The sequence below is a fragment of the Equus asinus genome, chromosome 25 (assembly GCF_041296235.1).
Source record: "Equus asinus isolate D_3611 breed Donkey chromosome 25, EquAss-T2T_v2, whole genome shotgun sequence".
In the NCBI taxonomy this organism is placed as follows: Eukaryota; Metazoa; Chordata; class Mammalia; order Perissodactyla; family Equidae; genus Equus; species Equus asinus.
This window is the reverse complement of record NC_091814.1, coordinates 37,636,390-37,697,337: the sequence shown is the minus strand read 5'-3', so window position 1 is coordinate 37,697,337 and position 60,948 is coordinate 37,636,390. Positions and strand designations below refer to the sequence as shown.

The window sequence follows — 60,948 nt, the reverse complement described above, 5'->3', positions numbered from 1 at the left end:
CCTTTGGAGGGTTAGATCATGAAGGCTCTGCCCTCATGAGTAAGGTTTGTGGCCTTTTAAAAGAGACCCCAGAGAGCTTCCTAGCCCCTTCCACCAAGAGAGAACACAACAAAAAGACAGACCCTATGAACTAGGAAGAAGGCCCTCACCAGATATTTAATCTGCCAAAGCCTTGATCTTGAAGTTCCTGAACTCCAGAACTGGAAGAAATAAAGTTCTGTTGTTTATAAGCCACCCAGGCTATTATATTTCTGTTAAAGCAGCCACAACTGAATAAGACACTAAGCAAGGTCACCATCATCTCACACAATACACTCTTAACTGGTTCCTTCTCTGCTCCTGCTCTCCTATATCCCACTTTCTACCAGACTGATCTTTGAAAAACATCAGAGCATGTCATTCCATCAGTGACTTTTCATTCCTCTTTTCTTTCGTGGCCCAAAGGTCTTCTATGATCTGGTTTCTCCCTACTGTGTCATCTTAAATAAGCTGAAACTACATTTCTTTTTTTGCACAGTTCAGAGTGTGGGCCGAGAGAGACACTTCACACACAACTGGGAAGGCAACAGTGAAGCTGCAGCCATGTTGCTTTTATACTTGGAAGGTCAGTGCAGGGGCACCAGGTGCTGTTGCATCTCATGGGCATTGTCACTATCACCTGACTCCCCTTGTTGGTGTGGGACAGTCATTGGTGTGGGATGGCTATTCCACCTCCCAACGAATGTTCTACGACCGCCGGGCCAGATGTGTATTTATCTCTGTGACAAACAGTCCCAGGTTTTTCTGCAAGAGACCTGTATCTAGTGGAGAACTGACGATGATGAGAGACCAGCACACATTCCAGTCTGTCTGTGGGTTCCAACTCATATTTGTGGATTTCAGGTTGTCCTTACTCTCCTCCACTGCACGTCGATCTTCCCAACTCTCTGCTCAGCTGACATCAAACTCCTACCTCAAAAGCAATGCTTTAAAGAGACTTTATAGTGATATTAAATCACTCCTCAAACTGCATAAGGTCAAACACACACACACACATACCCCACAGTTTCCTAGTGGTTAAATCTCTGTGATAGAATCTGACTGAAATAGACTTTAAATGGATTCTCTGAATTGGTTCTGAGTTATCTTTAACTGGTTCTATGATCTAGTCAGATTTAATGGCATTAATAAACTTTCCCAAGAGGTAAAGTGGACACTGATAGTTCACGGGATGCAGTGCCAAAATAGCACTTATGTTGCCACCAATAGACACTTGTAATCAAGTGCTTATGGAAGGCAAGGCTTTGAACAATTAACTACTTACTCCTACAGATCGTTTTAATAAAAGTGGAGAGTATGTTGTTGCTTGCTTGCTTCTAAGTGCACTGGAGAACATGGAGAAAGAAAATCATGAGTTCAGGACCTTAAATTCCCAACTAAGGATCTGCAAAAGGAAAGAAAGTAGAATAACGACCCAAAAGAAACCCTCATCTCCTATAACTGCAGAGCCAGGTTTTCCGAAAACCAAACCAAAGGTCTAATTCTGTGAGTGGCTGGATTATAATACAAATGTAATTCCCAGTCTCACAGGTTCTCTTATGTTAAAGTTAGAGCACTAGTTGAAAAAGAAATATGGTCCTAAAACTTGGGATAGAGACATGTGAACAGATTTTGATCTAGCTGGAAACCTTGAACCCTAAATCTGGTGTGTCTTTCTTTGCCAAAAGGAGCCGCTCTTCCTCTCTGTCTGAGGTAGTGACTTCTTTGTCTAAATAACCTGTCATGGCCTCTCCTAAAGTGCTTGCAAGAGACTCGGAGCTTCCTCAAGACCTACCCCCATCATCTTTCGTTGCTTCTAGACCTACAAGCAGACTTACGCTTATGGAATCCAATAACAACAAAAAAAATGAAGCTTGTATTTCATGTTTTGTTTTTAATTTTCTATTTCTAGTACAGATTTTCCTGTACTCACAATGACATTACATCCTGATAAACTCATCATAAGTTGAAAATATCGTAAGTCGAAAATGCATGTAGTATACCTCACCTACCGAACATCATAGCTTAGCCTAGCCTACCGTAAACGTGCTCAGAACACTGACATGAGCCTACAGTTGGGCAAAATCATCTAACACAAAGTCTATTTTATAATAAAATGTTGAATATCTTATGTAATTTATTGAATACCATACTGAAAGTGAAAAACAGGTGTGGTCTGGGTACAGACTGGTTGTGAGTGTATCGGTCATTTACCCTCATGATTGGGCGGCTGACTGGAAGCTGTGGCTCGCTGCCACTGCTCCACATTGCCAGAAAGTATTGTACTGCATAGCACTAGCCCAGCAAACGATCATTCAAAATTTGGAGTACAGTTTCTACTGAATGTGCTTTGCTTTCACACCATCGTAAAGTTGAAAAATGATAAATCAAGTCATCGTAAGTCAGAGACCATTCGTAATTCATTTTTATTGTAATTTTTAAAGTAATCATCTGAAACAGATTTAAACTTAAAAAAGCCCCCAAAAACTGGACCTTTACCAAGGGTAGTTGGAGAAGCACTGTCAATACCATGAACGAAAATTATAAGCCACTATTTCGCAGAGAAGGAAGCTGAAGCTCGAAGAAATAACTTGTTGAGAGTCTCATCACTATTGGGGGATGCAGAGCTAGGGTTTGGCCCCAGGCCCACCTAACTACAAAGCTGTATCATTGTCAGTATTCTGAATAAGGAAGTTCCGATCATCCTCTTCAGAAGCATCTGCTTATACCCAAGCGTTATAATTGTGGTATGAACATGCCATAACTTTGCTGCTTTGATAAAGTATCTTCAAATCTCCCACTAAACTGGGACCTCATCTCTGGAGATTAGTGTAATGGCAGCTATGGCTCATCCTTGAAATCATCAATTGGAATTAGGCTCTGAGCAGTCTGGGGATCTAGCCTGACATTTCACTAATACTGGATGACCTCCCATGAATCAGAAAGAATGCAACTTGATGCCGCTAAGAAAATTCAGCACTCCCCTTTCCTGTGTGGAAAATTGAGGTTTTAAAAATCATGATTAGGTCAACTAAAATCAAAAAGACTGACGATTCTACTGATTGGTTATTTATCTGAAAGTTCTCAAGACCTGAGACATCTTTGCCTCACAAAAGATTATCTGCAGTGGCTGCCCACATCACTGGAGGCGAACCCAGATTTCCCTGTAACTGGACCCCAATTTATCTTTGCAACGTTAATTCCCCAACACATCCCTGTATGTGCCCTGTTTTCCTTGTAATGGCATCACAACTTCCCACGATTCAGTTTGTCCTCTATTTTCTCCTGTTGGAATGCTCTCCTTTTCAACTCCACATATTCAGTTCTCACCCACCTTCAAAGCCCCATTTAATGCCAGATCCTCCATCCAGACTTCCCTGATCCTTTAAATGAAAGACCTCTCTCTTCGGCCTCTGAACTCACACAGTCTTCCTCTGTACCTCTGTTATGTCATTTCTCACCTTGTACTCTGTGTTATGGTTGCTTGGCACGTGCACTCTCTTGTCTCCTATGCAGCAATAGCTTTGGATCCCTCTCTTATCCTGCACTGTTCTTAGCACAGGACATTCTAATATGTGCCCCACACACTATGTGCAAGGATGGCTGACTGACTGACTGAATTTAGATAAACGAAGCTCAAGGTTTATAATTAAATCCAAAGCTACCCACAGAAATCATTCAGATATTTATTTATTCATTCAAAAAGTATATATTGAATGCCTGTTATGTGCTGGGCTCACTGATAAACGTGAAGAATACAAAAATGAAAAGATGCCAGTAGCCCGGTGAGAATTCATATATAAAAATAAACTATAATTCAATGTGATAATTATAATGAAAGCCTGTGCAAAGTGTCATGGAAAGATAGGGTAAACAGAGTCCTAAAACTACCTGGGGAAAGCATATAAGAGTCCAAATTTCAGATGATAAGAAGTAAAAAGAGGAAAAGGACACACACACCTTCTCTTTAAGAAAATTTCTCAGAAGTCTCCACACAACAGTTTCGCTTCTATCTCACGGGGCCAGAACTTAATAGCTGCAAGGGAAACAAAGAAATGTAACATTTTGGCCGAGTTCCATGCTCTGCTACTAACAAAAAAAAAGAAAAGGAATCTCTGCCCCACGGGGCTCAGAGAGTGGGAAGTGTGTTCTCCGAAGAATGAGAGGGAGTTCCTTGTTCCAAAACCTGTGAAAGAAAGAGGAGCTACCTGGTGAAAGAGGAGAACACTGGATCAATGTTGTTTTGTCTTTACTATGGGACAGAGATAAAAGCTATAGGGAGATTAAAGATGAAGACAAGAGAACATTTGATAGAGCGAAATCCTTGAAGACCTGGAAAGATTGGAATCCAAAGCATAGTAGAGGATACGATGGATGAACAAGAGGGATTGTCTTAGTCTGACTGGGCCGCCACAACAAAATAGCACAGATCTGGTGGCTTAAACAACAGGAATTTCTTTTCTCATGGTTCTGGAGGCTGGAAGTCCAAGATCAAGGTGTCTGCAGGTTTGCTTTCTTCTGAGGCCTCTCTCCTTGGCTTGCAGATGGCTGCCTTCTCCCTGTGTGCTCACATGGCCTTTCCTCTGAGCATACATCCCTGGTGTCTCTTCCATAAGGACACCAGTCCTATTGGACTAGAGGTCCACCCTCTAATCCTCCATTACTTTACGTCCTTAAATGCCCTTTCTCCAAATACAGTCACATTGAGTGTTGGGGCTTCGACATATAAATTTTGGGGGAACACAATTCAGTCCATAATAGGAGTGAATATTAGAAAAAATGAAGGATGGATGAAGCTGTAGTTAAGTTTCCAAGGATGTGAGAGAAATAAAGCCATTTAAAGGTTTTAGGGGTAAGGATGGGGGTAAATATTTGTGATAGCTCTTGTGGAAAATAGGAGATGGAGTAAATTTGAGGGAATACTTAGCAATGATAGAAGTCCAGCTGATATTGAACATCAGAAACTTTCTGGCTCCAATGCATTCGTTTGTGTCACTCTCTCCATATTCTGCCAGCACCTAAGGGTCTGCCTGCAAAAACAAACAAAAAAGCATGTAAATATTTAGATGCAGAGTTAAGAGTTTTCAGGGTTTGAAGAGAGGAGGAACACTGTCAAGCTCAAGTTGGGACGCGTGGGGTGACAACAGTTGTTAGAAATGAATATATCACTGTCTTTATGAGGACAAGAAGGTAAGAGAGTTCACACTGGATAGCATCTGCTTTTTCTGTAAAATAGATGTTAGAGTTTTGAGAAGAAGAATCGAGTTGTAGAATATCCTCTAAGAAGAATCAGAAAAAGGCTCCATAAAAGATATGCACTAAAATCGGCAAACCTTGCTAAGAGCATGTTCGAGATCAGATAACCTGATTATTTATCGACAACAGTATGTCACACCGTGTCAGCAGCTGAAATGGAGTGGAGAATGTAGGTGGTTCAATTTGTCCATAATCCAAGCTTTGCTGAGTGGTAAAATGCAGGAAAGTTGGAGCACTGGTTCTACTGAGAGTGATGTCTCAAGAAATGGATGATGGATTCTAGGCCAGAGAAAGAAAGAAGCAAAACCAAGAAATGAATAACAGACCAAAAAAGCAAGCTAAAGTTAAAGGCCTGAAGATTTATTCATCTACCCATTTGAAACCCATTTCTTTTTTCTTTTAATAGCTTTATTGGGTGTATAATTTATAAACCATGAATTTTACCCGTTTCAAGTGTAAAATTCAATCACCTTTAGTAAATTTACAGAGTTGTGCAACCATCACCACAATCTAATTTTAAAATGTTTCCATCACTCCAAAAAGGTGCCTCATATCCGTATGCAGTCACTCCTTGATTTTATCTCCAAGCCTAGAAAACCACTAATCTATTTTCTATCTCTATAGATTTGTCTTTTCTAGACATTTCATGTGAATGGAATTATAAAATATGTGGTCTTTTGCATCCAGCTATTTCCATTTAGCATAACGTTCTTGAGATTCTTCCACGTTGGCAATATTTCATTCCTTTTTTTGCTGAATAGTATTCCATTGTGGGAATACACAACTTTTCCTCCCCATTCCTCAGTTTCCAGTGTTTGGCTATGATGAATAATGCTGCTGTGAAAAGTCACGTGTGAGTCTTTCTGTGGACATATATTTCATTTTTCTTCCATAGATACTTTGGATACCCAAGGACCTAGCAATTTTACTCCTAGGTATCCATGTAAGAGATGTCCACGCAAAGACTTAGAATAAATTTATGTTTAAATTTGTAAGAAATTGCCAAACTGTTTTTCAAAGTGGCTGCACCACTCATGTTCTCAGCAATAATATATGAACATTCTAGTTTCTCCGCCTCCTCACCAGCACTCGTTATTCCCTATTCTAGTGGATATGGAGTGATATCTCATTTTAATTTTCATCCTGATGAATGATTTTGAGTCTCTTTTCATGTACTTATTGGCCATATAAATATCTTCTTTGGCAAGATGTCTATTCGAGTATTTTGCCCATTTTGAATTGGGTTGTCTCTTTATTGTCATGTGGTAAGAGCTTTTTGTATGTTCTAAATACAAGTTCTTTATCAGATATCTGATTTGCAAATATTTTCGCCAGTCTTTGGCTTATCTTTTCATTTTCTTAATCGTGTCTTTCAAAGTACAAAAATTTTAATTTTTATTGAGTCCAATTTATCAATTTTTTCTTAATGGATTATGCATTTGGTGTTGCAGCTAAGAAATCTTTCTCTAACCTAAGGTCACAAAGATATTCTCTTAGGCTTTTTTCTAAAAGCCTTAGAGTTTTAACTCTTGCATTTAGGTTTAGTATACATTGATTTAATTTTTGTGTATGATACGAGGTAAAGGCCTAAATTCATCTTGTTGCCCATGGATATCCAATTTTCCCAGCACCATTTTTGAAAAGCTAACCTTTCCTATTGAATTGCCTTGGCATCACTGTCAAAAATCAAATTAAAAAAATTAAGTACTGAAGCTTTATAATAAGTTTTGTAAACAAGAAGTGTAAGTCCTCTGATTTTTTTCTTCCTTTTCCTGATTATTTGGGCTATATTAAGTCCCTTGCGTTTCCACATAAGTTTTAGGATCAGCTTGTTAACTTCTATGAAAGAACCTGTAGGCTTTGGGTAGAGATTATATTGAAACTGTAGATCAATTTGGGTGAGTAAAAACTACTCCTGAATCATAAAAAAATGGTTGCAAGCAGATTCTGGTGTCAGATGACCTGAATTCACAACTAGTTCCACTTCCTACCACATCATCTCGGGCAAATTAATCTCTCTAAACCTTAGTTTCCTCATCTTTAAAATGGGAGTGTTAATAATACCTGCTTCTACTTGATCAGAATCAAAAGATACATTTCCTATTAAGCCCTTAACACAGTGCTTCTTGTTAGCTATTATTATCGTATTATTTATTATTCTGTGCCAGGAATTATGTAGACACTAGAGATAAAAAGAGTTAAATAAAGAGTTAGATAAAAAGTTGAAGAAATCTCTATAAAAGAGTCGGGGGCTGGCCCAGTGGTGCAACAGTTAAGTACTCAAGTTCCGCTTCGGTGGCCCGGGATTTGCTGGTTCGGATCCCAAGTGTGGACATGGCACCGCTTGTCAAGCCATGCTGTGGCAGGTGTCCCACATATAAATTAGAGGAAGATGGGCACGGATGCTAGCTCAGGGCCAGTCTTCCTCAGCAAAAAGAGGAGGATTGGCAGCAGATGTTAGCTCAGGGCTAATCTTCCTTAAAAAAAAAAATAAATAAATAAAAATAAAAAAATATAAAAGAGTGGGCTTGCCCTGGGTCCTGCGTGTGTGTTGCGTTGGGTGGGTGAGGGGTAAGAAGGTAGCATGGGTGTTGGTGGGACACAGGAAGATGGATCCTAGTAGGAAGACATGTGAAAGGGAAGAATGACTGACTCCACCAACTTCCTTTAAAAAAGAAGAAAAAACTACCCGTAATTTTATGTTCATTCAACCAACACACAAACTTCATACTCTCTATCTGCAATTAAAAATTGGTAACAAAGGCCTTATTCTCATATCCCTCTCCTGTTTAGTCTTGTTTTTTTTCTTTAAGACTTATGTCCATTTTTACTTGATTTCACAGAATAATATTGTGTCCATAGATGGACGTGTGTGTGTTTGGGGAGGGGTGTTATTGGACTCAAGCCCAAGGAGAAGCCTTGTGTTCTAGCCACCCTAAGAATGTTCATAAATGAACAGACATTTTCCCAAAGAAGATATACAGATGGCCAACAGGCAAGTGAAAAGATATACAACATCACTAGCTATGGGGAAATGCAAATCAAAACTACAATGCGATATCACCTTACACTTAGAATGGCTATAGTTAATAAGACAAGAAATAAGTATTAGAGAGGATGTGGAGAAAAGGGAACCTTCATAAACTGCTGGTGGGAATGCAAACGGGTGCAGCCACCGTGAAAAGCAGTATGGTGATTTCTCAAAAAATTAAAAGTAGAAATACTGTATGATCCAGCTATTACATTACTGGGTATTTATCCAAAGAACATGAAATCAATAATTCAAAAATATATGTGTACCCCTATGCATTATTCACAGTAGCCAAGATGTGGAAGCAACCCAAGTGACTGCCAATGGATGAATAGATAAAGAAGATGTGATATAGGTATACAATTGAATACCATTCAGCCTTAAAAAAGACAAAACCGTGCCATTTGAAACAATGTGGATGCACCTTGAGGGTATTGTGCTAAGCACAATAAGTCAGAGAGAAAGACAAATACCGTATGATTTCACTCATATGTGGAAGATAAACAAAGATAAGGAAGACAGATTGGTGGTTACCAGAGAAGAGGAAGGGGACAAGGGGTAAAGGGGCACACAGGTCTGGTGATGGATAAAAACTAGACTATTGGTGCTGAACACAATGCAGTCTATACAGGAACTGAAATAGAATAATGTACACCTGAAATTTATACAACGTTAAAAGCCAATATGACCTCAATCAAATAAAAAAAGAAAAGAATATCCCTAATAATAGCAATGCACTTTGACAATGGGACAATTGCTTGCTTTCTTTCCAGACAGTCTTCAGGTGACGATGAGACAAAGTCTTTAGCTGCTACATGATTTTCTGGTGCTAGGAGGCTGCCCTAGTGCGCTGAACCGCTTTGTTCTCGTCCTATTGGTTTTTAGGCTCCCAGAGTGTCTGATTCTCAAGCCTGCAATCCACACCGTCCTGATGTTTCCAGTTTCCTCCACCTCTGAGTCAGACAGCAAGATAGAGAGGAGCTCATTGTGCTCTGGTCTGGGCTCCCGAATAAAGCAGTTCCATGTTTGGAGGTGGTGCCTGATACATCCCGTTGGTCATGGGTCATTCCAACTCTGTAGGGACACTGAAAGAATGTATCAACAGACTTGCCCAGGTATCTAAAACACATTTTCAAAATGTCAAGTGACCCTTGATGACCAGTCTGCTGATTAACTGAGCATTCCAGGGGTCCTTGGAGGAGACAAACTGAGGCCAAGTTTTCAGTGTGTAATCAACTCTCCACTGAGTCAGAAAGCTCACTGCCAAACTGGAGCAGCAGTAGAACATGGAACTGGTCAGAATGATCATAGTTTCCCAATCACCATACTCTGCCAAGATTCTGTTTCAAATTCTCTATTCTCAGAGGAGCAGCCTGGGAATTTGGAAGTTCTTCACAGTGGTTTCTGGAGAAGCTCCTCCCTCCCTCCCCATTTCTACCATCTCAACCCTTCTGCTGTTCATGATACATCCTAGCTGCGTCAGCTTACTTCCATCTTTGTCTCCTCTCCCTCCTTTCACATTAGCCTGTGCTCAGTAGCAGAATCATTTTCTATTAGGAGTTGCCTCTGTCTTTCTTGGAACCTGCAATAATAGTTACTAGTGATGTAGAGATGATATTATGCCAGCAATCAAGATTCTCAACCAGCTGTTTACCACCCAGTCACAATCAGTTTACATGAAGAGATACAAAGTTTGAGACAAATGTGTGTTCTTTATTGTTAACTGAAGGGTTTTTCCCCATTAATAATGTAGGCTTCTTTTGAACTGGGACACTTTCTGCTTACACTATGAAGAGAGTCAAGGCCCTTACCAATATTTTTGGCTTCTTTATCCTGGGCCTTTCCAGGGAAGGTATGTCTCCCATAGTTGCATGGGAGATGGACTGTAGAATTCAAGAGAGATTGCGAATCTCAAGGGAAAAATCTCAAAGAAAGAGAACACACTAGATAAAAGTCTGAACTTTTAACCCTTCCATTCATTCCATTAAAAGTGCCCCTCCTTTGGGGCTGGCCCCGTGGCCGAGTGGTTAAGTTCGCGCGCTCCGCTGCAGGCGGCCCAGTGTTTCGTTGGTTCGAATCCTGGGCACGGACATGACACGGCTCATCAAACCACGCTGAGGCAGCGTCCCACATGCCACAACTAGAAGAACCCACAACGAAGAATACACAACTATGTACCGGGGGGCTTTGGGGAGAAAAAGGAAAAAATAAAATCTTTAAAAAAAAAAAAATGCCCCTCCTTAGCACCAAAACCCATTAATAATCTTGCACTTGACCATCCGTATGAGCAATCCCTTCTCTTCAAGGGAGAATTGGGGGTGAGGAGAGATGAGGCCTATTAGAAGTCAATAGATAAAAGAGATCCAAGTAGAGGAGTGAATAAAACTTGCAGAAAAGCTCATGGTCAAGGCAACTAATTGGTACTCAAATTAGAATAGGGACAGGAACACATAACCCAAGCTTCTAAGGAGATTTCGTATCAGAATCCATAGGCCATCTGGAGTCAGGCTTTATACAAAATGTAAAGGTCAGGGCAAAACCAGACAACCAGAGGAGAGGAGAAAAATACTTTCCAGGAATGCCCAGGAAAATGTCCAAGATCCAAATAGGGAATAAACAATATCTCAAATTGATATGAAAAATCCTCAGTCTAGATTCTGAGGGTCTCTACTAACTGATGCTTTATTTACTCAAGTTATCCATGTCTCCTTTTAAAGATCTACATGCATATGACCTCTAAGCTAATTTATATCACAATCCTTTGTTTCTTCACACTCTTCAATCATTCCCAATCATCTGGGGTACCCATTTCCCCAACTGGAATCATTCCCAATCATCTGGGGTACCCATTTCCCCAACTGGAACTCCCACTTCCACTTCTAACATATCTGAAAACTCATTCTCCGTTCAAGCTTTACTCAAAACTCACTCTTATAGGAACATATTCTAGGGCAAAACCAGGAAGTGAAAAGGATATTGGCAAAACCCTTGGCCCAACATGGGCAGTGAGTGGCTTTTTTCTCCCTCAGGTACTTCTTTTGTTTCTTTGGTCTGAATTATCTCTACATCTCATTTCTGACATGAGAAAAGATCTGTTCTGTGCAAAGAGATTTTAGTCTCTGTCTACAATTGAGCTGAATGCAATCCTTGGCATGGAGAATTTTCTGCGCTGTGCTATCTAGATAAACAGCTTTCCTTAGATTCTTGAGATATCTAAAGATGCCTTGTGAATTATTTTAGCAGGTAAGGATAAATGGCTGGGCCCTAGACCCAAATACCCACTTCATTGGGAGAATTTTTAAATCTATTTTCTGTGTATAATGTCAGTTTAAAACAAGATTGGACATCCCTTTAAAGAGATTGAAAACGACTGTTCCAGAGATTTCTGTTTTCATATATTTAAGCAGCAAAGGCCGATGCAAATGCTGGACTCTCACTCAATGTGAATGGATTCTGCAATCCTGAAAGCCTGATAGAAAACGCTTTTATAAATTGTACATGCTGCTTATAAAAATACGCTTTAACATTTAGCTGAAGTTTAACCTTCTCCTGTTTTTCTTGAAAACCTACCTCTAATCCCAACCAATTCGGGTTCCCCTTCTCTGTACTCACATAGGACCACGTGCTTATCAACAGTTGTATTAGTTTGCTATGGCCACCTTAACATAATACCAGCCTAGGGGGCTTAAACAACAGAAATTTATTTTCTCACAGTTCTGGAGGCTAGAAGTCCAAGACCAGGGTGCTGGCAGGTTTGGTTTCTTTTGAGCCCTCTTTCATTGGCTTGCAGATGACTGTCCTCTTGCTGCCTCTTCACATGGTCATCCCTGTGTTTGCATGCCCCTGGTGTTCCTTTGCATGTCCAAAATTCCTCTTCTTGCAAGGACATCAATCAGATGGATTAAGGCCAATCATAATGGCCTTATTGTAATGTAATCACCTTTTTAAAGGCTCTATCTAAATACAGTCACATTCTGAAGTATCAAGTTTCAATATATTAAATATGGGGGACACAATTCGGTCTATAACAACAGTATATGGCAGTTATGTGTAAACATGATTCCTCTAAGTCCATACCAATGCCTTCATTAATAACATATCTCTTGCGCTTAGCAGAATGCCTGGTATATATAGTAGGACTGAATCAGTGTTTGATAAATATATGGATGAATATACAAATGCCTCACAGTTATGGTCACTGAGGAGAGTTTTATTGATTTGCCTGGATTTAGCTGGAAGAAAAAAACTCTCTACATTGGGTATGAACTTAAAGACAATTGAACGTTGCTCAACAGCTCTTTATGATGACATCTTTGTCTCCAAAAACCAAATATCCCTGAAGTTATGGCTAATGAGGTAAAACTGCCAATTTTCTGCCACGCTATGTTATATCCATGTACTACTTAGTGCTCACTCACATGTGGATTGTAGTATCAGAACTGTTTAGAGAGTTAACAGTTAGGTGGAACAGGCAGAAGCTTGGGAGTAGAGAGTAAGATCAAATGAAAAATTCAGCAGATCAGCTCTTTTGATGTCAAGGAGACAAAACGAGATTAAGGAAACTGGGGCAGTACCTAGAAACATATGGATGGCAAATGCAAAATTCCATCAGTTTCCCCAGATGTTTGATCTACACCAAACTTCACTCCTCCCTGTCTGAAAGTATTCAGAAGAGTGGCTGAATGTGTCATCTTTATCCTGGGTTCCTCTTACGTGTTCAGACACAGTCAAGCCTCCCAGGCTCTTGACTCCCAGGAAGTTCGGGGCCTGGAAGGCAGTAATTTACTAGATTTTGCGCGTATCCTATGACATTTCTAGGATGTGACAATAGTATTAGAAGCAGTGGTAAAACATGTGTAAAGGTAGTAAAAGATGAGACGTATATGCCTGTCTGTGTGTTATATACATCTGGATATTTATCACCAAGTGTGAGGCAGAGCTGGAAACATCTATGACAGGGGTAGAAATCCATCATAATGAACTCCACAAGGCATCCTAGCCTTTCCGTGTAGAGAAACTTGGTAAAAGCACGTGAAACATGCCACAGAAATGAAACAGCTTCCTGACTCACTGTAGTGAATTAGCATGTGAAAAGAAGTTCTGTGGGCCCAGTAGGAAAGAATGGGATGTTTCACAGACATGGTTTCATCTTGTCCTCCTTTGAAAACTAAACTTTTTATGTGGTATATTCGAAGGCTGTGGTTTGGGAATTTAAGGGATGTTCTTTAATTGATTTGAATATTCAATACAGGAGAGAGTGCACAGAGATGAAGTATAATTACTCTGTGGTGACAGTGTTAAATACCTACAAAGAGAGCTGCTCTAGCTCGCCTCAGTTTAGAATTCTTTCCCGTGTTACAATACTGTGTGATAAGTGATGTGATAAGGACAAGCACAGGGTACAATTAGGATGCACGCAGGGTCACTAAACCAGGACTGAGTGGTCCCCGAGGAATGTAACAGCTAAGCTAAAATCTGAATCACAATAATATTAGCTGACCCTCATTGAGCCAGACACAGTTCTACATGCTTTACATACATTACCTAAATTAGTTAATGAATACTTTAACAATCCCTTGAGGTCGGCACTGTAATTTATCCCTAGCTTATAGTGAAGAAACAGAAGCATAAGAAGTGAGGTAACTTGCCCAAACCTAATATGGGTAGTAAGTGGCAGAGCCAGGGTGTAAAGTCAGGTTGGCTACCTTTGGCTCTTGACCTCTGCCCCACTCTGCAGTGATGACCAAGAGTTACCCTGGTGGTGGCTAGGAAGGAGGGCAGGGAAAAAGAGTCAGCGGGAAAAGACCATTCTCTAAAGAGGTCATAGGTTTTGTAAAGGCTCAGAGGTGAGTGAGTAGTTGAATGTGGCTAAAAGGCTGGAGAATTAAGCAGATGCCAAAATATGGAGGGTCCCATAAATCCTTTTAAGAAGTTTTGACTTTATTTCCAGACTATGTGAAACAATTTGTTTTGAGAGACCCAGAAGAGCTGGACAAATGAGACCAATCCTGGGAAGCTGGTCCTCATCCCAAACTGAGGAATATTGTAGGAAATTCAGGAATGGATTGTTTGGTAGTTTGCTAAAGTTCTTTTTTTTTTTTTTTTTTTTTTTTGCATAAAGCAAACTGAGTGAATGCCCTTATTCTAGGTGGTGAAGTCAAATGAGTTTTAGTCTCATCCCTCTTAAATGAGAATGTCACAGACACTTATCAAGGAGTCCAGGAAGCTGAGATGGACTTACTATCACCAGAAAACCAGGACTATCTGGCTCAGAAATGGGATTCCCTCAAAAATTTGAGGTCACCCAACCACTGCTTCTCTGGCAAAGTCTAAATCTGGTCATTAAAAGGCAGACAGGGTCCTTGCTGCAGATACATAGGGCGTTTGTCTTCATGACAATTCTCATTCCTGGTCTGAGGTCAAATTTTCTAACACCTGTAGGAGATAGGTCACTTGACAGTGTTTGGAAAGCCATTACAGTAGGCAGGTAAAATTCCTAAGTACTTGTTATCAAGCGAGATTAAACACAAGGATAAAATTTACTAAATTGACATTATCAAGCTTAGTGGTGTTCCATCTTTTTTGCAATTTTTAATTTCACCTTGAAATAAACCACAACTCAAGTTATCTGATTGCATGCTAGCAAAATGTTTCTTAAAAAAAAGAAATATATATATATGTATATGTATATGTATTTTCATATGTATATATGAAAAGAAAGAGAATAAAGGAGAGAGAGAGAGCTTTTTCCCAAGGTAGCTCAAAAACTAGCGTTCATTCAAAGCAGATGCGAATGAACAGGAAGTAATGTTTCTATCCATCCACTTAGCTTCCTACCTTTAGGGTATTATTCCACAGACTAAAGGTAAAAAATGAAGACACTTTAATCTTCCTCACACCTCAGGAGCTTCATTCCTATAAACTGACTTTTGAGTACCAGTGGCTACATCTGGATTCTGAGCAAATGACACTAAGCTTTTTTAGCCTCCCGTTAGAACAGGCAAACGCATCTGTCCTCCATTGACACACACCCAGCTAAAATGTTGCAGCCTTGGCTGGCCTTTTGTCATTGCTCTCTTGACAGCAAAATAACTATCATCTGGTTCAGCTGGATCAAAGGAGGACATGCATTTGATGTAGGGCTGTTCCTTTACAGTATGACACTTCATTATTATTACCTCTTTGGCAACATCATATGGAGATGAAAAATAGGCGTCCTTTGATATGCAACAGAAACAATGACCAGACCTACAGATTGAACTTGACTGTTTGCCTAGTAGGCTCTTTCAAACTGCTGTTTCCACAGTTCCTCCATTCTTTGGAGGTTGCTTCAGACATTGGGTTTGAGAAAACCTTGAAGTTTGAGCCAAAAACAGCAAGACAGAGAGATTGTTGATACATCTGCTCCGATAGAGAAATGAGGATGTACCACAGTTTATCCACAGATCCCAGTGTGCCAAACAGTAGGGCTTGTCTCAGGCTGTCTGAATCTCCACCCCTAATCAAAGACCTCTGCGTCAGAAATGTTGGCTACCCGAGTTTTTTCACATATGTTATTACTTTCCAAGCTGGGAAGTTGAGAGGTCATTTTACACATGAAGAAACTGAGGTTCAGAAAGGATGAACAGTATGGATAAGGTCAAACTAAATTGTTTAGGCCGCATCTTAGGCTAGATGCCACTGAACAGAGCATTTCCAAATCTTTTCATTTTTGGTTAGTCTTATAAATTTCAAATTTTACTTTGGTCACTTGAGTATGGATAATGGAAATAATTCCAGTGAAAATAAATATGGGAAAGAGTTTGGAGGGGGTGGGATTTTTGAGTGTGGACATATAGTATAGAATAGAATAAGGAATAAACTATAGAATATAGAACAGAATAAAATAATGAAAGGATAAAGAAAAAGAAGAGGATACTTATTATGGGTTGAATTTTGTCCCCCAAAAAGATATGTTGAAGTCCTGATCCCTAGTACCTGTGAAAGTGACCTTATTTGGATATAGGGTCTTAGCAGACGCAATCAAGTTAAAATGAGATCATTAGGGTGGTCTCTAACCTAACATGACTGGTGTCCCTATAAGAAGACGAAAGTCTCATGTGAAGAGACAGACACACAGGGGAGAATGCCAAGTGATGACAGAAGCAGAGATCGGAGTGATACAGCTGCAAGCCAACAAATGTCAAGGGTTGACAGCTACCACCAGAAGCTGCGAAGGGGCAAGGAAGGATTCTCCCCTGCAGGTTTCAGAGGCAGGGTGGCCCTGCTGACGTCTTTATTTTGGACTTTAAGAGTCCAGAACTGTGAGAGGATGAATTTTTGTTGTTTTGAGACTCCAAGTTTATGGTACTTTGTTATGGCGTTCCTAGGAAATTAATAGAGGGCTTATGAAGAGGAGCCTGAACCTGAGGTCATCCATCTGCCCCCTAATGTGAGGTAGAATTAAGGAGATTCACCTGTCTGCTCAAACGCCGAACATTTTCAGAATCTTCTTTATGTTCCCTTTAGAAAATCAAAACAATCTTTGCTTATGTTCAGCTTTCTAACATCTGTCCACTTCTTCACAATGGTACAGAGACCTCTGAAGCCGACTAGACGATTTCATTTGATTTCAATTCTGTGAGCAGCCCATGATATACTCTGTCCAGTCCTAGAGACTTGAACTCATTTAAGGCAGCCAGATGAATCTCAACCCATCTTGACACTGTAGTTTCCTCTTGACAGTGTTCTATCTTCTTCAACCCGAAGTTCAACCTTGTCAATAGGCAGAACTGACAACAATTAGATTTGGAGAAGTTCCATTTCCTCACGTTAACCATAGTGGACTTGTGTCGGTTTTTGCCTAACACACAACTCTCTGTGTATATAGTGGGGTACCTTGCATTGTGTATAGTGTTGCTGGTCCACACTTATCCAGTCCCTTCCTCCAAAAATCAAAGTAAAGCAGCCTCACCTCTTGCCATCCTCCTCTCTAGGACTATGTATGGGCCACAAGTGACACAAAGCAACCCAAACATGAAGGGATATTTGAATTATTCAAAGCAACATTGTATCTACGCTTTGTCAACTGCTACGCCCTGGCCACATTGTTTTGCTAAGAGGCGATTCTATACTTCCTCTTTCTTGCTTCTGACTTTTCTTCAACATAAACAGTTGTTTCTTGTATGTACTTTTAAAGTACATCTTTGTTTGCCACCTAAGAATGAATTCTAGAAGTGCAATCTCTGGGTCATAAATTATGATGACCCCGAGATTTCTGACACAGATCTCCAATTGCTTGGGGAACAGGTTGTACCAGTTTACAGTCCCAGGTGGAAAACGCTTGATTTTTGTCAACTTCATAAAACCTTTTTACTCTTATAAAGTTAGAAACTGTGTACGTTTTATTGTAAACTTACCTATTTGCAAATCTACCTACAAACTAGAAATCAGACAAGGATAATTTTGAAGCTGATGTGTTCCTTTAATCCTAATTCATATTAGAGTTCTCCTTTAAAAAATAATGTTTTTTAAAGTTTGCCAGTGTAACAGCACCTGTACAACAAATAACACACAGTTAGGGGCATAATAAGAATGTAAATAAATGAACATGAATTAATGTCTGCATGAGAGGCCAGTTTGAGGAATGGAAATCCATAACATTGCAAAGAACATAATCAAGTGTTTTTATTCTTAATTACAAATTTCCTTAGTCAGTAATACAAGAAACAATTCAAAGAAGAGTACTATCGATATTTTGCCAAATATTATTTTGTTATTCTTTAGTATTTACTTTGGAATGAGTGACTTATTAACAAAGTACAAACAAAACCACAGATAACAGATACAGAGTGAAAAGTAAATCTCCTTCGCATCCTATGTTTGAATCTCCTACTTGCCTTCCAAGAGGCAGCTACTATTACAGCGAAACATTTTTAAATGATATTAGTTCACTGAGGCATTCCCCAAATTCCATCAATCAATGAACACCATTCCTATAGATCAAAGCTTGCTTTGCAAAGCATTCCACAATTCCTCTTTCTACACTTGGATGAAGAGAGCGTGGAGGGCTCCACCATGATGAGTGACATCTGGAGACCAACATCACTTCCCACATTACCCCGGGGAAGGAGGCAAACATCTGTGGAGTGTCTGCCTTGCCTTCCCAAAGAAAGCCTGAGAGCACGTTTCTACGTTCTAAGAGTGACATCCACTGGCGTGCAATCATAACTGCATGTGTCAGGCCTTCCAGGATCTGCAAACGAGAAATCCTTGAGTTAAACATTATGCCAGGCACAGTGATTCTCAGGCATTCACCCATGCAATACTCCTAAATTTCCCAACATAGTGACCACCTTTGTCTACTCTGAGTCTCAGAAGAGAAGATACGATAAATACCACGTCTAGATATGCTGCATCAGCAATAGTGACGTGCCTCTGGCCATTCATGCATTTGTAGAACAAATAATTTTGAGCGTATTGCACATAAACTACACACCAGTTACTGAACATCTCACACAGTGCTGGGAATAATGACGAAAAAGACACAGTCCCACTCTCAAGGGCATTTCAAATAAAAAAAAGAGGTGACACGTGCACAGATAACAATTGGACATGGAGCTGCACATGGCAAATCCTGCATTCATCTGTGCACTTGTTTGGACTTCACAGATTATTTCATTTAGCTCTCACAACAATTCTAGAATAAGAAGAATTTTACATATAAGAAACCCACAGTTATACAATGATAAATGTCTCAGTACAATTTGACTCGATTCCCAAATCTGAGCTCCCAACACAAGCCTATGCAATCCATCAGCTTAGCTCAGAGATCAAGGGCAATGTGTATTCCTTCCAGGTTTTTCAGCCTGTATCTTATTTTGTGTTTTAAAAGGTTATATCTATCACAGACTCAGTAAAGAATTTCTATTCCTATAGAATTATTTCTCCATTACAACTACTGTCAGACATGGTAAGATTACAAAGATATAGGAAAAGAAATCTTGAAAGTCATCAAAACTGGTAAACCTTTTTCTTCTTTATATTCAGATTCTTGTTAAATTTCCTGCTGGTTTACCTATTAGCAGACTTGATAGGTCCTTAGTTTGTAACTCCTTGTCAGCTAAACTGTCCTAGGGGGAGAAATTCTGGCTTATACACTCTTGGTCACCCAAACAAACCCCAACTTTGTCATGGTTTGATCAGAGAAGCAAAACCACGAGGACGTTTTGTGTGTAACAGGAGATTAATGTAGAGATTCGACCTCACACAATTGCAGGGGCTGGCTAAATAGTTTACTTTCTGCCGTTGTTTGCACATCTCTGGCTGGGCCTGAGGTCAGCCAGGCAGGCAGGCAGGAAGGAAAGATGGTTGTGAAGTGAGGGAGAGCAATGACAAATTGGAACCCATAGGACAAGCGGGAACCCGTGTTGGTCTCTTAGAGGCTCCAAGCCTCCAACTTCGATGACATGGGTTACCTACAGGAGGAGCTGGCACTCTTTATCACAGAGCTAAACATGCACTTGGCCCAGGCATAGAAGGTGAAGGACAAGTCTGGTGGCAGCAGGAAGTGTCCAGCTCCTGTCCCATGCCAACAAGATGAACCAGCAGGCCCAGGACCAAGTATGTAAGCTGCACCAATTGTCTGAGTCTAAAAACAATATGGCTGCTGCTTATTTCCACCTTCCAAACCATGTGCAAAATGTCTCCTGTGACCCCGACTAGCCCGGAACTATGTCATGAAGGAAATTCTGGGAAACGTCGATCCAGCTTAGATAAATTGACACAAGACAAAGCAAAGCCCAGTACACAAGCAGAATTATTTTGCATGATGTTTTACTTAAATATCAGTTATTTGTTTCTCTCTAAATCTTTACAACGGCAATCTGTGGCTGATTTAGCTAAATTAATATGTCAATTCCAATCTAATGGCCAGATAATAACTAAGAAAATAGGCTCCCAGTCATGAGGAATAACAACGTGAACACTTTGTTTTACCTAATGAAGGTATCTTGTAGGGTATAAGGGAAATGGAAAATGGACACAAAAACCAACATACGCATTCTTAGAAGACCAAAATTCTTCAATAATCTTAGTATCTACCTGAGTTCCTTCTAAGTCATCATCACCAGGAAACAAGTATCATTTTAGCTAGAGCAGCAGGAGACCAATGCTGGAGCTCTAGGCTTTCTGAATACAACCATTGACAAGATGAGATTCAGTCTGCTCATGACTTCATGAAGCTGGAATCTGAGACTACACCCTCCAATTGTACATAGCATGATTCTGTATACAAGGTGGCTGCCCACAGGTCTTCCCACCCACCCCCCTTGGCGTTACTGCAGTAATAACCACAGCATGGGATCCCGGACGCTTCAGAAGTTCTTTGGGGAGAGCAGACGCTCCTCAACAGGGTTCATTTAGGACAGGACTCAAACAGCAATGGAATGTATCTCTGGTCATTACAATGCATTCTTTCACATTCAACCATTTCCAAAATCTCTTCACAGACTTGGTGGATTGAACAGAAACTCTTGATTGATTAATCAAAGCAGCTTAATTCTTATAAAAATTAATGTTAATCCATGCACAACTTTAATATAGTTGGAGCATAGAAATAAATCCTAGTTACAGTCTTCTGGTCTCTCAATAGACTTAATAAAAAATCTGAGTTTACCTAATCCTTTCTATTTTATTCCATTTATAATGTCAGCTTTTGGAATAAAGCACATGACATATCCAAAAGTACCACCTCTTGGCGCCGGCCCAGTGGCGCAGTGGTTAAATGTGCACGTTCCGCTTCGGCGGCCTGGGGTTTGCCGCTTCAGATCCCGGGTGTGGACATGACACTGCTTGGCAAGCCATGCTGTGGTAGGCGTCCCACATATAAAGTAGAGGAAGATGGGCATGGATGTTAGCTCAGGGCCAGTCTTCCTCAGCAAAAAGAGGAGGATTGGTGGCAGATGTTAGCTCAGGGCTAATCTTCCTCAAAAAGAAAAAAAATACTGTCTCCATTTGCAAATATGTGACTATTTAAGGTAAACAGATATCACACTTTTCAGTACTCTATAGTTAAGTGGGTAGGAGACCTATGAGTGGCTCGGTTAAATCAACATAAATATATGTTGAAACCTCCCATATGTTGGTGGATTATCATGATCTAATTAGGCTGATGGTATCACTGCCTTTTGCACACTCCAAGTTTGGACACTCTGGATACTCGACCCTTATGAATTAATTATGATTGCTTCGGAATCTGATCAAAGTGTTGAGTTTAAATTATTTTTAGAATATAAGGATAGAATTTGGGCACATCATCTCAAGCTAAATAAATCAATATTTTGCATTCTATATTGAAGACCATTACCAGTGGAAAACGAATTCTTAAAAATAAAATCATTGTATAACATCAGAAGTTTAGTATGAAGGGATTATTAAATACCAGGACGCTAATCATGAAAATGGAAGGCATTGCTGTATTTGGCCAGGAGAAATTTCTGTGTAGCAAGTCTATGCTTGCATGACAGAAAAACCAGAGCAGCCTTCCAATTGAAATCATAATAAAAAGAAACCATATTGCAAGAATAACGCTAAAGCATCCATTAAAACTCATGCCTATGTGTCTAAAAGGTATTACAAATTGGGGGACTTGGACAATAATAAAGACTTAAAGTAGATGGGCACCCAATCCCAAAGACTGGGAGATCTGAGAGAGGAGCCCAGAAAAATAATATTGTGGGAGATTCCACACCAAAAAGAGTCAATCTATGTATGTTATAGGGGTCCTTGTGGATTCATTTAACTGGTGGGTACCTTAGTCTCCCCTCGGGGAGTCAAATAAAAAATTGCTCAAAAACAGCACAGATCTAAGTAGGGCCTTATGGCCTATATCTGCTGAGAAAGAGCTGTACCAACAGGACTTTCCTCTGATGTGCTCCGTGGGACACAGCCACATTCACACTCATTTAAAACATAGTTTGTGTTCTTGACAGTGGAAGAGAAACATATTAATTAAGTGCCTAGTCTATGGCAAGCACCAAGTCGTGTATTTTTCTCATAACTTTCTTATAACAAAGTTATTTTCTTTTTTATCGTTATCTCTATTTACTTGTCAGGAAGTTGAAGCTCAAAGAGGTGAAATAACTATTTGGGAGTTGATACGTGGAAGAGCTAGACTGGAATCCAAGTCATTCTGACTCCAGATCCACATACTCCTTGTAGGGCACCATTTTGCTCTTGACAGCAGCACTGTGCTGCCCACTGGCTTTGGCTCTGCTCGCTGCTCCCTTGGCCCAAACCCTTTGAGACCAGCTCTCGGCCTTAGAGCCTGGCTTGAGTTCCCTGGGGATTTTGGAATCCCTAGACCTCTGTCACCTCTTCCAGAATCTTTTACTATACTTTATTTTGCCCAGGGTGGAAGGGGCAGGAGGGTGGCAGGATTTCCTCACGATGTTTCTGTCATAGATACTCCCTCTGTCCTCAAAGCTGCCAGAATACCTCACAGAATCTCTTCTATAGGACTTTCGGGAAAACAGAAATACAAGAAGCCATGCCACAAACTCCCCCTGAAGCAAAGAAGCCCAGAGCCAGCTCCCTATTTAAATGGAAAAAAAGAAAGGGAAAAAAGCCAAGAGAAAAAAAAATCTAAATTAAACTTCAAAAACTTATACTACTGCCAAGGTACTTCACATAGTGCAATGAGACCTCTTCTGATTTGCTTTTTAGGACACTTGCTTTAGCTGCAGGATGAAGACTAGGGTAGGGCAGAAATGAATACAAGGAGATCGGCAAGCAGGTCACTGAAGTAATCCCAGAGAGCACAGAGAGGTGGCAACTGAGGACAACCAGCAGTGGCAGTGGAGATGGAGAAATATCAAATATACTTGAAAGGTAAAACCCAAAGACGAAGTTATGGACTGGTGGGGGTCAGAGAAGGAAGATGTCAGCAATACTCTTTCTATATGTGTATGTTTGTGTCTTTAATCCTCATAGCAACCCTAGGGTATAGATACTATTAAAGCAACTAGAGACTCTAGAGAGTGTGTACGAGCAGCGTCATAACAAAGCACTATAGTGTCTGACATAATTAGTGTTTGACCAAAGCCCTTCTCCCATGATCCATCACCAAAAAGCAACATTACTGTTCTTTGCTGAATAACAACAAATCCAGACTTAGTAAGGAGAGACTTATTCAAAAAGGATTATTGCCAAGGGGAGGGGGAAGGGACTATTGCAGTAAGGAGAGCACTGTGACAGGAGGACTTGCAAGTCTCCGGAGTTAAGCAAAAGGGGATTTTCTTCTACGGAGAGTCATAAACGGGGCTGGGAAGAACTGAGTACAGGGAAGTGGGATAAAAGTTTGACGTGATCAGACAGTAGATCAGAGACTGTTTCACCCCGAGCCGGCTTATTCTCAGGAGGGCTGTGTGCTGGCCTGAGTGAGGGGCAAAGTTCAGGCACTTGGCGGAAGGAGAGAAGCGCAAAATCAAGGTTGGGCTAACAAACATTTTGTACCAATTGATCAATGGGGACAAGTAGTTCAGCTAATTATCTATGGGGCAAAGAATGGGAATTATAAGGGACTGTGTCTGGCCTTGTCATAGGTAAACAAGAGGGGCATCCACGAGGATGAGGAAAGGTGGCTTTTGCAGTAAGCCATTTTCCAGGACACAAAGGGTAGGGGGGATTTCGTAACCTTCACTGTTTTCCAGGACCGGTTAAAATTCAACATTGTATCTTTTATCACGTTTAGTGTTGACACATCTAAGCAGTTAGCTGGTGTGCGAAGACAAAGGTCAATACCCTGGTCACAAAATGTTTATTAGGCACAGGCTGTGAACTGCTGTCATTTGATGGCCATTCTACTGGGCTATGACATTGATGTTGCCTCCTATGCATCTCCTTTTAAATGGACATATTCTTGGAAAACTGTAGAACTAAAAACCCTTTATAGCCTATAACAGGATTCCAGAAAGGAAAAAAAGCTAATATTTTCACAAGATGTACTTGGAGCGAAGCATATTCATTTGTTCATTCATGCAACAATATTTAATGATCCTCTACCACCTGCCAGGTTCTCTCCTACACCACCTACACCACAGGGATTCAGCCATGAAAAACAACAACTAACACCCTACGCCCGTGGAGCTTTCAGCTAGTGGGAGAGCTAGTCAAGTAAGTAGACAAATGCATAAACTCTATAATTTCTTTTCATGATGAGAGTTATGAAGAAAATTAAATTAGGCTAAAGAAATAGACTGTGATGGGTAAATGATCCTTATTTTATAAAGGAAAATCCAAGAAGGCTACTTTGAGGAGAAATTTTAACAGAGATCTGAATGGTGGTGAAGAGGGAGCCATGCAAAGAGACGGGGAAGAATATTCCAAGCAAAGTCATAGGCATGTGTAAAGGCCCTGAGGCACCAATGGGCTGAGCAGTTTGAGGAAAAGCAAGAAGACCAGTGTGGGCTGGAGCAAAGCGGGAGAAGGAAATGGGGAAAGAGCAGTAGGTAGAAATAGAACGAGAACATTTCTTTCTTCTTTTCTTTTTGTGTATTTCTATCATTTCTTTTAATCCTCACAATTACCCACTTTATGTTGGGGGGAGGGGAGGAACCCGAGATTCAGAAATTTTCAGTGTGTTTCCTAAGGTCACACAGCTAATAAGGGCGGAACTGCTACCTGATTGGTCAGTCTACCTTCACCAATTAGAAGGAACACAAAAAGGCAGATGAGTGGAGCCCACTCACGAGCCACTTCGCCAGCTCCACATCCTCGCCTAAGCTGACTGCTCCCAGTCCTGTACTTCTTAGGGTAATCGACATGCTTCGTAATTTAACGCTAACCTGGGCTCTTGGACCCCAGTTTTTAGACTCTCAGCCAATTTTAAGGAGCAGGCCTTAAGGGTTTGTAACAGAGCTCCTCGCTCATAAACCCTCAGTGCTTCTGCGGGGTTCCATTCCTGGCTCCCGGGAAGGCTCTGCAGGCTAGTTTGAGGCACAGCTGTGAAGGGAAGACTCTCTCTCCCTTTTTTGGAGTTCTTCCCGCCTCTAGGCAGCCTGATCCTTCCTCTCTGGGTATGTATCCAAACTTCCATCCCCAAGGGGTCAATTCTATAATCAATTACAGCAGAAGTTTGCTCACATCCACTTGTCCACTAAAGAGTTAGCTAAACTGTGTGAGAAGATTTAAGAAATAACCAAACTGGCATTTACCTTCCAAAAGGGAACTTCTAAAGACAGAAAACCCAACATGGTGTTTCACTGTCTTGTCTCTAAAGTAAGGTCCTTTGGGAATTACTGGCAGCAGTCTGCCCAACTTCTGCACCAGGAAGATTTAGATAGAATTGTTGTTAGTAATCACTCTTCCAATTTCCCACTACTCACTCTCCTGTTGGTGCAAACCTGGGAAGGCCTCCGAGCCTTCCCACTTCATTGCTGTGTGACCTTGGGTAAGTTACTGAATGTGTTAGCCCTGGTCCCTTATGAAGCAGATGTCAACACAGGATCAAATGAGCAGGGATTCTACTAGGGAGACAGCTGTGAGAGAAAATGGGGCAGACTGTGAGAGCCATCAGACCACGATGCAGATCTGACCCTTAGTGCCCCATGGAGGCCGAGGAAAGGTCAGCCAGGCCATCAGTCATCCCCAAGCCAAAGCCGGCTGTCAGAGGTGTCCTGTGTCTCCAGGAATGGGTCTGCCTGAGTACTTCTGCTGTACTCTGTCACCACGGGAGCAGCCGCTCAGAAGCGTGGCCTCAGTGAGAACACACGTAGATGTGGTTTTTCAGAGCAAAGCTGGAGTTGGTTGCAGTAAATTTTACAAAGAGCCTTCTCTCTCTCTCTTTTTTTTTTTTTTGGTAAGGAAGACTGTCCCTGAGCTAACGTCTGTGCCAATCTTCCTCCATTTTGTATGTGGGATGCTGCCACAGCATGGCTTGTGGGATGTAGGTCTGTGCCCAGGATCTGAACCTGGGACACCTAACACAGGCCACCAAAGTGGAGCACATGAACTTAACCCCTATGCCACTAGGCCGGCCTCATAAGGCACATTCTTATGGCTTCCACACTGAGCCTCTCTAAATCTGTTTCCTCATCCTTAAAATGGGCATAGTGTACTATTGAAAGCACATGTCAGTGAAACACCAAGATATTTACATTATCTGTGAAAGATAATTCTAATATAATCATCATTTAGTTTTTACTTGCAGAATTTAAAAAAAAAACCATATTTTTCGTAACCCCAAGAGAATATGGCAGCCTTTTATACAGGTGAAGTATAAGAAAATCAGTTATTACAAGATTAATAAGAAAGTTCAATCTTCTCTAATGAATAATGAATATAATTCTTAATTAAAACAAGTATTATAGACTCAAAGTTAAGGATTATTAGAGTAGATGATGCCCACAGGGCACTTCTTATGACCAAACCCCCCAAATTTTATAATGACAAGATACAGGATAAGTATAGATTTGGTAAGAAACTTTCTTCATCCCTTTGGGTCTTGTGTTTATATATTTAAGCTACCTAACTGACAAATATTCTTTTCCTCCTTCTTATATTTATTATTAAAAGAAAGAAGTTAAGATTGTTTAGTTCTCTCTATTCTCAAAGACCACATTAATAGCTCAAATGTTCTAACCCTCTTAAACCTCCTTCTGTTGGAGCTGTGCCCTCTGGAGGCCTATTAATTTTAATTAAGACGGAAACAAAGATATTTTGAGCCTCTAACAACTTGTCTCCACAGTTTGTGTTCATAATGAAATGAAATCCTACATGTGAAGCACTTAGAATAGCGCCTGACACATAGCGATGCTCAGTTGATAGCAGTTATGATGATGACTTGTGTTACCCTTTCCTACAGCTCCCACCTGCCTAGGCGGGTTCCTTCCCTGGATGTCCTTAGGCTTCTTCCTTCAGGTCCAAATCCCGCTGAAGTCCTGCATGGATGCTGCCACCTCTATGAAGGCCTTCCCCATCTTTCTCCCAAAGCACTTTAGTACTCTCTTTTATCTCATGGGTTTTCTTCTCCCTCACAGGTTTATGTCTTGCATCTGCTATTGAACAGTAAGCAGTAGGTGATTTGAAAGGAAGACCTCTGTCTTATTTATTTTTATGTTCTCTACAATACCTGGCTGGGCAATTGGGACATAGAAGAAGCTGATGAATGTTTGTTATTCACTATAATCAAGAGGTAAAAATCTGGTGGATAGCGATAGCAAACAGGATCGGCACATGCAAAGCGAGGAGGAGCAAGTGAGAAGTTCAATGATTGCCTGGGAAGGAGAAAAGGCACTTTGAAGAAGAGAAAGTAGCTTCTGCGGCTTTAGGCATCTTCTTCTTCCCTTCCTTCTTCCCTCCTTCCCTCCAAAACTGATTGAAGGCCAGCTGTGTTCAAGGTGCTGAGGAGGAAAAAGGAAAACAGAATAGTAGCTTTGGCTCATTGAGTTGCTTTTTGGGTACCAGGCACTTTAGATTTATCTTTTTAATTGAGGTATAATTGACATATAACATTATGTTAGTTTCAGGTATACCACATAATGATTTGACATTTGTATATATTGCAAAATGATCAGCCACAACAAGTTTAGTTAACATCTGTCACCACACAGTTAAAAATTTTTTTCTTGGGGCTGGCTAGGTGGTGCAGTGGTTAAGTTTGCATGATCCACTTTGGAGGCCTGGGGTTCACCAGTTCGCATCCTGGGTGAGGACCTATGCACCATTTGGCAAGCCATGCTGTGTCAGTTGTCCCATATATAAAGTAGAGGAAGATGGGCACAGATGTCAGCTCAGGGCCAGTCTTCCTCAGCAAAAAGTGGAGGATTCACAGTGGATGTTAGCTCAGGGTTAATCTTCCTCAAAAAAACCACTTTTTTTCTTGTGATGAGAACTTTTAAGATCTACTCTCTTAGCCATACATTATTTTATTCTATCCTCACATTAGCATCCCAAGAAGAGTGTTATTAAGCCGCAATGGAGAAATCTAAAGATTTGAGAAGTTAGACCATTTATCTGGGGTGACACTGTTAGGAAGTGATAGGGCTAGGCCTGACACCCTGGTGCCTGACTCGCCCGTGTTGTGCTGACTTTTGTGTTGATAGATGCTTGAGTTCCAACCTGTAGACCCTCCCAGACAGCAAATCATGCAGCTACTTAGAAAAGAAAACTGAAAGTTAAGAATGGAGAAGAAATCACTGAGTTTGGTTCAAAACATTCCAGGTATTTCTGCTAAGAGATTTGCTGCTAAAGGATCCTTGCATTTGCCAAACTAGGAGAGCACTGTGCCTGACTCCCTTTCTCTGGATTATTCATCAGAAACAAATGATTTTAAAAATCTTTGACCCATAAAATCTTAAAGGATGCCTCTTGAAATTCTCTTATAAGGAGGAACATTGTCCCCAGTGGGAGTCCTGCTGGGAATCTAGACTGGGTTTGTTTCTCTGTAATAACTTGTTATTCGACAAAGCGGATGTCGGGGAGCCCACAGAAGATGAAAATCTCTGGGATTTGGGTGTGTTCAGAAAAACATATTTGCGGCAGAGTGAGATTGTCTCCGTTTATGTCATTGGGTTGGGTCTGACCATGGGCCGACGCCTCTCAGTGGCTCATCGGTGTTTTGGGTTTCTAAGCCCTGAATGCCTCTGGACAGTAAATCCTGGTGGAAAAAAAAAGAAAGCTCCTTTGGAGCTTGACTGTACAGAGAACAAAAGAGGGACAGTAAGGAGAGCCAGAAATTCATGTCTCCTCCAGAGAAACCAAACTATGTCTCAACACTCAGAATGTCTTACCTCAGTATAATCTTATGAAACAAATGTTAAACTACATGGGGGAAGGAGGCAATGGGCCGTGAAGAGAGTAAAAAACAAGGTGTCTGTACTCTTCCAGAAAGGGACATAATTATCCTTGGTAAGTAATGGCTACATGGCTATTTTCATGTAGCTGAAGGAAATTTATACTTGACCAACAGGACTTTCCCACATGGAGGGACAAAGAAAAATTGAAATGTCCCTAACTGGCATTTAATTGCTCCTTTTTACAGCTCTTAACGACAATGTGTGACAACATCCCAGAAACATGACACAGTGGGTAAAGGTGACTTGGAGTGAGGACAAACCAGCATCTACATTCTGACTCTGACATCCAGCCTGTTGTACCTTGGACAGGCAAGATAACCTCTCTGATCCTCAGTTTCTGCTGGTGTAAAATGGTGAATATAATACCAACTTTGAAAGACTGTAATGAGGAGTAAAGAAAATAATGTAGAAAATTATCTGGCACAGTACCTTGGACATAGTAGGTATTTAATAAAACTTTCATACGGTCATAATCAATTAAAAAGTAAAAGCAAATAGCTATTTATTTTTTCTTTTTCTGTCTGACAATGATAAGTTTGATGTATTTTCAGTCAGCAGGGGCAATTGTTCAGTTGATTGAAATGATCAAATTTGTCAGTTGCTTTGGCATCATTCTGACCCGGCTGCTATGGTTTGAATGTCTGTGTCTCCTCCAAATCCATGTGTCAAAATCTTAATACCCAATATGATGGTCGTAGGAGGTGGGGTCTTTGGGAGGTGATTAGGTCCTGAGAGTGGAGGCCTTCTGAATGGGATTAGTGCCCTTATTAAAGAGACCCCACAGAGCTCCCTAGCCTCTCTCGCCATGTGAGGATACAAGGAGAAGTCTGAGACCCAGAAGACGGCCCTCCTCCAACCACGCTGGCTCCCTGATCTCAGATTCCCCACCTCCAGAGCTGTGAGAAATAAATTTCTGTTGCTTATAAGCCACCCAGCCTGTGGCACTTTGTTATAGCAGCCTGAAAGCACTGAGACACCGCCTTTTAGTTGTTTTGTCGACGTTCTTCTTTGATGCTTCTTTAACGAAAAGGTTAAGTAAAAATAAGAGAATATTCTTCAAAGCTCCTTCCAGTCACTAAAACCATGCTTTTTTTTTGAGGAAGATTAGCCATAAGCTAACATCACCACAAATCCTCCTCTTTTTGCTGAGGAAGATTGGCCCTGAGCTAACATCTGTGCCCATCGTCCTCCACTTTATACGTGGGGTGCCTGCCACAGCATGGCTTGATAATCAGTGCGTGGGTCTGTGCCCAGGATCAGAACCAGTGAACCCTAGGCCACTGAAGCAGAGCATGTGAACTTAACCACTGCATCACCAGGCCGGCCCCTAAAAACATTCATTTTTCATCTGAACTTCATTTAACTAGGCATCCTGTATTTGACCTTTGTAGTCCTTGGTCTATACATTAACGATCCTCTAAGGGTAAGAGTACCTACTTTATTCTTTTCATCTTAAGCCTGTTTTTTTCAAGTTTTGAGATCTCAATTCACCTAGAACTATCCTATGGAGATTTGGTTAAGAAAACAAAATTCATCTTATCTAGTTTCATTAAAATAAGTTTGCGATATATGTTTTTCCATATTTTCGTAATGAAGTTCCAATTATATTCACGTGGAAAACTCCAGGTGCCTAACACCTGATCCTTTTCTCATGGCCCATCTCTAGACCTCCTCAGAAAAACACATTTTTGGGTGTGAGGTGCATATGGGGGAGGGCAAGTAGAATTGAAGTATGCTAAGTGTGGGGTGTGGTTTTCTAACGGACAAGAACAATGCACTCTTTTATGTTTCTGTTCCATAGCATGTCTCCCCTTGGATGTCTCAGAGACAAACAGATCCACAGTTAAGCTCATCATCTCTGCTTCCCATCTCTCCCAGACCCACCTCTTTTTCTCCCTACTTTGGGGGAATGACCTCACAATTCACCCATTTACCCGAGCTCTTCTGGAGCCTTCCCTGTCTTACTGTCTCATCAGCACAAGTTGGTCACACCATCTCCTTGATATTTCTCAAATATGTACCTTCCATTCCATTCCCATCACCACTGCCCTGGGTTAGGCCTCATTTATCATTTCCTAACTGGCTTTTTAACTCCAGTCTCCATCTAGAGTGAGAGGTCTAGCCTGATCCATTATCCACACTCTCCCGAGTGACCTTTCTGAAACAAGTCTGATCACTTCACTGCCCTGGTATAAAGCTTTCAGTGGCTTCCCAGTATCCTCACTATAGATTCCAAACACTAAACATGGGACAGAAGATGTTTCTTGTTCTGACTCCTTCTTGTCTCTCTCTGTTTGTCTTTCTTCACCATTTCATTTGCATCATATATTTTGTTTACACAGAACCACTTTACTGAACACCACTCCTTTCATGATATCTCCATTCCTTTGTGTATTCTATTACCACAGCGGAGAATGCCCTTGCTTTACTTATTTGTTTAGCTAACTGCCATTCATCCTTAACATTCGATTCAGTTTTCATTTCTTCCTAGTGGCCTTTCCTGATTCCCCTCTGAAATTTGAGTTTAAGAAGAGTCATATGTTTCTGCTTACTCTTTTTGTATTTCTGCCTTTTTCCATGAGGAGAACATGCTGCTAGTCCAAGAAGGATGAGAGACGCATTGAGCACACCTGTGTACAACCCACAGCTAAAAATCCTCTAAATCAGATTTAGCCTTCTCCCTTCTCCCTGAATGGAGGAAACGTCAAGCTGATTTATTATTGATGTTACCATCCCAAAGATCTCAGGGGACTCACGTAAGGGACAGCGCATGAAGAGAGTCCCTCTGGTTATTAGGCCACACAAGTCGCTGCCAGTAAATAATTGTCTATGAAAGCATGGCTCCCTAAAGACAGGTGACTTTTCTTGTTCCAATGCCATATTTATGCGCTAGGATCTTTATCAAGGTGGAAACCCTGGGTCCCAAGGTCCAGCCTCCTTAGATATGGCAGAGATTGGCTGGCTCTTCTGCTTTTCTTCCTGGAAACACAAACGGATTATTTTCCTCTAGACGCTGTTAAAATTATGTGTAGCCACATGACTAAGTTCCAACCAAGTGGAAGTGATATATACCGCTTTCAGGATTGCCTGATGAAAACTAAGCCCCCTCCCCACCAGCCCCATGACCCTCCATGCCCTTCCCCCTCCTACTGGCTGGGTGCAGATGGGTATGGTACCTTGGAAGCCACATGTTGAAGACAGCAGAGCCATGGGATGGAAGAAAACTGGAGACCCAAATCTAAGCTTTCATGAAGAAACATCTAGGAAGGGAAAGAGAAGTTCACTTCCTGACATCTAGTAACTGCCGCATTTTGTTCTAAGATGGCAAGGTTTACTTTCTTGGAAGAGAGGATAAGAGGAGAACACTATCAGGAAAAACAAGCAGACAAAAAAATTTTCGATGAATTATCCTGCCACCCTATATAAACCCCCATCATCCAGGTTACCTTTGCCATATGTTTTCCTTAAAACCTGGAAGAACTTAAATATAATAGATACTTGGCGGTTTTCCTTTAAAATATAATGTACAACTAACCCCAAATCCCTTCCCAATGAGGTAAGTAGCTTACTTTCACTAATCTAAAAAACACATCTTTTAATTTTTCTCTCACTGCATCGTCTTGAGTTTGGCCACATTAATTCTATTTTCTACTTTTCCTTTAATTATACGCCTGTAGCATTTTCCTGCAGTTTGTCTCCATCAACTCAGTACTTCCTGATGTAGAAAATAGAAAAACAACTTGATTTAGCTGAGAATCTATCAGCTTCACTCTATACTTATTCTTTTGTAATATATACAATCTCATATATGCCCCAACGTTAGCCAACCCAATCCACTTACTCTGTGTAACATCCAGACATGTTCTTGTTTATTTCTGCTTTCTGTTTTATGTCATTCCTGTATTCAGGGAAAAACTATGTCTAAGGTGGCATCTCAGTCATATTTTTTAATCCTTTGGCATGATATTTAAAGAATCCACAAGGATGTATGTAGCATTAAGGGCCTCATATCAAGCTTTTGGATTGTAGTGTCAGTGCCTGACATTAAGCTTTTGATTGCTGAGGCATCCATTTCAAAGAAATCCAGCTTGAATAAACATATTACCAGCTGTATGACACAGCTACTAGAAAAACAACTAGATAAGGAACCAGGCCGCCCCCACGCATGAAGATCCTCTTTTGGAAAGAGTAACCTAAGTAACTGACCACTGGGTGACCTCACTTTTCCCTTCCTGTGCCCTAAATCCTGCTTTTATGCTTTAAATTTGCCAATAAAGGGTAAGCCCAAGAAACCCTGGGCACCCAACCTTCAATCCTAATAAAGGCAGAGCCCCAGGTCAACACTCCCTCCCTCGTTCTCTACCTGTGACCTCATTGTGTGGCCCCAGTTGTGCTGTGTACCCTCCAGGACCTGTGAGTGATAAATCTTATTCTGCAAAGCTCCCTGATGGTTGTGCTGAGGTGTGTCCTGCAATCATAGTAAGAACCACAAGGGCAGGTTCAGCCACAACCTTGGCCCTGATGGGTGCCTCAGGCATTCCTAGCCAAGAACACCACTACCAATAGACTGAGACCCATTCAACAACGTACTTTTCTTCAAAATAAATACTTAAACAATGCCATATACATATACAATTTAAAAAAAATAAAAAGCACCAAAAGGATTATCATAAGAAAAAATCGTCCCCAGACCCACCTTCCCTATCCCTTGTTTATCTTCCATTTGACATACTTTTAACTCTTTTTTTATTCGTATAGTATTTATTTCATTGGACAGTAATTGGATAGTAATTATCTCATATAGCTTAGTGATATGCCTATACTTCTGTTTTCTGATTTATCAATTTTAGACATTATCTATATACTTTCTGTTATGATAAATGCAGATATGACCCTCTTTACACCAAGCCCAACCTCCCCTTGCAGCATGTTCCTAATGCAATTTCATCATTGGTGTTTATAATATTATAGCTACATGTGTGTAGTCCACCTGAGAATGGAGAAGCATATGATGATTACGTTTACTTTCTTATACAGTATTTTAAAATTTTTCATTGTCTTATTTTTCTTGTAATATGTTCGTGATAATAATCCTCAATTTTTTCATATGTCCCATCATATCTGATATTCTATCCTGATCCTTTTCTGAGAGGCATTTCCCAGGAGCTCTCCATCTTCCTGCTCTGGTCTGGGTTGAAGGACTGAAGCCTACGTTTCCAATTCTTGTAGATAAAGATTGCTGCATGACTGAGTCTAGCCAACGGGAGGAGAGCAGAAGATAGTATGCCACTTCTAGGACTGGCCCAAAAACCTCCCATGTTCTTTTCCTTTTCTGGCTGGATGGGAATGGATAGAGCACTCAAGGCAATCTTGGAAGTCAAGGGGTAAAGATGCTGAAGCCATAATATGGAAGAAGCCCAGGTACCCTGATCATCTCTTCAAGAAGGGATGTTGAGGGGCCGTCCCAGTGGCGCAGCGGTTAAGTTTGCACATTCCACTACCAGGTGCAGACACGGCACCGCTTGGCAGGCCATGCTGTGGCAGGCGTCCCACATATAAAGGAGAAGAAGATGGGCATGGATGTTAGCTTAGGGCCAGTCTTCCTCAGCAAAAAGAGGAGGATTGGCAAGAGATGTTAGCTCAGGGCTAATCTTCCTCAAAAAAAAAAAAGAAGAGCTGTTGAAACATAGGATGACCAACTTATTCTGGTTTGCCCAGAACTTTCCAGTTTTAAAACCGAAAATTTTATATCTCCAGATCCCTCTCCATCCTAGACAAACCAGGACAGATGGTCACTTTATCAGCCAGGAGCATCTGCATTAGCATATTACGTAAGCTAGAGAGAAGCTTTTATTATAAGCCATTGAACTTTGGGGATTTATTTGTTACAGCAGCTAGTGTCACTTTGACTAATATTAACATGTCAACATGTATGGTAGTCTTTCACATTTAGTAATTTGGAAGGAAGTAAGGACAGAGACGTGTAAAATCCTTATAACTGCTCAGTTTATGTCTGAAATTTTGCTCCACTTTTTGCTTTGTTTTTACTAAATCATGATTCTGATGTTGTGTCTACACAAGATGATTCACAAGGTATAGTTTTCACTGGTAGTTTGTGTTTATTTGCAGAACTAATAGCCATTGTGTATTTATAGAAAATGAATCATATCCACTCAGTCTGGTATCTACTCTATTTTCCCAGTAATGATATGTTAGTGTTCAAAGGACGCTTTCTCCTTCCCTCCCCTCCATGCATAAATATGTCCACAGCCACCTACACACATAGGGCTATAAACATATGATATCTGGGGTGTCTGTTCACACTAGCCTCTCCTTATATATTCCTCAAATGCAAATGCTTGGGCCTGTATCTGTGGCAATAGCAGGTTATCTAGAAGTCAAGACTATCATCCGCTAGGCTCCTAACTCCAGAGATTCCTCTCATGCTTAAAAGAGTCTGGAAGAAAGAGACCAGTCCATCTCAGACCTCTCTTAATTTGTGTGGTTATAGCGGAGGGTTACGGGTTTTGATTAGAAATTAGCATTGGTGAATCATATCTTCAAGTTTAAAAAGTAATACAAAGCCCCAACCCTAATAAAAGCCACAGCCAGTGGAGCTCTATAGCTGTCTGCAGAAGCCAATCTCTTTATGGTAGGCTCCCCACAACACAGTGCTATGCTTGGTGGAGGAGCTCCCAGCCAAGACGGCCAGGGTCCTATTGATAAAAGTTCTTTCAAATCCCAGTTTCCCTGCAGGCATGAAGTTGTAGAAATTTGGGCTGTGGTAGAACCAGGCTACATGACAGTAGTGGAGTCACTTTGACAGAAGACACAAGGCAATTCAGAAAGAGTCTCAGGATGGAAGATGCTGGGAAGAAAAAACATTCTACATATACATAACGCTGTTCACCCGTGTGGGATCTAGAGCCCAAGGGGAAAGACAGAATCCTCTGCTACAGCTGCTCCTATGGGTGCCAGGATAGGACCCTTTCCCAATGACGCTTTGGGAAAAGACGATCTCTAGTATCATAGATCCTCTCTTCATACTGGATCTGAATGCTAGCAATTGATTAGCCCCTATCAATACGTTCACTTAAACAGTTCACCTACACAGCCATCTCCCTGAACACTTCACCCCAGGAGAATTGATCAGCATTAGATCTAATGTTTGCTCCCTCTCAGAGCTGAATCGCCGATTTTTTTTAAAACCCTCAAAATACAATAGGTTTAACTCCACAGTCTTCCCAGAACTAAGAGGGCTATCCTCAGCTATTCCAAGGGGACTTCTGTCCTGCCCTATTCTAGTGGTGGACACCTCTCTGGTGCCTACCACCTGCCACCAGACTTAGAGAAATAGACACATGTACACAGATCTGCGGGGGCTGTAAGTGTATGGATAACCCATGATGATTATTGGCAAGGGCGTCGTTGGCTGTGTATGTGTGTTTTTGGTTTGTATGAAGTGCATCAGTACTTTATTGGAGTGAATTAAAGAAAATTCAAGGCAGTCAAACTGTTCTACTAGGACAAGACAACCACTCATTTTTGAGCAGCGTTGCAAGAACAACAGAGTTGAGTTATTCCAAGTGGAGAAGCATGGTAGGCGATGTCCAGGGAGAAGCAGGGTTGGTGAAGTCCAGACAGAAGCAGGACCAGGGGAGCTCCGGTGGACAGGGGTGTGTGACTCACTGAGGAGAACATCACATCTCTGATCCCTGACACCCTTTCACCCTGTGGTCGAGTGGGCCATTCCTAACGAGGAGCTATGCAAGCAGCTCCCAAAGGGAGCCTCAGTGAAACGACTCCTCAGGTCAAAGGTGCACGCAAGAGTGAGAAGGTACGGGTGGCTACAGTCAAAAGAAAGCAAGGCCCTCATCAATGGACTGTGGTGACCTGCAAGTGACCTTAAGGGTTTCCCAAGAAGGGCAGACAGAAGAAAAGGCAGAAATGACTATTTTCAACTGAACTGCACAAAACAATCTATAACCTTTGATATTAAAATTCGTTAGTTATTTACAGCTGAGTGGCTGTAGGTGAAAGTTAAGTAGAGAGAACGAATTAGAAGCACGAGCTCCAGAACCACACAGCCAGGGTTACCTCCTGTGTGATGCTGGCCAAGTTACCTGAGTTCCATGTGTCTTGATTCCCTCATCTGTAAAATGGCAATAATAATAGTTCTTAAAGTCATAACACCAATTGTGAGATTGAAAAATTAGTACCTTTGAATCACGTAATACCTGGCACAAAGTCCCCATTAGCTATTGTTATTATCATTATTAGGCATCTATGTGCAATGATATCTACTTCCCAGGTAGGTGGGTCAAGGAGTCCACACGGCTTAAGAGGAAACAAAAAGAACTAATTAATTAATATGTTGTAGACTGATCTCAAAGACAGGGTTAGTCAATAACTCCATCCATTCCTTGTGCAACGTATGTATTTTAACAGGAAATTCTTTTAAAGGAATAAACCTCCTTCATGACCCAGGGGCTTTCCCCAGCCCCCTGAGTCACACCACATTCTGTGGGCTCCTGCAGGTGTCTTGTAGTTTGGCAAAAAACATCACAGTGTACAAGCTCATGTATAATTTTTAAATCATCTTCTCTTCAGTAATAAAGTACAAGATGTTCCTCAATGTTCTGAAATCTGCTAGATGACTCTAGAGATTCAAGAGGGAATAGGAGGAGGGAGCCTAAATTTTCCCCAAACAAGCCACTAACATTCAAGTCTTTAAACTAGGAAGCCATGTAAGAATAAGGGAAGGCTTCGTAATCAAAGTCCCCGCTCCAAATATTCAACAAAATCCTGACTTTATATTCCCTATGCTTCATGAAAGAAAGAAAAAAGGAAAAGAGAAGCATAAATTCTCAAGAATGGGTCAGTAAAGCAACCAAGTATGGTCCAGAGGGATGGCCTTTCCTTTACATTTGCTTCACCTCCATGAATGGTTGGCTACATGTTTTTATCATCATCCTTTAAGAAGTTAATTATCTATCTCTCTAGATGTTACCCTAAAGGAAAGCATCCTCTAAGTGTAAGGCCAACGACACTAACAGTTTTCACCACTACCACCACCCCAGCCACTGAGTTCCTTAATATACTTGTCTTCAATTATCCCATAAGAGGCAAAGAACATTCGTGTTCCTCTGAAAGGCCTCTTCTGTGACCTCAAGAGATCCACTGGGCCCCCTGGGAATATGTTTTCTCTCCATCTCAAATATTTCACCACATGTTTTTGTTATGATTGGCTGAGTATGTGCTGAGCACTATTTCATTAGGGCAAGATTTAACCTCCTAGAAGATGAGGCTCATGGTTCCAAGATCTGGCCATCTGAGAGTGCCCTCTCCCACACAAACCAGTGAAGCCATGATTCTTTCAGTGAAACAGATTTCCATTCATGCCAGGAGGGGGTGATTTTAATATTCTGGAGTGATATAGGGGCACGGATAAAAATTTCAAAAACTCAGGTCATCTGTTTTTGAAAATGAAGAAAAATGCATGTTTCTCATTATAATATATTTCTGCGTGTTTCTAGCTGACAAGATTTCATCATGGGTATATTTAGCTGTGACTTCTAGTTCAGGACATTTAAGTAAAATCTGTCAAATTAAATTACTCACCATAATTTTCAACCTTATGTGAATTCCCTCCAGACACATTTTTATAATGGTCTACATTTGTTTCATTTTTTTCTCAGAGATATTTTTATTGCTTTGCACATTCTCCCTATTTTATACTTCTTCATAAATGAAGGAGTGCATTTTATGTCCCCTTCCATAATTTTGTGTTATATGAAGCCAAATTATGACAACCAAACTATCTTCTCCAGGGGTGACTCTCCTCAGAATTCGCACTAGTTGAAGTATTTTTACGCAATAAAGTAAATGAATAATAATAGCAGATATATATAATATATAGCATGTTATATATAAAATATATATATAAATATAACAGCAGATATATATAAAATAGCATATTATATAAAATACAGTGCCTATTCTTATACACAGTGTTGTACGGCGCTTACTCTGAGCTTTCACTATTCTAAGTGCTTTACTTTTATTAATTCTTTTAATCTTCAAAACAGCTCCAAGAAGAAAGCACAATAACGCAGATGAGAGATTTGAAGCAAAGGGAGGTTAAATAACCTGCCGCGGCCAGCAGCTATGAACAGCAGAGCTGGTTTTCAAGCACAAGAACAGTCTGGCCCTCTTTTCTTTCTTTCTTTCTTTCTTTCTTTTTTTTGTTTTTTTGAGGAAGATTAGCCCTGAGCTAACATCTGCTGCCAATCCTCCTCTTTTTGCTGAGGAAGACTGGCCCTGAGCTAACATCCATGCCCATCTTCCTCTACGTTATACGTGGGACGCCTGCCACAGCATGGCTTGCCAAACAGTGCCATGTCAGCACCCAGGATCTCAACATGCCAACCCCTGGCCATGAAGCAGAATGTGCAAACTTAACCGCTGCACCACCATAGCCCTCTTTTCTTAACCATCACGCTGGGCTGCCCCTCTGAAGCTCTATCACTTGACACCACTGTCACAAAGATATTTCCAATACACAGAAATGCTCTTGTCACTTCCTTGTTGCCAAACCTCTGACAGCTCCCCATTGATCCAACTGTCTGTGCATCATTCAGTTCACACATTCACCTCGCTGTGCGCCATTTGTAGTCACATAACATCCACATAAGAATCATAAATTCTGCAAGGACAAAAACACAGTTTATTACTATTTTTTCAAATGTTTGCCTCAGTTTCTGATACCCTTCCTTACCCGTGATAAGACTTGTTAAATGTATGTACAGTGAAAGAACAGAAGGACTGCCCTGGGAGACCAGTCAGATTTTGCTAGCTGAGCCCCACCGCGAGGTGAGCAGCCACGTGTGAACAATCATGAGAGTGTAAGCGAGTTCATTTAGGTTCCAAGGAGAAGCAAATACAGTTATTTCAAAGGCCAGAGGGATTATTTGGTTGGAAAAAAAAATTAAGAAAATGCGATAATGGTACAAGCCTGGGCATCTCAATATACTCAGCATCACTCACGCCTGTCATACGCTGCAAAAGCCGGAAAGAATGTTAGAAATTAAATAACCAGAACTCTCCTTACAGATGAAGAAACTTAGGCCCGTAGAGGTAACTTGTTTAGTTTCACCCAACTGGCTGCAGGGCAAGCCAGATCTAGCAGCAAATGCTCCCGCCCTTCCTTCTGTGCTCTTTCTGGTCCATCACACAGCCGCTTTTCTATCCGCTCTGCCTACAGGAAACTGCACAGTTTCAGCTCCTCATTTCCTATTTAACTAAATAACGATTTAGACTGAATAAGATTTCATTTTGTGGAGGATCTACTGCCACCCCAGGCCTCTTAAATTGGAATCTCGAGTAGGATCAAGGCATCAGTATTTCTTTTTACATTTTTAAAGAAAATTTCAACCATATACAAAAGTACAGTATCGTTTAATAGGAGAGAATCACCTTTTTTCATCAATTGTCAACTCATCAATTACCAAGCTCACTTCATCATCGCTTCTTCCTCCACCTTCAGAAGATTTTGAAGCAAATTCCAGACATCATGTTATTTCATCTATAAATATTTTAGTATGTATCTCTAAAAGATAAGGACTCAAAAAACTAAACCACAATACCATTACCACACTAAAAGTATTAACTCTAATTCCTTAACATTGACAGACATCCAGGCAGTGTTAAAATATCCCTGATTATTTCACTAATGTTTTAAATAAGATCCAAATAAGATCTATACCTTGCAATCAGTGGATATAATTTTTTAGTCACTCCTAATTTACAGGTTTTCTCTCTTTCATTGTCTCTTCTTTCCTTTTAATTCTTTCTTTGAAGAAACTGGGTTGTTTTTCTGTAGTTTCCCATAGTCAGGATTTTGCTGATTGCAAAATGGTTGCTAATAGCTTGCAACCATTGCCTAGATCCACTAATTCACTCAGAGTTGCAAAATGGTGATGTGCTAATTATTATTCCTCCCAGGCTCATTACCTAGGGTACTTTTATAAAGAGAAATTGCCCTTCATTAACTATGTAGTTACTTTGAGGAAAAGCAAGAAAAATGATTCCTTCCCTTTATTTACTTCCTTCAAAATAAAAAGTTGTTTCATTAACAACTTCCAAAGGTGATCATTAAGAGTTTTGTTTTGTTTTGTTTGCTGGCATGACTATGACCTCGTGGATGTAAACATATTTTCTGTGCATAACACATTGCAACTATTATCCTTATTGATAGATTGTACTATCCTTTGCCAACAGGAGTTTTTCAGGTTAGTTTGTGTTTCTTTTTTCTTTTCTTTTTTTTTTTTTTTGGTGAGGAGGTTTGACCCTGAGCTAACATCTGATGCCAATCTTCCTCTTTTTGCTTGAGGAAGATTGGCCCTGAGCTAACATCTGTGCCAATCTTCCTCTACTTTGCATGTGGCATGCCACAACAGCATGGCTTGACAAGTGGTACATAGGTCCATGCCCAGGATCTGAACCCTCGAACCCCAGACCGAGGAAGCAGTACACTCAAACTTAACCACTATGCCACCAGGCTGGCCCCAGTTCATGCTTCCTTTTGATAAGACCTCAGTAGTATTTGGTAGTAGTACTATTGTGCTTTCCAGAATAAGATGTTCCCGTCTCATCTGGTGCATTTACTGCCCCGGAGCTGGAATCAGCCTTTGTTTTTTTCAGGAAGCCCTGGTAACTTCTAAAGGAAAAGGGTATTTAGAAGACTTTTGGCACTGAGTGTTCAATATTACTTTTGGCCATTGTTTCAAGACATTTCAGTGAAAAGAACCTGATGACACTTCTTTTCAAGATAAAATACGTCATGAATTCGTACTTTAACTCCAGTCCTAATTAGAACTACAGGATATTCATTTAACTTCATCAATCAATTTACATCTTCTTTCTCCCAGAGGAAAAAAAAAAAATCCTATTCCAAACAATAACAACATAAATAACCCATTAAGTTTATCCCACAATTACATGTAACTGCATCTATAGCAATACCAACACTACCAACGATAGTATGATTATTGAATATATTTTAAGATATTTTTTCAATTCTTTTTGTTGTTAAAGTATATCACACTGGAGATCCACAGACAAATTGCTATGTTATGAAGTCATTTGAAATAGTCCTTTCCCGTTTGGTTATGCCACTAACTCAACACATAACATTTATTTTCATTTGTTTGTTATCTTAAGTGATTGATATTTTAATTTATGTTTATAAGCATATAAAATATTTACATGGTTTCAATGGTACATCTACACAACAAAATATATTCACGTAAGTCTAGATTTTATTCCTGTTCCATCCACCATAATCCTTCCAGCTCCTTATTGGTAACTACATTTTTTAAATTTAATGGTTTATCCTACCATATATTTAACATTAGCAAACACACACACACACACACATATTCATAGTCCTTGTCTATCTTGAATAAATGGAGCAAACATGAGAAAGTAGAGGTGAAAATAGCTTAAACAACATGCAAAGTTGATTTCTCCCTCTCATGTAAAGTGCATAAGTAACGTGGCACAGTCGCTCCGCTCCACAGTCCTCAGAGATCGAGGTCCTTGCAGCTCAGTGCTCTGAGCTCGGAGCGGGCAGTCTTCACGCTTATGGCCCAAGATGATGTTATCCACGTTCTCAACAGCAAGGCGGTGGAGAGGGTGAAGAAAAGAGGCAAGGGGTGTGTGTCAACTCTCTCTTTAAAAGGATTACTGTGAAAGTGCTACCTGACACTTCAACGTCCATCCCATTGGTCAGAACAAAGTAATATCAACGTCCCCATTGCAAAGAGAAGTGCATCTTTATGTTGAGTGGCCGTGTACCCCAGCTAAAGAAAAAGGAAAAAAAGGTGAAGGGATTTAAAAAGCAGGTAGCAATTTCAGCTACACCTTCTTCTCTTACCTCAAGTGGTCGTTGTGTGGTTCAAATAGGCAGCAAATAAGAAGGATTTTCATAAAACTATAAGATATTATTAAATGCGAAATATTGTTAATATTATCATATAGTATATTACTCTTCTTCTAATAAATACTAATAAATTGTATTTAGAGCGCCTAAAATTAAATAAGGACTTCATATAATTTTTAAAAAGATCTTCTGGGAAGTATTCCTTTAAAAAAAGCATCCCAATGATAAGAATTTCTGAAATTTTGGAATACAGAGGAACTTTCCTAAACTATAATGTATAGCTACAAAAAGAAGAAACCCACAATAAATGTTATCTTCAATGGCAAACCATTAAAAGCATTCCCTCCAAATGCAGAAACGAGAATGCCCCATAATCAATTCTATTTAATCTTGTCCTGTAAGTCCTATTCAGCTCAATAAGACAAGGAAAAGAAAAAAAATCTGTATAAGGATTACAGACAAGGAAACAAAGTGGTCATTATTCACAGGTAATAGTCAACATAGAAACCAGAAGGATATTCAGATAAATTAGAATAATAAGGGAGTTTATCAAAGTTTCCAAATATAATATCAATAGGCAGAAATTCATGGTAATTCTATGTACCAACAATAATGAGAACATTCTATTTAAAAGTTTCTGGGACCAGTCCAGTGTCACTGCAGTTAAGTTCACATGCTCTGCTTCAACAGCCCAGAGTTCACCAGTTTGGATCCTGGGTGTGAACCTACACACCACTCATCAAGCCATGCTGTGGTGGTGTCCCACATACAAAACAGAGGAAGATTGGCACAGATGTTAGCTCAGGGCCAATCTTCCTCACCAAAAAAGAAAAAAAAAAGCATAAAAAAGTATCTAAAAAGATTATATACTGATGTTTATCATAGTGTTTCTTATAAATTCAAAAAATATAAACAACTTAATGTCAAAATAAAATATAGACAAGTTAAATTATGGTATACTCATGGAATGAAGTATCATGCAAATATTAAAAAGATGTCTTCAAATTTTAAAAATGTGAAAAAACACCTATCAAGTTATGAGAGGGAAAACTCAGAATTCTGAACAGCTTATATAATACCCAGATGTGTCTTAAAAGCCTTAAAAATTAATTTTCTTTGATTCTTTGTCTTCTTTTAGGCATCTATTGTGAAGTGTCTGAAAATATTTACTTTTAGATTTTTGGAGGGAATATGTTAGGATATTAATAGTGGTTAGCTGTGAATACAAAAATTATAGGGGCTCCTGTTTTAGTCTTTACACTTTTCTGCACCTTTCAAAAATTATCACCTAAAAGAATTAATATTTTATACAAAAAGATGTTCTAAATGTTTTTTATTAATTCATTCAATAAATATGCATTTAATATCTGCTCTGTCTAGACGCTGATGATTTGTTTATGAACAGAACTGACACATGACACCATCTCTCAGAGGTTACATTCAAGAAGAGGAGACAGAAAATAAACAAAAAAGCCCTACTGGTTCAGACATGGGGTGCAATAGGAAGAGGGGACTGAAGACAGTCCCAGCAACTGCGAATATGGCTGTCATTTACTGAGAGAGGAAGAAAGTAAATGCACTGAGACGTTATTGATCAAGTAATTTACACAAAATGGACATATGAAGGAAAAGGGTCATTGGGAGAGACACTTGGCTGAATACACTGAAAAACCGATTCTCCATTTCTCTCCAAGTCATGAAAAAAGAAAAACTTTGTCTTTATTACAAAAATTTCAGTCTAATGAGTTAAGCACTATATGTCAGAAGAAAAAAATTTGGATACTAAAGGATTTCCAGATTCTGTAGTTCTTTGCAGCTTCAGCTTTGAATTTCTCAACTTGCCTGCGGTGGTGCTGAAAGAATTAGGTGGGGAAGCTTCTGACAGGCATTTTACAGATCCCTTAGTCAAATTCGTTTCACTCTCTGCTTAAATTTTCGACAAGTGCTCCAAGCTTCTCTGATTCTAATCATTGTCTGACTTCGATGATGCAGATTAATCAATCTCCCTCTTGCTTCACAGGCAAGAGAATACTTCAGTTTCAGAATTCTGAGGTCATCTCCAAATGTTTTAATATCACACACACCTCGTCCTTTTCTTTGTCAGTTATTAGTAGGTTCATAGGACATTATTAAAGGGCAGCCTAGGTTATTGTGGCTTGTAAAGCATCAAACAATCAAATAATTATTACGTCCTCACACACCTGTGCTCCTTAAAGTCAAACAGAGACAATTTTCAATATCATTTCACATGACAACCAAAGTCATAGGATGGTCTCTACAATTTCATCTCTACCATCTTCTCCCTTCTTGCCCTGAAATGCCCTTACCCCTCCTCATCTGGTCTATTGCGACCGTTCTTTCTAGTGCTCCTCTTCTTTCACAGCACATTTTAGGGGATCCCCTCACCTAATGGCCCTCTCTGATCCCTTTTCCCCGACTGGGTTAGGTGCTGCCATCTCCACAGGCGCTCTCCTTGCGCTTACCACTCTCAAAGCTACATCGAACTTGCTTACTTATCTGCCTCAATTATTGATCACCAACGTCCAAGGCACTGTGCTAGGGCCTGGGGATACAGCAGTAAAGAAAATAGTCCCTATCTGAAAATCTCCTGAGGAAACAGAACTGTTGTAGTTCCTGCTCACTCTTTTTTAATTGCATAAATCAATTAATTAATTTGGAAACCAGATAGAGTCATTGTTATCGCAGAGTTGGTCATAAAAGGTTAACTTTGGTAATTATAATATTTCTGTGATTAGTTCAGCAAAGCATAAAGATGCCTCCAAAAGTTGAGAAAATTTCCTTGCGTCTGTTGACCTAGAATTTTGGAGAAATTAAAACAGCACTTTTAATTAAAAGAAACAAAAAGCACTCAGAATGTGAGAAAACGAGCTTTTCTTAAAAGTTGAAAATGCTTTTCAAAGCACTGAAGCAGTCTTTTTTCAGGCCATAAATATGTTTTTTTGTTTGTTTGTTTTTTAGTTTTCACCTTTTCATGTCTATGTATATCTGCTTTTAAAATTAGTGCCATATTGTGTAAAAAGCTTGTAACTAAGAAACCAGAAACTGGGGCTGGCCCAGTGCTGCAGCAGTTAAGTTCGCACGTTCTGCTTCAGCGGCCCAGGGTTCGCCAGTTCAGATCCCGGGTGTGGACACGGCACCACTTGGCAAGCCATACTGTGGCAGGCGTCCCACATATAAACTAGAGGAAGATGGGCACGGATGTTAGCTCAGGGCCAGTCTTCCTCAGCAAAAAGAGGATGATAGGCAGCAGTTAGCTCAGAGCTAATCTTCCTCAAAAAAAATAAATAAATAAAAGTCAGAAACTTAGGTTTTAGAGCAGTCACCATCATTTCAGACCTTGGGGGAGGCTCTTAATATCTCTTCGTTTAAATTTCCTCCTCTGCAAATGAGTCAAAGATATTTGTCTGTCTCAAAAGACTGTTATGAGGTTCAACTGAGCAATCACAGATGTGGAAGTCTGTTGAAACTTGAAATTGACTAGAGAAATACATTTTGCTGGAAGTGGAGTTCTAGCATTGCCATCTATAGTAGGCAGAAGAATGGCCCCCCAAAGATGTAAAAGTCCCAATTCCCAGAACCTGTGAATATGTTCCTTTACGTGGCAAAAGGAATTTTGCAGATTTGATTGAGATAAGAATCTTGAGATGGAGAGATTGTCCAGGTGGAGACACAGATTCTCTCCTTGATCAAACTCTAGTCAGGCTTCTCTGAGCCTTCTTCTAGACTAGGCCTCAACCATGGCCTATAAAGACTTGAACAAACACGAATGTAGTTTCTAACAGCTCAAGGGCTCATCCCTAGGATGACCCAGCCCTCCTTAAAGTGCCTGCCTGAGAAAACTTAAGGCCAAAAGAATTTACTGTTTGTTCCAGCCAACACCCCAGGACAGGACCCTCTGTCTCCCAGTTTCTGTGGGAGGGTAGGAGGCTAACTTCCTTAAGTGCCAGTTAGCAAACCGAGATGGATTTCACATGGACAAACCCCTCTTCCTGCTTTTTATAATTTTTCATTCCCCCGACTTTGCCCAAGCCATTCCTCCTCTCTACCCGCTCATTCTCCCTCCCTACTCCCGTATTCTCCCTTTAAAACACCCAATCACCACTGCACAAATCAGAATGGAGCTCAGCTCTTCCTCCTACTTTTGGTAGCCACTGAATGAAATCTGTTTTCACTGCTTTAACTAATGTCTGACTGCGTTTATCTTCAACACTGGGCTCAATATAAAATCACAAGCGTCCTTGTAAGAGGGAGGTAGGAAGATCAGAGATCAGAAGGAGATATGACAACGGAAGCAGAGGTAGTGATGGAGCCACGAGCCAAGGAGTGTAGGCAGCCTCCACGAACTGGAAAAGGCAAGGAAAAGATCCTCCCCTAAGAGCCTCGAGAAGGAATGCAATCCTACTGACGCCTTAATTTTAGCCTCATAAGATCCTTTTCAGACTTCTGACCTCCAAAACTGTAACATAATAAATCTGTGTCATTTTAAGCTACTGAGTTTGTGGTAATTTGTTACAATAGCAACAGAAAACCGATAAACCATCCATGCTACCTGATCAGCCCAACAAAAATGTGTTAATATCATATACCCCCTGAGATGGTATTAAACCAGTCATCTGTATGGACTTTGGCGACCATGGAAGAACATGAACTTGTAGCAGACTGGCATCAACATATTTTTAAGAACTCTATCTTCAAGTGGGTCTGTGATTCAAAATCAAATCTGTTTCTTTGGGAATATGCGATACATACTAAATACCAGAGCCCTTGCAAAAGACTGAGAAGAATTCTTGCCAAAGATTTATGTGTTAAGTCATGATCATTTTCCTTAGCGCTTTTAACAAGACTGATTCATCTTTACTGAAATTCATTCATTTCACAATTTTGAAGGGAAAATTTTGACTTATATTATAATGCACTCAATTAGCTTAGCTCATGGGGTACTATAATAAATTGATATACTGTAGACCCAACATCAGCTTCTTGTGAAACCTCTAAAGAGTTGCTTGTGCTTGCTGGGTGCGTTTGTCTACAGAAGAAGAAGAACAGTGCACTATTCTCCCAGAAACAGTGTAGAGAGACCATCAGGCAATGATCAGCAACTACATGTTGCCTCTATGCTGGAGGTCAGATATGATTTCTGTTTGGTAATTCATTTTCCCTCTCTGGAGTTTAGAGTGACTAAGGACTCTTGTATTTTAAGGTATTTTGTTGTTTGCTTATTTTTTTTTTAAAGATTTTATTCTTTTCCTTTTTCTCCCCAAAGCCCCCCAGTACATAGTTGTATATTCTTCGTTGTGGGTCCTTCTAGTTGTGGCATGGGGGACGCTGGCTCAGCGTGGCTTGATGAGCAGTGCCATGTCCACGCCCAGGATTCGAACCAACGAAACACTGGGCCGCCTGCAGCGGAGAGCGAGAACTTAACCACTAGGCCACGGGGCCAGCTCCTTGTTTGCTTATTTTTAATACTAAGAGACAAAGATATAATCAATGCTACCATCAATTCCTTTCGTGTTTTCTAACTTACTAATTTGATAAATTCCCGTGGTTAATGTCTTTCTTAGTTCATATTCTTCGGAATAAGCATCTGGTCCAAGTTCGCCCAGTCATTAACAGGGCCACTAACATTCCCATTAATCTCATATTTCTCTAATACTCTTAAACGCATACTCTACAACCTCTGATAATACTTCTAGCCCCTCACAAAGCACTTTCTCCAAGAGACACTTAATACAGATTGCGCCCATTTCTATCCTGCTGCATTTTTGCCTGCCACATCTAGGGAAAATAACCAGAAAATCACCTATTTTCAGGATTCTTCCTGGTGTTCCTCTGGGTTCAGGGATATTAACAATTCAAACTGGATGAACACTTGCAGCAAGGGAAATAAAAATTATATTTTTCTGGGAACTCCTGTTTTGTCACCATTAAATCATACTGTAAAATGGTTTTGGATTGGAAAAATTCCATCTCTGCTACATTGGCTTCAACTGGGCATTTTCCTTCAAACTATAAACTTCCTTTAGCTTAGTTTAAATTTAAATTAACTTTAGCAGGAAAGTGCGTAAAGAAAAATATTACGTTTCAACTGTAAGTTTGGAAGGGGTTCTGTTTTTGTGTCCCTTTGCAGATTTTGTAATGGCAAAATTGCATTGACTGCAAACAACGCTTCTTTTACCAGACGTGTGTGATACACATGATTTAGGAAAAGGAAACCAATTACGGTCTGAGATCCATTTGTAATGAAGTAATGTCTCTCAAATTCCCATTGACATTCTGCCTTCTTTGGTGGCCAGTCTTGTGAAAGCAACAGCTAAATGAATAAATTTGTTTCTTCAATTTGGGGAGGTTTATAACTGGTACTTCCCTTCATGAGTGCCTTAATGTTTCACTAATTGAGAGCTGCATTCTAAATTAATTAAAGAGGACCCAGTAGGAGAAAATAGGACTGGCTGACTTCATTGTGAAGCCTGGGGATGTAACAAGTGTCTAGAAGGTAAATTTCCTAAACTGACTCTGCCTTTAAGGAAATGCAAACTGCTCTTCTAAAGACTCTAACTAATTAGCTTCTCCATCATGGTTTGGGAGAGTGAGGCACTGGATGCTAAGTTATTCTTTGTAAGAAGAGTTCATAAAAATGTCATATCTAGATTTCTAATTTTATGCAGGAACTTTAAGGATAATAAGATATAATTGATTTTTTTGAAAGTTATATTGTATGGACTTGTGCTTCTGAAGGAATGGCAGGCCAAGCCTTCCACTGAAGATAACTAGAAAATCTAGATAAATTTGTTTTTAAAACTGCTTGATGGAATCTTAGCGCTAATAAAATAGTGAAGAAATAGTGAGCCGCAAGCCAGTGGAGGACACAGGCATGGGAAGGAAGCCTGGAGTCTGGGGTCATTTTTCCTCTAGGGATATTTGCCAAGCCTGGAGGGATCATTTACCAATCCCTGGGGAGGAGGCTAAGGTTGAATGGTGCTTTTAACAGTCTCACAAGGCTTGAGGAGCAGAGAACGAGGTTCAGAACCTACCAAAGTGTATCTAATGAACCTCTTTCTTTATTTCAGAGAGATTGTACCCTAGGAGCAAGGGGGAACCAAAAGTTGACGGCCCTCACGGAAAATGAAGGTCAGCTTCGAAATATCTCAAGGCCTAAACTTGGAATAATGTGAATGAGCCAGACAGAAGCAAATGTAAATCTACCCTGGAGGAAGATTACATCTTCTTAGGACTCTGATTATTTCTATATTTTGCAGATGCAAAGTCTGGCATAATCCAAAATAACCAGGCACATAAAGGAACCTCATGACATGGATGAAAACTAGAAAATAAAAACAGACCTGCGGGGGCTTCAGATAGTAGAGTTAACAGACAGAGACCCGTAAGTGTTGAAAAAGAAAAAAAAGTTTGATCTCTGGTTATTCAGCCCCTCTACCCTCATCTCTCCCTAGAACCACTCAACACATTCCCAAACCTTATAGGAAGCCCCCCCCAACACCCCCTTGCTGACACACCCCATGGTTCCTTCTGAGCGCGTTCTCCCTGCTGCCGAGAACTGAATAAATCAATCTAACTTAATTACAAGTGTATTTCTTGTAGTCTTTGGCTAGTGGCTTTGACACAACGCAGTGAGAAAGTTGGGATCATTTCCCTCCATAAAGGATGAGAAAGCTCTGATATGCCTTTCCAGCAGTTTTAGACATGGTAACTTAAGAGTGAAAACATGAAATTTGATTTTTTGTGGGGGTCATCTAAATGACGCAGAAAAGTCTTGGACATTTAGTGCCTACTGATCACATATCTGGAAAAGTTAATAATAACAACTGTATAATTCAGAGACTGTTAAAGCTATATATATACACAAAGCAGCTCCTGGAAGGAGATAAAATAATATGACATAGACATCATGATTTAGCACTTCTCACACAGATGATACGGTCCCTGAAGTTTTGTATAATTCTTTTTTACTTCAACTTTTTTAAGTTGCAATTTAGCAACTTTAGCTTAAGATAAGTTTTGCCTTGGTCCCCAGTTTATAATTTACTTGAATTATATAAATATTGAAAGGTAATATTATTTGATTTCGTTTTACTTTACTTTGGATGGCTTTTCCAGTTGAGTGCCACACATAACATTCTTCTCAGTGCATGAGCTGTGAAATCAAAATCTCTGGGGATGGGGCCCAGGCATTGGAATATTTCAAAGCTCCAGGTGATTCTGAAGTTCATCCAGGATTGCGAATCACTAGTTGACACTTCTATATCTTAAAGCAAAAACAAGCAGAAAACCTTGTTTAGGATAATGAAGAACATTTTTTCAGGTTAAATTATCTTGAGTGAATTAACCAAATAATTGAAACAAGGTTTGAATTATCATGATAGTAAAAGTCCATTTCATAACAAAGAGAAAGGTGCCATGTAGATCAGACTTCCCACTATATTTTTTCATTCTACAAAGATATATTGAGTACCTACTGTAAGTCAGGACTTGTATATTGGAAAAAAGAATGAACACGATAGATGTGGTCCCTCAAGGACCTTATGGTCCAGAGGAGCTGCCAGACATTAAACAAATAGTCATAGAATTAAGCATTTAAGAATGATCTTTGACAAATGCTATGAAGAAACAGGACAGAATGCTCTGAGAGAATCCATGGGAGGTGCCTGTCCTGGTCTGAAATGTCAGGGAAGTTTGCATTTGAGTTGAAATGTTTCAGTTGGGAAATTAGTACGATGGGCAAGAGTAGCCCAGAAAAAGGAAAAATCATGTGCAATGTCCTCAAGAAGAGAAGCAGTGTAGGACAGTGCTGCTCAAGTCTTAATGTGCACAGAAATTATCTGGGGGGTGGTTCTTATTAAAAGGCAATAGATCTGAAGTGGAACCTGACGTTTCTGTTTTTAACAAGCTCACAGGTGATACTGATACTGCTGGTCCACAGACCACACTGAGCATCAACAGAAGGACAGTCAAGAAACCCAATGACTTTTGGTTTGACTGGACCACAGCGAGTCAGGCAGAAATGAGGCAGGAGCCACATTATACTTAGGGCCACAAACATCACTGAGTTCTAACAGTTTGCCACTCGATTCACTTTGTTTTTCTAGATTGATCATCATTATCATCAGTTTTTTTCTCTTTTCTTCCAATCTTTACAACTCATTTTATTGCATTTCTTAGAACCTCCAGGACAATGTTGAATAGTTGAGAAGAGAGTGTCGTCCTTTTCTTTTTCGTGACTTTAATGGGGATGCTTCTAAGTTTCACCTATAGGTGTATTTGCTTTAGTCTTTATTATAAATGATTTTTCAAGCCAAGACAAATTTCTTGTATTCTTTGTCTGTTAAGTGGATCTGTGTGTGTGTGTTTACTTGTGAATTGATGTTGGATTCTATTCAATGATTTTCAACATCTCTTAAGATATCAAACGGTCTTCCTCACTTAATATAGCAAATTATAATAATAATTTTCTAACGTAGAACCATCCTTACATTTCTGAGAACAGTCCAAGTAGGCTGCAGTATGTAATTTACTAATGTTTTACTCACATATGTGTTCATAAATAAAATTGGCTTAAAGTTTTCTTGTGCAGTTCTTATCTAATTTTGGCACAGGGTTTATCCCACCTTCATAAAATAAATTGAGTAGCTTTCTATATTTACCTAGATTCTGGGACATTTTTATAAATGGGAATTATCTGTTTGTTGCTTGAAGATGGGCAAAGCTTGTCCACAATACTATGGGGATCTGGGACATTCAGAGTTATATCTTTTGCTACCACACAAGCTTCTTATATGAATCTTGGTCTATTCAGGTTTTTTACTACTTGATGAGCTGATGTTGGTAATATATGTTTTATAAAACTGTTGGTATAATGTGGTATATAGTATTCTCATAATTTTTAAAAATCTCTTCAGTATCTGAGGTACGTCCCATTTTTCTTTCTTGATGATGTTTATTTGTGGATTTTTCCTTTTTCACTTGAATATCTGGACACTCTTTTCCACTTCTTTGGTCTTAACCTTAGGTTTTCTTTTATTGAGCAAATTTTCTTATTTCTTTAGTTTCCTATTTCATTAATTTTTCCTTTTCATTTCTTTTTTTCTACTTTCTTTGGATTTATTTTGTTTTACTTTATTTGGCTTCTTGAATTGAAAGATTACTGGATTTAATTTTGGTCTTTACTGTTTTCAAATAAACGAATTACCTTAAGTATTTCTTCTAAACGTGACTTTAGCCACATTCCACAGGTCTTATGTCATGCTGTCTTTCACTTATTCATTCAGCAAATATTTTGCAAGCATCTGGAGTTTTCTAAGGACTGTTCTAACTGCTGGGGGTACAACAGTGGGTGAATCAAATAGCTAGTTCTTTTCCCCATGGGACTTACATTCGACTCTCATTGTAGATGGACTGAACCGTCCCTCTCGGGAGGTAAAGTTGAGCAAGAATGAGAAAGAATCTAAAAAAATATCTGGCAGGAAATCATAGTGAGCATAGAGAACAGTAGGTACAAAGGCCTTGAGGTAAAAACTTGCTTGACTTGCTTGTAGCAGAGGAAGGAAGCCAGTGTGGAAGCAGTACATACAGCGAGTGAGGCGGAAAGTGAAAGGAGAGAAATACCCAGAAGGGACCTGGAATGCCATGGTTAAAATTCTTAGGTTTTATTTCAGTTGTGATATGAAGCCAATGGAAGATTTTGAGTAGGGAGGTGACATGCTCTGACTCATATTTTTGAAGTATCTCTCTGGCTACTCTATGGATGGTGGACTGTAGTGAACAAGAGTGTTTCAGTCCTCAGGGTTTTTTTAATTTACACTTTGAATTTTTTTTTTTAAGATTTTTTTTTCATTTTTCTCCCCAAAGCCCCCCAGTACATAGTTGTATATTCTTTGTTGTGGGTCCTTCTAGTTGTGGCATGTGGGACGCTGCCTCAGCGTGGTTTGATGAGCAGTGCCATGTCCACGCCCAGGATTCGAACCAACGAAACACTGGGCTGCCTGCAGCGGAGCACGAGAACTTAAGCACTCGGCCACAGGGCCAGCCCCTACACTTTGAATTTTTTAAACTTCAAAGTCATTTAGAAGATGGTTTCTATTTTATAAATGTACATATTTTTTCTTTTTTGTGTGTGTGTAAGGAAGATTGTTGCTGAGCTAACATCTGTACCAATCTATACTTTGTATGTGGGATGCCGCCACAGCATGGTTTGATGAGCAGCATGTAGGTCTGCACCCAGGATCTGAACCCATGAACTCCAGGCTGCCAAAATGGAGTATGTGGACTTAACCACTATGCCATGAGGCCGGCCCCTAATGGATATTTTTTAATTTGACAAATTTCAATATTCATTGCACTGAAGGAAGTGAATATGCCTCATATATTAACAATTGTCTTTTATATTCTTGAAATGGAGGCCCAATTCGTGTTCAAAGTATTTTGTCAGGCTCCATAACCTTTTCATTCAAATCACAGTATCTTTCATATGCTTTGTCTACTTGACTTGTGGATTTCTGTGAAAAGTGTATGAGATTCTCCCTCTGTGACTTGTCAATATTTCCTTGTACTTCTATTGGTTGTTATTTAAGATATTTTGAAGTGATATTGTGATATATAACAATTCACAACCTTCTTCTTGGTACATTGCTCCATATCCCGTTAAGATGTCTCTCTCCTTGTCCCTTTTTTGCCTTAGATAACATTTTGTTCATACTGTTAACCCACTACCTTATTGCTATTATTTGCCTGGAATTCTGTCATACACTCGCTCACTCTCACTCTTGCTCTCTCTCTCTTTCTTCAGCATTCCTATGTCATTTTTCTTTTTTTTTTTTTTAAAGAGAGTTGCTATTTAATTTAATTTATGTGTTTATTCTGAGGAGGAAGATTCAGCCTAAGCTAACATCTATTGCCAAACTTCCTCTTTTTGCTTGAGGAAGGTTTGCCCTGAGCTAACATCCATGCCAATCTTCCTCTATTTTGTAAGTGGGTTGCTGCCACAGCATGGCCACCAACGAGTGGTATCAGTCGGCCCCAAGGAAATAAATCTGCTGCAATGGAGTGCGTCAAACTTAACCACTAGGCCACAGGGCTGGCCCTGCCCTTTGGTTATTTTTTATAGTTAATACTTATCTCCTTATTACAGTCATGGTTTTCTTCAAATCTTTGAACATATTTATAACGGTCATCACCTCTGTCATTTCTGGATCTTTTTCTATTGATTAATTTTTCTCCTCATATATTACAGTTTTCTTCTTTCGTGTCTAGTAATTTTTTATTGGATGTTAAACATTGTTGACATTTTATAGTTGAATCAATGAGTGTTGTTATCTTTCTTTAAAAGTGTTGAGTTTTGTTCTGGCAGACAGTGAATCACCAATTAGTTAACTCACCAGTCAGATTGATCCTTTTTAAGCTTTTCTTTAAGCATCTTTAGGCACATCTAGAAAAGCCTTTACTATAGTTTAGCCCTTTTTTAGGGCATACACTTTCTGGGACCCCTAGTGAATATCCCAAGTGTTTTACAAGATGTCTTCATTCTGGCTGGTCAGAACTGGAGCATGCACTACTGTGCAAGCTCAGTTCTTGTTTGGTTTATAACTCCTTGGTAGTTATTCTTTCTCCAGTAGTTGCTGTCTGTCCATCCTTGTTATCTGCTCACCCCATGCATGTGCATTTTTGATTTGAGCCAAAACTCAGAGGGTTGTCTCCAGTACTCTGTCCCACAATACCCGATACCTCAGTCTCTCTCATCTCTAATCTCTGTCTCCTCAACTCAGAGAGACTACTGTGTTCTGCTTGAATTCTCCTTTTCTGTGGTACAGTTTAGAAAGTGGCTCCAGGTAGAAAACTGGAGTGATTGTAGGCCTCATTTTATTTGTTTCCCATCTCTGAGGAATCAGAGTCCTGCATCATCTATTGTACAATGTCTGAAAACAGTTGTTTTCTATGTAGTGTCCAGTTCTCAAGTTGTTTACAGTTGAAGAGCTGGTCCAGCACCAAATACTCCATCCCAGCCAAAAGTGGAAGTCCACTACTTTTTGTTTTAGGTGTATCTTTTTATATAGCAAATAGAAGGATTTGGCTTGTTTTTATTTTTGTTTTTTAATAATCATCTGAGAATCTCTGTTTTATAACGAGTGAGTGTAACCCATTTATAGTCACTATTTTTACTGCAATATTTGGATTTGACCTTGACATTTTAAATTTTGACTCTCTGTTGACTGTATTTTTTCTTTTTTCCTGTTTTTCCATTTTCTGTAATTTGTTGCATTGTCCAAATTTTATTTGTTCCATTTTTTTCTTAAATGGTTTAGAAATATATATTCTATTCTGATTCTTCCATGAGTCCTCCTTAAATTTTAACACAAATATTTAAAGCTACTGTATTCATTTACTTTTGTTATTGTTGTCAATTACCAAAAACTTAATGGCTTAAAACAACACAGAAATATTATTTTATAGTTCTTAAAGTCAGAAGTACAAAATGGGTTGGCAGGGCTGTGTTACTTCTGGAGGCTCTAAGGAAGAATTTGTTTCCTTGCCTTTTCTAACATCCTAGAGGCTTCCCACATCCCTTGGCTCACGGCCTTGCATCCCTCTGAATCTTGCTTCTGTTGTCACATCTCCTTCTCTCTCTTATCTTCCTGAATCCCTCTTATATGGACTCTTGTGATTACATTGTGCCCACCTGGATAATCTAAAAAATTATCTCTCTGTGTCAATATTCTCAACTTAATCACATCTGTAAAATTCATTTTGCTATGTAAGGTAATATATTCATAGATTTGGGGGATTTGGATGTGGATGCCTTTGGGGGGCCATTACTCAGCCTAAAGTTAATTTCTAGAGTTAACTGTATTCACCTCTTGCCCTCAAGCCAAATAAGGACTTTAATAATTTCCTTCATTCACCCTCACTTCAAAACTACAAGCCTCCCATATTAGTACTTTCATTTTCTGCAGAATTTAATTTAAAATTTTGTTAAAAAATTTGTTTAGAACTAATATGTTTACTGATTTCTTTGCTTACATTGTTCTTTGTATCTTACTTATTACTCTGAAATTTCAATTTATTTTTTAATACAGCATATCCAGTAGTAATTGATTTAGAGAGAGTCTCTGAGATATAAATGTCTAAGTCTTGGGGTTAAATGAAAATCTCTTTATTTTGCCACCACAGTTGATGGATAATTGGCTAAGGTATAGAATTTTATGTTCAAGGATATTTTCCTACAAAATTTTGAGATTGTCCATTGTTAGCTTAGCTATTGTTTATTTAACCTTCTTTTTTTATTTCTTTGTTGGAGATCTCTCAAGAACTTTTAGTAAATTTCTTCCATATTGATATGTAAGGGATTTTAACTAATGGATTCTGCTTAGCAATTAGTGGACCCTTTTGATGAGATAAATTATGTTTTTCTTAAATTCTGGGAAGTGTTTTTCTATTATCTAAGAATTGTGGCTATTTAGTTGTAACCTTTTTGTCCTTGTATATCTTTTCCATTTGTATAGACAGTGGAAAATTTGTCTTCGGTGACCTTTCCTTTCATATTGTCTATATTTTGTCCTTTTGTACTGTATTTTAGGGAAATCTTTGATATGAATTATAAATGCTATAATTTTTTATTTTTTTTACCTAGCCCCAAAATGCCACTAAGGTAATCAATTGACTTTTGATTTTACTGAGCCAATCTTTGTTTGCATAAACTTGGGCTGATTCTTTTTTATAAATCCTTTACATAACTCCAAATACATTAATTATTATTTATTCTAAATTCTGTTCAAATTGCCCTATTAATTCTATTTATCCGAGTATACCTTCTGCCATTTTTTTCGATGGTAGGGGCTTTCCTCAGATATCTGATGATACTTCTTTGTACGCTAATCTCAATATTTGAAAATCTCTCCTAGACTATTTGCTAGATCTCCATGGGTAGCCTGCTTTGGAAGAGAGTGGCGTGTGCCCTCTTCGCTGACAGTCCCATCAGTGTTATGACCACAGAGGAGTACATTTACAATTAAATCCCAGATTCTTTCTTTTCTTAGTCATTCTTCATAGTTTCTGATTCACCATATCTCTGATTCTCCTTATTTTTGAGCTTAGTTATCTATTAAGTAATTAATTTATTTATGTCATTTCTAGAGATTTTGATAAGAAGGAGATGTAGCATGTATTCAATCCATGATCTTTGAACCAACTTCATAAACAATTATTTGTAATGAAAATTTTATTTTTATATTTCTTAAACAGAGTAAAAATACTTTTGTATAAAAAGAAGTGAATCACAGTGTGGTAACAGAGATAAGGATAAATGTATAGACCAATGAAACAGAATTGAGAGTCCAGAAATAGACACATACATTTATGACCAATTGATTTTTGACAAGAGTGCTAAGACCACTTAATGGGGAAAGAAGAGTCTCCTCAACAAACAACTCTGAGACAATTGGATAATCACATGCAAAGGAATTAAGTTGGACCCCTACTTCACACTATATACAAAAATTAACTCTAAATGGATCAGCAGTCTAACAGTTAAAAATCACAAAACTCTTAGAGGAATAAAACTTAATTAACTTGGTTTTAGTTATGGATTCTTAGATATGACACCAAAACCATGAGCGATGAAACAAAGAACAGATAAATTAAGACTTTACCAAAATGAAAAACTTTTATGTACCAAAAGTCATTATCAAGACAGTGAAAAGATAACCTACAGAATGGGAAACATATTTGCATATCATACATCTGACAAAGTATCCAGAGTATATAAAGAACTCCTATAACTCAACAACCAAAAGAGAAACAATTCAATTAAAACATAGGCAAAGGACTTTAATAGACATTTCTCCATAAAAGATATACAAATGGCCAACAAGCACATGAAAAGATGTTCAACATCATTAGTCTTTAGGGAAATGAAAATCAAAACCACAATGAGTTTCCACTTCACATTCGTTAGAATGACTATAATTTTAAAATAATGGAAAATAACGAATGTTGGTGAGGATATGGAGAAATTGGAACCCTTGTGCGTTGCTGCTAGGAATGTAAAATGGTTTAGCTTCTGTGAAAAACAGTTCATTCCTCAAAAAGTTAAATATATAATTACCACATGACCCTGTAATTATACTCCTAGATATATACAAAAGAACCGAAAACAGATACTCGAACAAGTACATGAACACACATGTTCACAGCAGCACTATTCATAACAGCCAAAAGGTGGAAACAGCGCAAAGGTCTATCAACAGATAAATGGATAAGCGAATTGTGATATGTACATACAATGGAAGATTATTCAGGAACGAAGTACTGATACACACTACAACATAGATGAACCTCAAAAACGTTATGCTAAGTGAAAGAAGCCAGACATAAAAGATCATATATCGTACAATTTCATTTATGTGAGATCTAGGGAATAGATTAATCAGTGGAGACAGAATGAAGATTAGTGGTTGCCAGGGGCTGGGGACAGTGAGGAGTAAGGAGGAACTGCTTAACAGGTAAGGGGTTTTACTTTAGACTAATGGAAATGTTTCGGAACTACATAGAAGCGGTGGTTGTACAACATTGTGACCATACTAAAACATCACTGAACTGTTCACTTTTAAATGGTTCATTTTCTATGTGGCCTTCACATCAATAAGTAGTTTTTTTAAAGTGGTGACTGACTTCCACTTCCATTTCCGGACTATATGGAGTAGATACACTTTCCCCACTCCTCCCACTAAAAACAGTAAAAACTCCTGCATCTTATATATGAAACATAAGGAAACTCTGAAAACAGGGGAGGAAAATAAGACTGCTTAGGGACCTTGGGATCTGAGAAGCAACATAGCCATATGTTTCTTGAGTTTACTTTTTGCTTTCAAAATGGGTAATGGAGAAGCTAGAAACTTGGAAGCCCCAGTAGGTACAGACAAAAAAAAAGGCCCCCCCCCAAAACAAGACATATACTTTTTAACAATAATTTCCCTACTCCAGCCATATATTACAGCAAAAAATTCCAGCCCCTCTTGACCCCCATCAACAAAGGCTGAGGGAAGAGCCTAGATTTCCACCCCCACCAGTCAAGAGGGACCTTTCTCCTCCCTGTTGAGGTGGGGTCAGAGGAGGTCTAGTGGAGAGTCAGGATGTTTCACTACTGTGTGGTGGCAACAAGGCCGCCCCCTTGCCATGTCAGTGGAGGCCATGTGGGGAACAGGAACGAGACACTCCTTCCTTTCCCAGGCAGGGTGATATCAATGAAAGCCTAATGTGGCTGGAACACCCATCTGCACCAGCTGGGGAAGAAGAGCCCTTCCCCCATCCATCCCGTATGTCAATGGAACCTGGACTTCACTTCCATTTAGCAGTAATAAAGCAGGATTCCTCTTCCCCCACCAGAGCAATGTCAAAGACAGCCTACTGAAACAGAAGATTTAAGTAAGATTCAGTGCCTCACGACAGAACATTAAAATGTCCAGGTGTCAAACAAAAATCCCTTGTCTTACTAACATCCAGGAAAACCTCAACTTGAATCAACAGACACCAAAACCAAGATAACACAGATGTTAGGATTATCTGACAAGAATTTTAAGACCCCCAAATGAAGAGCCGAATGGAAATTTCAGAACTGAAAAATACAATAACCTCAATAAAAACCCTAATGGATAAGCTCAACAACAGAATGGAGGGGGCAGAGGAAAGAACCAGCAAACCTGAAGATAGAACAACCCAAATTACCCAATCTGAACAGAGAGAATAGACTGACAAAAGTGAACAGAGCTTTAGGGACCTGTGGGACTATACAGAAAATCTAACATTCATGTAATCAGAATCCCAGGAGGAGAGGAGAAAGA

The 60,948-nt window shown here is 39.7% G+C and overlaps 1 long non-coding RNA gene across 1 annotated transcript; it reads left to right on the top strand.

Annotated features, from left to right (window-relative positions):
- Nucleotides 1-516: 516 nt before the first annotated feature.
- On the top strand, nt 517-30,017 carry LOC123280529 (uncharacterized). The gene is made up of 4 exons (XR_006519467.2): nt 517-604; nt 23,009-23,173; nt 24,357-24,457; nt 29,325-30,017. It is a non-coding gene; the product is annotated as an uncharacterized lncRNA (long non-coding RNA).
- The last annotated feature ends 30,931 nt before the right edge of the window (nt 30,018-60,948 follow it).